General features: G+C 37.7%; 3 protein-coding genes across 3 annotated transcripts; all 3 read right to left on the reverse strand.

The window, feature by feature from the left end:
* Nucleotides 1–17,243: 17,243 nt before the first annotated feature.
* LOC138878130 (uncharacterized) lies at nucleotides 17,244–18,265 on the reverse strand. The gene is made up of 2 exons (XM_070157792.1): nucleotides 17,750–18,265; nucleotides 17,244–17,525 (listed from the first exon to the last, which is right to left on the reverse strand). Exons 1-2 carry the CDS (start codon nucleotides 18,263–18,265, stop codon nucleotides 17,244–17,246), a joined length of 798 nt encoding a protein of 265 aa, XP_070013893.1.
* Nucleotides 18,266–38,972: 20,707 nt separating this feature from the next.
* LOC138878131 (uncharacterized) lies at nucleotides 38,973–39,725 on the reverse strand. Its single transcript, XM_070157793.1, has one exon. The coding sequence runs from the start codon at nucleotides 39,723–39,725 to the stop codon at nucleotides 38,973–38,975; it is 753 nt and encodes a 250-aa protein (XP_070013894.1).
* A 26,350-nt stretch (nucleotides 39,726–66,075) lies between these two features.
* LOC104241898 (histone H3.2) lies at nucleotides 66,076–66,781 on the reverse strand. The gene has a single exon (XM_009796891.2). It carries the CDS (start codon nucleotides 66,699–66,701, stop codon nucleotides 66,291–66,293), a length of 411 nt encoding a protein of 136 aa, XP_009795193.1. The 5' UTR covers nucleotides 66,702–66,781; the 3' UTR covers nucleotides 66,076–66,290.
* Nucleotides 66,782–72,089: the final 5,308 nt, after the last annotated feature.

Below are 72,089 nucleotides of genomic sequence, written 5' to 3' on the forward strand. Positions count from 1 at the left end.
GGCATAGGAATGTAAAAAATTCAAAAATTAATATCAAGAAAAAAGGACAAATTATATTTGGCCCAAAATCAAACTTTGTATATGTACGTTAATATACGCTAAATAGGACCCAAAATCAAACTTTGTATACGTTAATATACAAAGTCAAACTTTAATTAAGCGTTATATTTGGTTTCAAATTCCAAGTTAATTTGACCCAAAATCAAACTTTGTATATGTAGTTTAAACATGAAAAGAATTTCAGCCCTAGATAATTTACAATTATATCCTCAAATTATATAAATATTTAAGGTTAAAAAAGTCTATCAAATGTTTCGAAGATATTTTAGTCGTTCAATATTTAGCATAAATTATTCGTGCTTTTATAATATACTAGTTTCTATGAACGTGCGTTGCACGATAATAATTGTACGTTGATATTTGATCACAATTTTTTTTATATTCATACTTTTCAAATGTTATTATACTTACATAGTACTTGAATTTAAAATGATTCGACATTACCGTCTGAGCCTGTGAATGATATATGTGTATTTGTAGAAAAAAGAGATATAATCATATCATAGATAATACTCTTTATATATGATATTTTTGGTGTTTGATCCCTTATAATACTTTGGTTACTTTGTTATGATTAGAACCCTTGTTGTCGATATTGATATCTCTCTTGAAAATGTAACATATAATAGTTATTGTATTAAAATGTTGTATCAAATATAGTCTTACATTTAAAATTATTTGATTATGTATTTTATTTATTTTCATTGCAAGACACAAGCGTACATATAATTATTTTCAGATATATTTAAGAGGATATCCTTTATCGTCTATGGTAAAAGTTGAATTTTAGAGATAAATACATACTTGAAAACACATATGTCCATTATGATTTCTACATAATAATAAGATCAAAGGAAAGACTAGCCCTAATAATGAGCAATAACGCCAAAAAATAAAATTTAATGTAGTTACATTCCTGTGGTATTTTGGTCTCAATTTTTATAATTAAGTTCTATTGAAGTGAAATATTGTCATGTTAATTTTTTTTTTTAAATATGGTAGTGATAGATGACTAAGCCAAGTGTAGTTAGGTTTTTGTGCTCATTATGGTTAGATTATAAATTGAGGTAATAAATATAACTTGGAGAAAACTTTTGTCTTACTTTTATTTTTGTTTGAACGGGTTGATTTCTTAGAGTTTAAAGAGCAATTGCTTAGTAGAAATTAAATTATTTGAGTAGAATGAGTATGAAGGATTTCTTGACTAATAAATTTGAGACAAGAAATAAAGTTTTAAAACTTCTACAATTATACACGTACAAACTGATTGTGATAGATAACAAAATTAGGAACAATTAGTGCTTGTATATAAATATGACAAATCTTTTTACATGCTCGTAGAAATATTTTTGGCAACGTTTCTAATATAAGTAATATTATAATTCTAAATGTTATAATATTATGCAATTATGGAGCTGTTTCTTTGAAGGAAACTTTATATTTTAGAATGGATTGAATCCCAATAGAAAAAGGTTATTTAGTCTTAACCCAAAATTATATTTATACCCATTATTAAATTGCTACATAAATGAAATATTAACTTTAAAGGGCAAAAAGGTCGATCAACTTTTCGAGGATATTTTCGTCTCTTAACATTTAGCTTCCTAACATTCATGCTTTTATAATTATTTTTATAATTATATATATATATATATATATAGATAGATAGATAGATAGATAGATAGATAGATAGATAGATTAGCATACAAAGAATTTAATTGGATGGTAATATTCAAATTCAAATAAATTTATTTCTAGATTGAAATTCAATAATTGTCATAGAAAATTTAAGGTAAAAATTAATAAAAGGGCAGTCCAGTATATTAAACTCTCGCTATGTGCGGGGTTCGAGAAAGGGTCGGACCATAAGGGTCTATTATCCGCAGCCTTAAGGTGGAAAATTAATACTAATTATTTATTTTATTTTAAAAATTCAACATTATTTAGATGATGAAATAATTTTTCTTAGACCTTTAGAATTAATTAATTTTTTTTAGTAAAAACAGAATGTATCCTAATTGTACTGATTAATTTTTATCTTCTAATGAAGGCCTTGACACATTCGAATTTAGCTACAACTGAAAGTTTAAGATCTTCTATTCCAATTTTGTTTCTCTACTTTCTTTGATGCTAATCACTATTTATTGAGTATGGAACAAGAAGAAACTGAAACAACAACCCAGCACATACCACCAAAGCCACCAAATATTACTACCATATCTACCACATCTACCACTATCATGCCCAAAACTACTAATGGCACAAGTGCAAGTGCAGGCCTCCAAACAACCTTCAAGGAAAAACTACTGGCACCAAAATTCATGATGCATATTGACATGCCAGAAGATGAACAAACAATGGAAGAGCAACAATTAACAGAGGACCAAATACCACAAACATCAAACGACTTGCAGGAAGGTATAAGAACAATTCATCTAACAGAAAAAGACAAAAATAGAATGTATCTACCATGGAGATACTCTCTGATCATTAAGCTACTAGGCAAACGAATACAACATCAATACCTAAAGAAGAAATTGCAGGAAATGTGAAAACCATCGGAGAACTTCCCACTAATAGATCTGGGATCCGACTATTTCATAGTCAAGTTCAACAAAGAAGAAAATATGGCCAGTGCACTCCAAAATGGACCTTGGTTCATCAATGGTTTCTTCCTATCCCTCAAAAAATAGGAACCAAATTTTGTAGCAAGTCATGCTACCCAAGAGAGGTCGGCCATTTGGATACGTCTTCCTCAATTGCCCACCGAGTTCTATGATGCAATTATACTTAAGAAAATAGGCAACACCATAGGAAACCTACTGAAGATTGATGTCTGTACAAGTGCAGCACTAAGAGGAAGATACGCACGACTATGCATTGAAATGCAACTTGAAGAGCCAGTCCAATCTTGTATACTCATAGGAAATTACAAACAAGAAATCATATATGAAGGAGAGAACCTCCTCTGTAAAGCCTGTGGAAGACTAGGACATACTATCCACCACTGCCCTCACACCAAACTTACACCAACATCTCCAGACCTACAACACACGTCGGTTACCCCCAACACCCCAACTAACCAGTGGAAAATAGTTGTGTTCCATAAGAAGAATAAAACACATGCAAACACACCACGCCCAGCAGCAACAAGGAGCAACATGGCACCACAGGGACCTCTTCACCAAGGCATTCAAAATGGACACACATGTATTAAGGTCAAAATCTTTGAAGAAGCCACAGGTAAGTATCTCCACACTCAAAAACTTTCCTATAGATAGAAAGAAACTGATGAATCCCAATCTTTAAGAAACACCCCAACACACTCTGTCAAAAATCAAAAAATTATGCACTCAACTGGGAACTCAACTAGAATAATAGACCATCACATCCCCAGCCAATCCCAACCTCTCAATAACAAATTCGAATCTCTTCAGGAACTTGAGGAAGATGAAGAGATGGAAATTTCGACAAATATTCCTCTGAAACAACAAAACCCTTCCTCTCCCTCACACCAGGACTCTTCGATACATCCAAGAAACCAAGCCACGCCTGAAATGCCACGTGTCTATCAGGTGGCCTCAATCAATAACCATGCAGTACACTTGTATCACTCCATGCATGCACTCAACCCTCAATATCCAGGTGACAAATCGGACACCATGAATTACACATGCACACACTTGTCAATGGACACTGTCCAAATGGCAAAACCTATAGACACAACTAACCAAACGGATGCTATATATTCACACATGCCAACCCCACCCAATCAAACCCATCTTGAATATAATACAAAAGATACACAATCATTCTCCTCACCTTTTCAGCAGCCCTCCAAAAACCTTTTAATAATTAACTCCCAACAATCAAATGCCAAATCTTCTACTACCACTGAACAAAAGGTCTCGACTGGCATTATTAACTCACAAAGTGCCCAGACACTCCTTCCACATTCCAACAATCCAAACAATCCCATGCACAACCCGAATCTAGTTTATGCAACTCAACCACAACACCCGGATCATCAACCTACCTCATGGATCGAGCAGGGACTCCAAGGTCAAGCCTTTTTCTTCTCAATGATGATAGAGGGGCAGGAAGTCATGATAATCATACAAAACCTAAACTTCTTAGCACAAGTAGTGGCAGAGGGGATGAGAATGGCCATGGACAATTACATGAATCATATGTGGATGGCAAACATTCTCGACCCTCTAGCCCCAGTTGTAGCCCCTGCCCTTTACCACACAATGCACAACTATTGGAATCCCCCACAACACTTCAATCCCCTCCTGAACATGAACCAAATGTTCGACCTCCATTTTTTCCCATCACAGGAAGTGACAGAGATGAACCCTCTATTCTTCCCTTGGACACCACAACAAACACAACCTCCCACTCATATGGCCCCTCCAATGGAACAAGGTCCAAATGTTGAACTAGGAAATTCCAGAGGCAGAAAAAATAGTGATACCTCCCCCTCTAGGAAGAAGCTCTTTCACAGAAATATCAACAATAAGAGATATAGCCTTTATGATCTTTCCGGAGAGGAAGGACAAGAAATACATACTACGGTGTCCAGTGGCACTCCAAAAGTGCTCAATAGAGATAACTCCATCAATCAACACCATAACAGCAAAAATATGCAGTGCTACTGAATCCAACACTGAGGGGCAGCCCCCTCACGAAGGGAAATAATTATTTCCCTACCCTCCAAAATCACTCTCATCTCATGAATACACCTACTAGCATAATCATTTGAAATGTAAGGGGTGCAAACAATGCAGACTTTAGACGCAACTTTAGGGAACTTGTCAACAACAATAATCCATGCATGGTGGCACTATTGGAGACAAAAATGGACAACCATGCAAGCCTTAGGGTAGATTTCAACTTCTCTGATTATATAGAAAATCCAGTTGTAGGCCGAGCTGGAGGAATGGTGATCATGTGGGTTGACACATTGGTAGCTGTGGAGAGAGTTAGGCAAACTAACCAAGAGCTTCATGCACTAGTCCAAGTATTGCCAAATCATAATCCTTGGCTTTTTAGTTCTATTTATGCTAGCAACTCCTTGGTAAATAGATTAGACTTATGGAATAACCTTAAAAACATTTTTGCAAATTATAAAGGATCCTGGCTGATGGGTGGTGATTTCAACGATGTACTAAATCAAAATTAGAAATGGGGAGGCAGAAGTGTTAACAGAAATAGATCTTCAAATTTTAGGTCTTGTGTCAACCACTGTAACTTAATTGATCTAGGTTTTGCAAATGAGTCCTGGCTAGAACAATACCCTTCAGTGCTAGTTACTCATCTCCCAAAAATATACTCAGATCACAACCCTTTACTACTTAGACTTACAAACACTAGGACATTTACCAAAAAACCTTTTAGTTTAGAAAAATATTGGCTAAGCTACTCGGAGTTTAGTAAAATTGTTGAGAAAATCTGGAATAATAGAAACCTTAATGATGCCCAAACTTCCTTCCAAGATAATGTTAGTGAATGGAGTGCCCAAAATTTTGGTAATATCTTTGCTAATAAGAAGAGATTACTTGCTAGAATTAAGGGTATCCAAAACTCACCTAGCTACACCTTTAGCACCTACCTTAGAAACTTAAAACATAGTCTTATTATTGAGTATAACAATATCCTCCGACTAGAGGAAGATCATTGGAATATTAGATCTCGGATAAACTGGCTCAATGAGGGGACGCAAATACAAAAAATTCACATATCTGTCCTTAACAGGCGAAGGCGTAACAGTATCTCCTTTTTCAAAGATAATTCAGATAACTGGATTATAGATCGCCAAAAAATCATTGAACACACATACCTCTACTTCAAAGACATATTCACCACCAACCATACACTGTCGGAATGGAATACTATCAATAGTGCCTCCAAAAGTTTCTCCAATATAAATCTCTCATCTTTAGATATACCTCTAACCACTCATGAAATCATTTCTGCAATATACTCCTTCAAGCCATACAAAGCCCCGGGGCCGGATGGCATGCACCCAATATTCTATCAACGTCACTGGAATATTGTGGATCCTTCTGCTATACGACTATGCGAAGAAGCTTTCTCCCTATCCAGAATCCCCAGGGAAATAAACCAAACTCTTTTCTGCCTCATTCCCAAATTTAAACATGCAAACAATGTCAATAATTTCAGACCAATAGGCCTTTGCAACACCACTTATAAAATAATCACTAAAATAATTGTCAACAGGATCAAGCCTTTTCTTCCTGAACCAATCAGTCCTTGTCAAGCAAGTTTCTTAAAAGGTAGGAGGGCTTGTAATAATGGAATTATTATACAAGAAGTGATCAACCAATTCAAAAAAAGAAAGGGAGAAATGGTCAATTAATTATTAAAATAGACCTTGAAAAAGCTTTTGATAGGTTAGAATGGTCTTTTGTGTACAAGGCCCTCATTTTCTTTAAATTCCCACCAAAAATCACATCCCTGATCATGAACTGCATAACCACTAGTCAAATAGCTATCTTAGTCAATGGGGGCCAAACAAATTACTTTGAACCATCGAGAGGGATCAGACAAGGGGATCCACTATCCCCCTATCTGTTCATCCTTACCATGGAATTGCTATCAGTTTACATACATTACCAAGTCGATATTTTCCTATGGAACCCAATCAAAATTGGACCAAAAGGACCCCTAGTATCACATATCTTTTACGCAGACAACTTAACATTCATGGCCCAAGCAAATAGGAAAACAATCAATTCTATTCATCATTCTCTACAATCTTTTGCTCCCTCTCAGGCCACAAAATCAATAACAATAAATCAAAAATTCTATTCTCCGGCAATTGCTCCACTACCCTAAAAGACTACATAATCAGCCTTTTCAATATTAAACAGACCACCCAATTTGAAAAATATTTGGGCTTCCCAATTATCAATAATAGGCCCAAACCATTGGATTTTCAATTTGTAATTGACAACTTGAGAAATAAGCACTCTAGCTGGAAAACAAACTTCCTGACACTTGCAGGACGAGCAACCCTTGCAAAAGCAGCCCTCAATGCTATCCCTAACCACAACATGCAATACATATCCCTCCCAAAGAAAACCCTTCATCAAATTGACAAAATCCAGCGAGATTTTAGTTGGGGGACAACCGCTACTAAAAGAAAGATCCATTAAGTTTTGTGGGATGTTGCAACCCTTCCAAAGGACCTAGGTGGCCTAGGGATACCAAAAGCATGGCATAAAAACCAAGCCATCCTAGCAGGTCTGGCTTGGAGACTATTCACCAACCCATCCACATTGTGGCCAGATACTCTAATCCAGAACAACTGTAACAGGACCAATATCAAGGTCACCTCCTTCATTTGGCAAAATGTCATGAAAGGGTGGGAAACCATCAACAAGGGACTTTCTTGGGATATTGGAAATGGAAAATCCATAAACTTCTACTACGGCTACTGGGCCCCAAACAAAACGAACATCCGCTCAATCATTCATGGTCCTCTAACCAAAAATGAGAGCAACCTGACTCTTGATCAGATCTGGGTAAATAACCAGTGGGACGGGTCAAAATATCATTTGAACTACCCACCAATATTACCTCAGACATCACTCTCAGCCCCCTCACACAAAACCCTCATGCAGTGGACATACCCCTGTGGATGCCAAACACAAATGGCACCTTTACCACCCACTCAATCTACAAATTACTGCACCAACACATCCCAAAAATAACTGACTATGATTGGATCTGGAAACTACACACCCTAAATAAAATCAAATTTTGCCTATGGCAGTGTTTTAAAAATAGGCTGCCCACAAACTCCTACCTTCAGCAAATCAGAGTTACAATGGAGAATACTTGCGTAATTTGTAAGAGAGCAGAAGAAACCATAACTCACATGTTCCTAAAATGTTCCGTAGCCCAGATATTTTGGGAGACTGTAGGCATGAACACTAATAGCATCCCTCGCAACAAATACTGGCTTTTATCTATTAAAAACCTCCAAATACCGGTTAACCATAGCTTCATAACCTGGGAGGATGTATTTCCTTTTGCAATATGGCACCTCTGGATAAATAGAAACAATAACTGCTTTCATAATTCTTCAAACACCATAAACTATCACATGGTTAATACACGAGCCATTGAATTTAAGCTATTAGCATCCAACTATAAAGGTACAACACACAAAACTCCGGTACACATCAAGTGGTACCCACCACCATCTCATAAGTACAAACTAAATATTGATGCCTCCATGGATAAACATAACACGGGAGGCATTGGGGGTGTAATTAGAAACAGTGGTGGAGACTGGATTATAGGCTTCTTCAACAGGATCAAAGCCCATAACTCCACACATGCAGAATTGCAAGCACTCCAGGCAGGTTTGAATTTGGCATATGAACAACGACTAGCACCACTGGAGATTGACACTGATTCAACGGATATAATTAAGCTGCTTCAACACAATATATCCCCCGTCTATACTAACACTATCTTAGAATGCAGGTACTTGTTGAAGAAACTGGGGAATCCAGTGATCCGGCATAGTTTCCGCGAAGGCAACAAGGTGGCACACTTGTTGTGTAAATGGGGTTCCAAGCATCACCTAAGCTCTACAGCTACTATTTTGCACTCACCTCCGGACGCAGCAAAGAAGGCAATCCAAGATGACAAAAATAAAGTTTTAACTACTAGACTAGTATAAAGCTCTATATGTAATATATTAGCAGTACTTGGGAACCTTAGTATTATCCCTGCTATTACTAACAGCGATGTAATGCCCCCCTAACTTTTTATGAATGAATCTATCCCTATTTCCAAAAAAAAAAAAAACTTGTTAGTACGAACTATTCATATTTTTGAGTTGGAAATAAAATTATTTTTTAATTAATTAAAAGGATAAAAAGTTTCAAAAAAAGTAAAATTGGTAAATTATGAATTTTGAATCCTAAATATTAGTTCATTATATTTTCTTAAATATTGGCATATCCAATTAATTTTTTTCCTTTTTTAAATTTTGAAGGATTTTACAAAAGAGGTTTACTTTGCTTTGAACGATAATGTTAGTAGTTTTGATTTAGTTAAGTTATTACATGTCGGTTGAAGTCTAAATGTAAAGACTTACCCAATTCAAATAAGGAACGAATAGAATAATTTTTTTTAGTTAATTTTAAAAGTCTAAGCATTAGGGAAACAATTAAATAATCATTTTGTTTAGTGTGAAATCAATTTTTAGAGGGTATAAAAGTCGAACAATAATTCACTAAGGGCGTAGTATAGAAATAGATATGGAACGATTTTCCTAACGTTTCTATACATATGTATAATTGATTTAAAGTTCACGAGGGAATAGCTTATTTATTTTTGAAGGGTATTATTGTTACTTTATTTTATATAGTTATTTTAGTCTTTAAATTTTATACTAAAGGCATCACAATCATAAAATAGTACTCCCTCCGGTCCATTTTAAGTAATTTTTTTACCTCTTTTCACACATATTACGGAATTAATCATTTGACATTAATTTAAATGAGATTGATCATATTAACCTTAATTACTCATTGAAAATATAACAAACTACTCCTAGACTCTTTACTCCAAGGACAACTTTGGAAAGAAGAATTTAATTCCCTCTTGATATCTGAAAAAATCAAATATTGTAGACCACAAAAAAAATTAAAAAATTACTTAAAGTGGACAAGGGAGAGTATATTGTCACGCCCCAAAACCGAGGGGCTCGACCGGGCAGCCCCAGCCAAGCGGACCTGGGTGCCTTTCCTATTCCACGTGTTACCCCGCGTTTCCATTTCCCATTAACCAAGTGAAATAGCCATTTATAAATTTAAACACATTCTTACGAGATTTACATAGCATACATAGTTACTTAGCGTGGTTTACAAGTTATACTGCCCAAAATACATAAGTACATAACCCACATTTCCAGTCTACGGAGCCTCTAGGGATACAAAAGAGTGATACAATACTTGCCGGTAATAAGGCTCCGGCTATACCTTACACCAAAAACCAAAACAAGACTCCGAAATAAAAAGCAACATGATCCACGCAAGGCCCTGGGAGGAAAAGGGTTCACCAATGCTTCTGGCGGAAAGTGAAGGGGAGCTACGGTCGGTGGACTGGAGTACCTGCTATGGATCCACCTATAATTATAACACGAATGTAGCGCCCCCCCCCCCCCCGGCAAAAGAGACGTCAGCACATTTGAATTGTACTGGTATGTATAAACAAACTTGCCCTAAGTAAACTCAAACCATACACAAGTAGCAAGTAGTAATGGAACCAACAATCAAATACACATGAAAGAAAACCATCAAGCCAAACAAGTTACAATCTCTCCATTTCCCCTTCAACATTTTCACATCAATGATTTCACAACTTTCTCATATTTTCATTTCAATAGTGATTTCGATCACTTTTCCACCCTTATTACCTCGGCCACCCTTATCACCACAACCCACACCTTATTACTTCGTGTTGCGGCGCGCAACCCGATCCCACCGAACAATCACAATTCACAAACAACAACAACAACAACAACAACAACAACAACAATTCTCAAAGAACAACAACAACAATTCTCAAAGAATTTCTATACCCATCAATACTATTTCCATCATATTCAACAACTCATATGCATTTTATGTCACCGCAATAATTGCCAATACAAGCCATATATGTTATTACCACAGTTGTTCCAACTGCATCATTTACGATTTCCTTCCATCATTTGTTTCTCAACTCTTACCACATAACACATTCACAATCACACATTTGGTTTATTGCCAATTACGTACACCATTATATCGGGAGACTTAACCACGAACAATCAAATCATACCAATCACAAGAATTCCACAAATAATCCACGTAGATATTACATACCAAATATTTGTACACCAAACAAAGTGACTTTAAAAAGGTCAAAGTTAGCCATACATACCTCGTTTGAGCTTTCCTTAAGTTACTACGACGTTTCGAAAATTCTAGCAATCCCAATCTACTTGAGACATAACAAAATTAATACAAATTAGGAAGGTATTCATGGTTTCAGCTCATTTGAGCATTTTATCAAACACTAGTTGAGCATCTTGATTTTAAATTCCTTTTACAAGATTTTCTTCTTTCCCCAACCCAATCTTTACTTATTTATATTCATCAATCTTCCCACAAACCTAATTTGTACATGCATGTATACATAATACTATTACCCCAAGAATCATACCCCAATAACCCACCTCACAATCTCTACAATACCAACACAACCTAGGTTAGGCACCTATGACTTCCAATCCCCATCCCATGAGTTACAATACTTAATCCATACTCATATTTCCATAATAACTCCATATATGTAAGTCTAAGGTGTAGGATTACCTCTTGTAGACCAAATCTTGAAAGACAAATTTGGGGTGTTCTTGAGAATTTGAAGAAACCCTATGAAACCCAATCAAAATCATGTAGTAACTAGAGATTGAGAAGTGAAATCACCATGAAAACACACTTAAAAACTCACCTTAGGTGTGCAATTGGATGCCTTGGTCGGGTTGGGGGTGTAGAGGAAGACCTAAGCTTGAGAAATGACTCAAATTCTCTTATTTCCGGTCTTTAGGATATTTAAAAACCTTACAGGCGCGCGAGCTAGCGCTATGTTCGCGCGCGGGAGGCAGAATACTCAGCATAATGCGCGACTTCGAGCTAATGTTCGCTCTAGAGACACATTCCCAGTAAAATGGTCATAACTTTCCATATACATCTCCAAATGAAGAACGGTCTGTTGTGTTGAAAACTAGACTCAAAGGGCTTTAATTTGATAGGTTATGCATCACACAACTCCTTATAGATCTTGAGATATGATCATTCAAAGTGAGGTCTTGTGCGCACTCATTTACAGATTTCGTCTAATATTAAACTTTTCTAACTTGGCTTAGACTTAGGTCTCTCCTTAGACTCCAATTCACCTCTACTATGACTTATACACTTCTTAACATATCCAATTGATATCCATAATATCCTTAATCCTCATTTGCACGCAAGATAAAATATTTGGCCTATCTTGGCACCACAAAATCTTAAATTACTAAGCAAATATTTTTTTTTCTGGGACTTTACATATATGATATATAAATATATATATAACACATACTACGTGAATGTAGTATGATAATCATATCTGCATTTTTCAATTTCCTTAAGTGTGCATGCCACCTAATAAGCACTTGGGGGCGGTTGGTAGGGTATATAAGAATAGTGGGGAATAAGGTGTAGTAGTAATATATGGATTAGTAATGCAAGCATTAGTTATGCAGATATTATTTCTTATCTATTATTTGGTTTGGTGTATTAAAATTATAATGCATTGCATTATTTTTAAGAAAAATAGTTATTTACAAAAATGTCCTCCATATTTTCTAGTTTTAAGGGACTTTAAGGACAATTTTATCTTTAATCATACTAATGCATACATTAATAGCTTTGGTATTGCTAATGCCATAGTTTTTTTATGCATTACTTATACATACAAGTACGATGACTAATACAAGTATTAGTTATACATAGGTTGAAAAACTATACCAAATAAACTATTAGTATGCATAAAGATAATGCTTGCATTATTTTTTCTAATACCTCCTACCAAACAACCCCTTAGTCTTTCTTGTCTTTTCCTCTAAATTTTCCCAACTATTACCCTCCCGTTAAATCGTGTTATTCACTGTACATACTTGGCTGGAAAAAGGGAACAAGTACTAAGTAGCCATTGCTCTTCTGTGAAATTTTAAGGTTGTTTTTTTAATTTTCTCTTTTTTCCTACGTTGAGTAGCGCATAATGGAGGTAAGGATATAGTATTTTTTATTTGGGGATCAAATTTTAAGGTTAAAAATACTTTATACTTTTGAAATAAAGGTGCCCAACTATTACGGAATTTTTGGTGCCCAACTATTAAGGAATTTTTAGTTTTATATTTGCTTTGTGCCTTCCGATATGCTTCTTGCGTTTTGATTTATAGCGCAGATTTATAGTTTTAGTGAATTAATTCTATAGTTGTATTACGTAATATATTGACAAAATTATTTCTTTTGATGGGTTTAGAAAACACATGTTTTTAACCGTATCAGTAATTCAACAATAGGAGTTTCAAAAGGCCATTGTCCATGTGGTGATATTGGGTGCTTTATTAATGGAGATACAGTTATAGGAACTACCGTTAGTAATCTGTATTTGTAAAATAATTCTGGAAACAGTAATAATGAAAAACAAAAATGTAGAAGAAACAGAAATTAATTCGAGTCCCATGAATTTACGGTGTTTCCTTAAGGAACTTAATCCCCTCCTAGTACACGAGGTTTAGGATCATTTTCTCCCATAATAGAATGGACTACACACTGGTGTAGCGATACTTTAAACCTTAGTATACAACGAACACAAATGGCAGCAGTGTATCACACTTTATTTGTTTTGTAAAAAGACAATGTAGAAAGGAAAAAGAGATTTCATAATTTTAGTAAGAAAAACCTAAGGAAATTGCTTGGCGTTTATAGCCATTAAGTTGGGTTCATCAACCGAAGAGGTGCAACTCTTCAAGATGGCCTTTCACGTAAAATGACTATAACGAAAATGGCCATATACGCAAAATAAATCTGAAAAATAAAATCGGAGGAAAACTAGACTCGAAGGGCCTTAATTTGATAGGTTATGCATCACACAACTCCTAGAGACACCTTCCCAGTAAAATGGTCATAACTTTCCGTATACACCTCAAAATGACGAACAGTTTATTGCGTTGGAAACTAGACTCGAAGGACTTTAATTTGATAGGTTATGCATCACACAACTCCTTATATAACTGGAGATATGATCATTCAAAGTGAGGTCTTGTGCGCACTCATTTACAGATTTCGTCTAATATGAAACTTTTCTAACTTGGCTTAGACTTAGACCTCTCCTTAGACCACAATTCACCTCTAATATGAATTATACACTTCTTAACATATCCAATTGATATCCTTAATCCTCATTTGCACCCAAGATAAAATATTGGCCTACCTTGGCACCACGAAATCTTAAATTACTAAGCAATTTTTTTTTTCTGGGGCTTTACATTCTCCCCCGCTTAAGATCATTCGTCCTTGAATGAGGATCAAGTTTCATCCATTAGCCATCCTTATGTAACTTCTGCTCTTTCACATTATGAAATATATCATCAGCCCCAAATTTGGCTAACTCCTTAAATTCCGAGAATTTCGCTAGAGTTTCCTTTGTAACTAGGACTATCCACCTGTCAGAGGGCCCCAGATTCATATCCTAACAGTATATACATGTTCCATAGACATAACATAACTTGTTCAACACCAACTATGGCCGCATAGGCAACATACATAGTCAAAATGGAATAGTTTAACATAGATCAAATCAAAAGATAAGAGTTTACAGGAACCAAATGCATGAAAGCTATTACATAACTATTCAAACAAATGTGGGTACTTCTTTCTCATTTCTTCCTCGGTTTTCCAAGTGGCTTCCTCAACCTGCTGGTTCCGCCATAACACTTTTACAGAGGCAATTTCCTTAGTTCTCATTTTCCGGACTTGCCTATCAAGAATGGCAACTGGAATTTCTTCATAAGATAGTTCTTCATTAACCTCAATAGCTTCAATTGGCACAATAACGGACGGATCTCCCACTACCTTCTTCAACATAGACATATGGAAGACCGGATGTACCAACGACATCTCGGGTGGCAGTTCGAGCTTGTATGCCACTTAACCGATCCCCTGAATGATTCTGTATGGTCCGACATACCTTGGACTTAATTTCCCTTTCTTCCCAAATCACACGATTCCCTTCATGGGGGAAACCTTCAAAAATACCCAATCATCTTCTTTGAACTCCAAATCTCTACGACGAATGTCCGAATAAGACTTTTGGCGACTTTGAGCAGTTTTCTACCTCTCCTTAATAACTTTGACTTTCTCCAAGGCCTGATGTACGAGGTTTGGCCCTATCAATTCTGCTTCTCCAACCTCGAACCACACAATGGGAGACCTGCATCTCCTACCATACAGTGCCTAGAATGGTGTCATCTGGATACTAGCATGGAAGTTGTTGTTGTAAGCAAATTCTATGAGTGGCAAATGGTCATCCCAACTACCTTTGAAATCAAGAGTACAAGCTCGCAACATGTCCTCAAGCGTCTGAATAGTCCGCTCTGCTTGCCCGTCAGTTTGAGGATGGAAAGCTATGCTGAGATTTACCTGAGTGCCCAAGCCCTGCTGAAATTTCTTCCAAAAGTTGGCCGTGAACTGAGCCCCTCGATCTGAAATGATTGAGACTGGAGTGCCATGCAACCTGACTATTTCTTTGATATACAACTAGGCATATAGTTCCGTTGTGTCGGAAGATTTAACTGGAAAGAAGTGCGCCGATTCTGTGAGTCGGTCAACGATCACCCAAATTGAGTCGAACCTGCGCGGAGTGCGTGGCAGCCCCACTACGAAATCCATATTGATCATCTCCCATTTCCACATTGGAATTTCTATGCTTTGAGTCAATCCACCAGGTCTTTGATGTTCGGCCTTTACTTGCTGACAGTTCGGACATCTAGTCACAAAGTCCGCCATACCCCTCTTCATACCGTTCCACCAATAAATTTCCTTGAGATCATGATACATTTTTGTAGAACCTGGGTGCATCGAATACCTGGAATTATGAGCCTCCGCCATTACCCTCTCCCGAAGATTATCCACATCTGGAACACATAGCCTACCTTGACATTGTAATACCCCATCCCCGCCACCGAGTGAAAAAGCTGAAGTCTTGTTATTCAAAACTACCTCTTTCATCTGCGCCAATGCTTGATCAATGAACTACTTTTCCTTGATTTCCGCTACCAGTGACGATTCTGCTCCATTACACACCACAACTTTCCCCTCATCTGAGGTCGAAATACAAACCCCCAGACTGGCTAATTGATAAACCTCCCGAGACAACGACCTCTAATCCGCTCCCAAATGAGCCAAACTACCCATGGACTTCCGACTGAGAGCGTCGGCCACCACATTCGCCTTCCCTGGATGGTATAAAATATCCATATCGTAATCCTTGATCAACTCTAACCATAGTCGCTGCCTTAAATTCAACTCCTTCTGCTTGAACAAATATTGGAGACTCTTGTGGTCCGAAAACACATCCACATGGACCCCATAAAGATAATGCCGCCATATTTTCAAGGCAAATACAACTGCCGCAAGCTCCAAATCATGCGTCGGATAATTCTTCTCGTGATTCTTGAGTTGCCTTGATGTATATGCTATAACCTTCCCTTGTTGCATCAACACACACCCCAAACCAACCCTGGAGGCATCGCAATAAACCACAAATCCTTCTGTGCCCTCCGGTAAGGTCAATATCGGCGTCGAGGTCAATCTCGACTTCAATTCTTGAAAACATTTCTCACAAGCGTCGGACCATTGGAACTTAACTGCTTTCTGCGTCAAATTAGTCAAAGGGGAGGCGAGGGTAGAGAATCCCTCCACAAACCTACGATAATACCCCGCTAAACCCAAGAAGCTACGGATCTCCGTCGGGATCGTGGGCCTAGGTCAATCTCTCACTGCTGCAATCTTTTGGGGATCCACCTGAATCCCTTCACTGGAAACAACATGACCTAGAAAGGTAACGAACTCCAACCAAAATTCACATTTTGAAAATTTAGCATACAACTGGTGATGATGAAGAGTCTGCAGAACTGCCCCGAGGTGATCGGCATGATCCTCCCAGCTCCGCGAATAAACGAGGATGTCATCAATGAAATCAATCACAAAGGAGTCTAGAAACGGCTTGAAGACCCGATTCATAAGATCCATGAAAGCTGTCGGGGCGTTGGTTAGCCCAAAAGACATGACCAAGAATTCAAAGTGACCATAGCAAGTTTTGAAAGAGGTCTTAGGAATATCCTGCTCTCTGATCTTCAATTGGTGATACCCGGACCGTAGATCAATTTTGGAGAAGAACCTTGAACCTTGCAATTGGTCGAACAAATCATCTATCCGAGGTAAAGGATATTTATTCTTGATGGTGACCTTGTTAAGCTGCCGATAATCAATACACATCCGGAGCGACCCATCTTTCTTACTGACAAAAAGAATCGGAGCACCTCACGGCGACACACTTGGCTGTATGAACCCCTTTTCTAATAAATCCTTCAGCTGCTCCTTTAACTCCCTTAACTCCGCTAGCGCCATCCTGTATGGTGGAATAGATATTGGCTGTGTATCTGGCAATACATCAATCCCGATATCAATCTCCCTATCTGGTGGGATCCTTGGAAGCTCATCCGGAAACACTTCAAGAAACTCATTCACGACTGGCACGGACTCGGGGGCAGACACTTCTGAAGTGGTGTCTGCCACCCGAACCAAATGGTAGATACACCCTTCCTAATCATCTTTGAAGCCTTAAGGTAGGAAATAAACCTACCTTTCGGCACCACACCATTTCCCTTCCACTCAATAACCGGCTCATTAGGGAACTCAAGCCTCATGACTCTCGTTTGGCAGTCAAGTTTAGCAAAGCACGAATAAAGCCAGTCCATTCCCATAATCACATCAAAATCCACCATTCCAAGCTCAATAAGATCAGTTATGGTAGCACGACCACATACCGTGACAACACAATTCCTATAAACTCGCGCGGCTGTGATAGAATCACCAATCGGAGTTGATACAGAGAACGGCTTATGAAGCTGTTCGGGTTCTACCCCAAAACTTGAAGCAATGAATGAGGTGACATAAGACAAAGAGGACCCCGGATCAATAAGAGCATAACAATCAATGGCCTGAACAGACAAGATACCTGTGACAACATCTGGAGAAGCCTCTACACTCTGGCGACCACTCAAAGCGTAAAATCGACTAGGTCCACTTCTACCACGAGCTTCACCCCTAATTGAACCACGCCCTGCTAGAGCTGGAGGGCGCACGGATGGTGTAGCAGCTGAAGAACTGGATGGCTGAGCAAATCCCCTACCCGTGCCCTGTCTGGGCGCATGACAGTCCCGCTGGATATGACCTCTCACCCTGCATCTATAACACACCGGGATATCCAAATAACAAGCCTCCGTATGGAATCTCCCACACTTTGGGCATAGAGCTCCCCCTGCTGCTGTGATCCCCCTCATGGACGACCGGACTAATGGGGTCTCCTGCTATCTGAACTTGGTCTCAAGTGACTGATCTGCTGATAACTGTGCACAGATGGCGGTGCGCTCGCTGAGGACTGAGCATATGACTGGGATGACCCTGATGGCCCCCTTCTTTGAACTGGTCTCCCTGAGTGACCCACTGATCGGGCCCTGCTGTTACTCTCCCTTTCTGCCCGTATTTTCAACTTCCTAGCCTCTGTGGCCTGAGCGAATCCCACAAACTTCCCATAATTCATATCTGAGTGTAAGGCCGATGTAGCAGCCTCGTTCACCACCAAGGGACTAAGACCCTGAACAAATCGCCGAACTCGATCACCTATGGTCGACACTAACTGGGGAGCATACTTGGACAATCTCACAAACTCCATGTGGTACTCCCAAACACTCATACTGCCCTGCTTGAGGACCTCAAACTCAGTGGCACGGGCCGCCATTGTCTCGGCAGGCAAGAAGTGGTCCATGAATGCATCTACAAACTCATCCCATCTAGCTGGAGGTCTTTCCTCCCCACGGGAATCCTCCCACATCTCGAACCATGAATACGTTGCTCCCCTCAACCTGTATGAAGCCAACTCAACCCCTCCGTCTCTGTAGCCTTCATCACTCGAAGGGTCTTATACATTTCATCAAGGAAATCTTGTGGATCGGCCTCTGGGTCTGTGCCTGTGAACTCTGGAGGGGCCAACCGCAGAAACTGGTTGACTCTGGAGCTGGCGGAATCTCCCTGTCCGCTGGAGGACGTAGGGGCATCATGGGATCTCTGGGCCAGAGCGGCCACTAACTGGGTCAACATATGGATGGCTCCTCTAAGGTCCCCATCAGAAACCCCGGGACCGAAAACTGGAGGATCTGGAATATCAGCGGGAGGGATGGTAGCACCCTCTACCGCAGCTGGAACAGGAATACTTGGATATGGAATAAATGGGCCAGGCAGATTCAAGACCGGGAAGTCACTCTCACCCATGGCATTAGTTACATGATTCATAACCACACTTGGGGTGGAATTGGCCCCGAGGCCGAGTCTAGCTCTCTTCTTAGGTGCCATTACTGAAAATTTGGAACAGAGCACGAGTTAGAGGTAAATTCTTCCACTTTTCACTTCACCGCACGATATAGAGTAACAAAGAAGAAGGTAATTTCCTAAATGCCCATGTGGCCTCCAAATTATAGATGTGGTCAACAACACACCGATAAGAAAGACTCTACTAGACACGGCTCCTAGACATCCTAGGACCCTTTTAAAACCTTAGGCTCTGATACCAAGTTTGTCATGCCCCAAAACCGAGGGGCACGACCGGCGCTCGACCGGCCAGCCCCAGCCAAGCGGACCTAGGTGCCTTTCCTATTCCACGCGTTACCCCGCGTTTCCATTTCCCATTAACCAAGTGAAATAGCCATTTATAAATTTAAACACATTCTTACAAGATTTACATAGCATACATAGTTACTTAGCGTGGTTTACAAGTTATACTGCCCAAAATACATAAGTACATAACCCACATTTCCTGTCTACGGAGCCTCTAGGGATACAAAAGAGTGATACAATACTTGCCGGTAACAAGGCTCCGGCTATACCTTACACAAAAAACCAAAACAAGACTCCGAAATGAAAAGCGGCATGAGGCACGCAAGGCCCCGGGAGGAAAAGGGCTCACCAATGCTTCTGGCGGAAAGTGAAGGGGAGCTACGGTCGGTGGACTGGAGTACCTTCTATGGATCCACCTACAATCATAACACGAATGTAGCGCCCCCGGCAAAAGGGACGTCAGCACATTTGAATTGTACTGGTATGTATGAACAAACTTGCCCTAAGTAAACTCAAACCATACACAAGTAACAAGTAGTAATGGAACCAACAATCAAATACACATGAAAGAAAACCATCAAGCCAAACAAGTTACAATCTCTCCATTTCCCCTTCAACATTTTCACATCAATGATTTCACAACTTTCTCATATTTTCATTTCAATAGTGATTTCGATCACTTTTCCACCCTTATTACCTCGGTCACCCTTACTACCTCGGCCACCCTTATCACCACAACCCACACCTTATTACTTCGTGTTGCGGCGCGCAATCCGATCACACCGAACAATCACAATTCACAAACAACACAACAACAAAAAATCTCAAAGAACAACAACAACAATTCTCAAAGAATTTCTATAGCCATCAATACTATTTCCATCATATTCAACAACTCATATGCATTTTATGTCACCGCGATAATTGCCAATACAAGCCATATATGTTATTACCACAGTTGTTCCAACTGCATCATTTACGATTTCCTTCCATCATTTGTTTCTCAACTCTTACCACATAACACATTCACAATCACACATTTGGTTTATTGCCAATTACGTACACCATTATATCGGGAGACTTAACCACGAACAATCAAATCATACCAATCACAAGAATTCCACAAATAATCCACGTAGATATTACATACCAAATATTTGTACACCAAACAAAGTGACTTTAAAAAGGTCAAAGTTAGCCATACATACCTCGTTTGAGCTTTCCTTAAGTTACTACGACGTTTCGAAAATTCTAGCAATCCCAATCTACTTGAGACATAACAAAATTAATACAAATTAGGAAGGTATTCATGGTTTCAGCTCATTTGAGCATTTTATCAAACACTAGTTGAGCATCTTGATTTTAAATTCCTTTTACAAGATTTTCTTCTTTCCCCAACCCAATCTTTACTTATTTATATTCATCAATCTTCCCACAAACCTAATTTGTACATGCATGTATACATAATACTATTACCCCAAGAATCATACCCCAATAACCCACCTCACAATCTCTACAATACCAACACAACCTAGGTTAGGCACCTATGACTTCCAATCCCCATCCCATGAGTTACAATACTTAATCCATACTCATATTTCCATAATAACTCCATATATGTAAGTCTAAGGTGTAGGATTACCTCTTGTAGACCAAATCTTGAAAGACAAATTTGGGGTGTTCTTGAGATTTTGAAGAAACCCTATGAAACCCAATCAAAATCATGTTGTAACTAGTGATTGAGAAGTGAAATCACCATGAAAACACACTTAAAAACTAACCTTAGGTGTGCAATTAGATGCCTTGGTCGAGTTGGGGGTGTAGAGGAAGCCCTAAGCTTGAGAAATGACTCAAATTCTCTTATTTTCGGTCTTTAGGATATTTAATAACCTTCCAGGCACGCGAGCTCGCGCTATGTTCGCGAGCGGGAGGCAGAATACTCAGTATAATGCGCGACTTCGCGCTAATGTTCGCGCTAGAGATACCTTCCCAGTAAAATGGCCATAACTTTCCGTATACATCTCCAAATGACGAACGGTCTATTGTGTTGGAAACTAGACTCAAAAGGCTTTAATTTGATATGTTATTCATCACACAACTCCTTATAGATCTGGAGATATGATTGTTCAAAGTGAGGTCTTGTGCGCACTCATTTACAGATTTCGTCTAATATGAAACTTTTCTAACTTTGCTTAGACTTAGGCCTTTCCTTAGACTCCAATTCACCTCTAATATAACTTATACACTTCTTAACATATCCAATTGATATCCATAATATCCTTAATCCTCATTTGCACGCAAGATAAAATATTTGGCCTACCTTGGCACCACAAAATCTTAAATTACTAAGCAAATTTTTTTTTGGGGGGCTTTACATATATGATATATAAATATATATATAAAACATACTACGTGAATGTAGTATGATAATCATATCTGCATTTTTCAATTTCCTTAAGTGTGCATGCCACCTAATAAGCACTTGGGGGCGGTTGGTAGGGTATATAAGAATAGTGGGGAATAAGGTGTAGTAGTAATACATGGATTAGTAATGCAAGCATTAGTTATGCAGATATTATTTCTTATCTAATATTTGGTGTGGTGTATTAAAATTATAATGCATTGCATTATTTTTAAAAAAAATAGTTATTTACAAAAATGTCCTCCATATTTTCTAGTTTTAAGGGACTTTAAGGACAATTTTATCTTTAATTATACTAATGCATACATTAATAGCTTTGGTATTGCTAATGCCATAGTTTTTTTATGCATTACTTATACATACAAGTACGATGACTAATACAAGTATTAGTTATACATAGGTTGAAAAACTATACCAAATAAACTATTAGTAATGCATAAAGATAATGCTTGCATTATTTTTTCTAATACCTCCTACCAAACAACCCCTTAGTCTTTCTTGTCTTTTCCTCTAAATTTTCCCAACTTTTACCCTCCCGTTAAATCGTGTTATTCACTGTACATACTTGGCTGGAAAAAGGGAACAAGTACTAAGTAGCCATTGCTCTTCTGTGAAATTTTAAGGTTGTTTTTTTAATTTTCTCTTTTTTCCTACGTTGAGTAGCGCATAATGGAGGTAAGGATATAGTATTTTTTATTTGTGGATCAAATTTTAAGGTTAAAAATACTTTATACTTTTGAAATAAAGGTGCCCAACTATTACGGAATTTTTGGTGCCCAACTATTAAGGAATTTTTAGTTTTATATTTGCTTTGTGCCTTCCGATATGCTTCTTGCGTTTTGATTTATAGCGCAGATTTATAGTTTTAGTGGATTATTCTATAGTTGGATTACGTAATATATTGACAAAATTATTTCTTTTGATGGGTTTAGAAAACACATATTTTTAACCGTATCAGTAATTCAACAATAGGAGTTTCAAAAGGCCATTGTCCATGTGGTGATATTGGGTGCTTTATTAATGGAGATACAGTTATAGGAACAACCGTTAGTAATCTGTATTTGTAAAATAATTCTGGAAACAGTAATAATGAAAAACAGAAATGTAGAAGAAACAGAAATTAATTCGAGTCTACTAAATTCACGGTGTTTCCTTAAGGAACTTAATCCCCTCCTAATACACGAGGTTTAGGATAATTTTCTCCCATAATAGAACGGACTACACACTCGTGTAGCGATACTTAAACCTTAGTATACCACGAACACAAATGGCGGCAGTGTATCACACTTTGTTTGTTTTGTAAAAAGACAATGTAGAAAGGAAAAAGAGATTTCATAATTTTAGTAAGAAAAACCTAAGGAAATTGCTTGGCGTTTATAGCCATTAAGTTGGGTTCAACCGAAGAGGTGCAACTCTTCAAGATGGCCTTTCACGTAAAATGACTATAACGAAAATGGCCATTTACGCAAAATAAATCTGGAAAATAAAATCGGAGGAAAACTTTAAATTATTGTTACAAAAATGGCCGATTTGGATTAAATATTAATATTTAATAAATAAACTTGGTCCAAAAAATTAATCAATCATCTGATGAAAGACGAAGTCAAGCGACGACGACGGCGCGAGCTTGCCTTCTTCTCAACTCTTTAAAAGCTAGAAGAAGTGTAATTATATATGTACTCAACAAGTGAGATTTCCTCCTTCAATATGGGACAATGTTCCTTTATAAAGGAGGGAAAATTAAAATTTTATTTTTTCCTCATTTTTCTCCTCCTCCTTCTTCTTTGTAATGATCTGACCGATCGTTTTGAATATTTACACTTCGCTTGGTAGTTTGATGGAATGAGTAGCTCCGTATGATGTATTATGACTTGTACAAATCATCGATTTTGGTTTTCAGGTTATTCGGAATCGATTTGAAAAAATGAATTTCATGATTTAAGCTTTAATTTGGAAGAGTTGACCAAGTTTGGCTTTTTAGCATTTGACCTCGGATTGGAGTTTGATGGTTTCCTTAGGTCCGGATGGTGATTTTAGACTCGGGCGGATGCCTAGATTTGAAATTTGATATTTCTAGAAGGTTTCAGCGCGAATTAGCGAAAATTAGAAATTTGAAGGTATGAAAAATTCATAAGTTTGATCAAGAGTTGACTTTGAGGATATCAGATTCGAATTGTGGTCTGGGGAATTGGAATAGCTTCGTTATGTCATTGGGACTTGTGTGCAAAATTTGAGTTCATTCCGAGTTGATTTGATATGTTTCGGCGTGAGTTTTGGAAGTTGAAAGTTCAAAAATTCATTAAGTTTGATTTGCTGTGCGATTCGTTGTTTAGATATTGTTATGCGTAATTTGAGACCTCGAGTAGGTCCGTGTAATATTATAAGACTAGTTAGTATAATCGAGTGGGGTCCCGAGTAGCTCGGAAGAGTTTCGGACGAGGTTTGGATTGTTTGGATCAAGTTTGGCTAAGGCTGTTGGTGGCAGGATCTGGTGTGATCGCACCTGTAGTTGGTTTGCGCAGGTGCGATGGTCACAGAAGCAACAAAGCAGTCACATAAGGGAGGTGAGATCTGGGTGAGGAAGCTCGCAGAAGCGGAGAATTTGGCGCGGGTGTGGATGCGCAGGTGCGATGAATTAGAAGCACAGGTGCGAAGGTCTTCACAGAAGCGGAGTTTGTTACCGCAGGTGCGAGAGTTGCTGGGCCAGGGTGTTTTCGCCGAAGCGATGTTTTTCACCACAGAAGCGAAGATCGTAGGTGCGACCTACTATCCGCAAATGCGGAAAACGCTGGGCAGAATGCTTTAAGTTCGAGGGTTGGCCAATTTTTATCACATATTGAGCTATAGACTTCGGAATGGAGCGATTTTGGAGGCAAATTTCTTCACAAGGATAGGTGTAAGTGTTCTATACTCGGTTTTGGTTATATTTCATGAATCTATCTTCGATTTTGGCATGTGGATTATGAATTTTAAAGAGAAAAATTGGAGGTTTTGCCTAAAGTTTCATAGAGTGAATTCTTGAATTTTGAGCAGCGATTTGGAGTCGGATTTGAATGAAACTATTATGGTTGGACTCGTAATTGAATGGGTTGTCGGATTTAGTGAGTTTTATCGGGTACAAAGGTTCAGACCCGAGTTTAACTTTTGGTTTGATTTTTATGCTTTTGATTAAAGATTCGACCTTATTCGATTGGGTTATATTTCCTTTGGCATTATTTGATGTGTGAGTTTCTTTTGTCTTGTTTCAAGCCGCTTGGAGGTCGGTACACACGGGATAGCATTTTGGAGCATCGTTTTGCTTGCTCGGTATTGGAATTGGCTTGTTCGAGAAAAGTAACACTTCTAAACTTGGTGTTGAGGGTATGAACCCCTAAATATGCGTGATAGGTGTTTGGTGTTGAGGTGACGCACATGCTAGCTGATGAGAGTGTGGGCGTGCACCGTGTAAATTGTGACTCCGTAACAGGTATTATTGATTTATGATGGGAGCGGGTTGCACGCCACAGTAGATGTTATTGATTTACGCCATGATTGGCTAATTATAGCGATTGGGCTGGAATTGCCCCTCCGGAGTCTGCACACCCGCAGTGAACGCAGGTCCTACTGAGTGCGAGTGCGAGTGTCGAGTGACTGGGAGGATTGAGTGAATTGATACTCTAAGAGTATGCATATGGTTTTATCACTGAGTTGCATCGCATTCGACTGCACGCTGGACATAGAGGCATAGAGATGCATTTTCCTCATGTTGTACAGTATCACGACATTCATGACTTCTCATACACATTGACAGGTAAGAATAGAGATGTATTTTCCTCATGCCATTTGATAATGAAACATCTTATCTGTTGTTGAAAAGTTTTGAGAAAAATTACAGTTTTACAAACCTACTCGTATTTTGGTGATTTCGATAAAGGAATTGGGTTTTCACTAATATACTTGAAAAGCATGCTTATTTTCCGGAACTGTGAACGAATTAAGTATCTTATGTCTGAGTATTTTTCTTGTACCATTATAATTATTATTATTTTGTTATGAACTGTTGATGGCTATTGGTGTTGGACTTCGACCTTTGTTCCAGCTCGTTACTACTTTCAACCTAAGGTTAGGTTTGTTACTTATTGAGTACATGGGGTCGATTGTACTCACACTATATTTCTACACCTTGCGTGCAGATATTGAATGTTGATGTTACTGCGTACAACTAGAGTTGGATCAGAAGATGTACCTGCATTTTAGTTATGCCTATCACTAGTCCTTGGTAGTATTAGATTGGAATTATGTTAATTTACATTTCAAACAGATGTTGTAATTATTTCAATTTATTTTTGTAAAGAAATTTAAATCTTATACGCTCATAATTTGGTATATGGCTAGAAACTGAGATTTACATTGGATGGTGTCAAGACTCACGGTATTTCTCTATTATTATTGTGGAATTTACATTTCAATATCAGGAAAGTGAAGGAAACGGCTTTAGATTCACGGAATGTCTCTTCAAAGTCGGTGTCTCGGGTGTGGTACTTTTCGGGTGCTTAAGGGGAAATACGGTGGCATATGAGCCTTAAGGTGGTGTGATTTTATTCTAAGATATCGTGAGGTAAGTTTTGGTTAAGGATCGTGGTATTCTGGCAAGGAGAAGTGTCAACTTAAGGGTAATTTGGAAGGAGCTCGGAGAAATAGGACAGTTTAATAGTAGGTAGGATCAACACGGTAATGTGTATGATCGGTTCTTTGGATACTTATGATGTGGTGAGTCTCTACAGGTGTTTCGTGACAATACTCTTGGGTTTTGGCGACCTCTGTGGATTGGTTGAGTTAGAGGGATTCGGTTCTGATAGCTTGGTAATGTGCAAATGGATTCCAAAGAGTTCTCGATGATTTCTATCATGGTTCGAGATGGTTATTTCCTACTGGCATGAGGAATATGTCGCGTATTGGGATTTTCTCCTAGATGAGATCAAATGGAAGGTTTCTGACTGATCGAGTATGTATTTTTCTAGCGACTCAAAGTTGATCATGAGATTCTCGTGCTTTTCATATGATGGTATGATAGATGCGGTGTGTTGTGTATGATTGAGATTTGCATGTGCAAGGTCACGGTTCAGTTTTGAAGGAAAGGTAATGAATTCTTAGAAAAAATAGATGGTTTCAGATATGTATATGAATGATATTACTACTTGGTATTGCCTGAGTAGGGTGCGCATATCAGAAGGCGCACTGAGTTTTAACTTACGGATGCTTCATTGTTATTGCAGTACTCGCCTGGTTGATTGCCTACTAATATTCAGATTTTTGCTATGTGGCACGGAAGAATTATAGAAGTATTCCTCTTAGGATGATCAGGTATGAGAGATGTTTTAGACATTCATGTGGTGGAGTTGGGATCAGATATGGAGATTCGTGTGTTCTATGTATTTGGAGACCGGGAATTCTTAGAAGCAGATTGTTTGGGGTTGCACACAGTGAAGATGTGACCAAAGTTAGCTAAATGGCAGTACGTCGTATGGATATGTCATTGTGGACTTTTGGAGGGCCACTTATCCATTTAGGGATGACCGGAGTTGATTTGGCGGCCCATTGGTAGGCCCGAGGAAGATGTGTATTCTACACGGATCGAATTTATTGACTCGACACCATTATTGCTGAAGGGTGTGTCATTCGGTTAGGATAGAGCTTGTTCGTGATCGGATATGTATATGTATTACTCTTCTATGTTACGAGGGATTGTGATTTGTTGCTTATACCCACACATGGTGCGACTCTGTTTTTGTCTTAAAGAGGGATTTGAGCGAGATGGTTATTGGAGTGTCGAATGGTAGATTGCGCCTTGGTTATGTTCTCTCCGGACTGTGGTATATTATGCTAGTTGCTTCTCCGTGGTTATAGTCATGCACTTCGTGTATTTGATGTCGAATTGCATGTAGTCGTTGATTTTGAGCATGGTAGCATGAGGTATACGGACCAGTGTTTGGATGGGGTCACACATTGCAGCGGAGTCATGTCGGGATATGATCCTTGGTTTTAGATTTGTTTGTCTTGGTTCCACTATGTATGAGGGGTTCGTAGCATTGCGGTTGTGGTGGTACATGTTGAGCTTGTGGGCCAATCTCTCATCTGAGTCATTTTCCATGTTTAAATACATTTGAATTGTTGCTTGTTGGTGCACGGACTGCACGGTTCTGACTTGGGTTGCATTGGTGTTGCGTGTCACTAGAATGGTTGTGTTTGAGGAGATGAGGTTATTGGACCTAGACTGAGCGCTATCGGATTTGATTGCGATATATTTGGAAGGATAATGTCGATGATCGGCTTAGAAATTTGGCTATAGTTCTTGTCGAAGGAGAGGGAGCTCCATGATTTAAACTTGTAGGGATTTTGAAAGCCGATACGCGAACTTTGAATTTTCCCATTTGAACACATGTACTTGAGAAAATGTCTATTAATAAACATCTTTGACCATTGACTATGCTTAGGTGGAAATATTATAGCTGATATGGCCTATTGCGTGTTAATCACCGGTATTAAGCGCATGAATATGATAAATAATTTTTAAAAAATAGAAAAATTCATCGGGTTTGACTATTCTTCAATTTTTAACCATTCAATCTTGCAATTCCAATCCGTAGAGATTGTTCTCCACACAAAGAACTACCTCTCCGCCAAAAATCAGGAGATTTCATTGTAGGAATCGCCACTTCAGATGACCTACAACTCTCCGGCGGGATCTAGTTAGTCGGAGATGGCATTCCAGTGGTCCAAATCGCCCAAGAGCAATGCCAATCGATTCCTGCTGCTGAGGAGGTCACGCCAATTGTCCACTACAACGAATTAATTGTCACAACTTTAAAAAAACAATTCTGCGATAGTATTGATCGGAAAATTTCTCCGACATTCTACCTAGCTAGAAACAATAAGAAATATTTGGAGAGAGAGGAGAGAACGAAGAAGAACCTAGGAAGGGAGTGTTGATATGGAAGTAGACGAATGAGTTGCAGGTGTGGGGAGGAGGGGGGATGATGGGAAGGAATGGGGAAGAGGAAGCTGGAAGGGTTAAGTTTCTTCTTTCTTATTGTATTTATATTTATTTTTAAAATATAAATATAGGTGACAATTTTTATTTAAAAATTACGCATGCCATTAGTTGGGTGGGATCTTACTTTTGGATTGGTCATTTGCTGACTGGATGGACACGTCTGTGTATATGTAATACACGCGCATAGGCTCAAGGGTCAGATGTGTTTATTAGTTAAGAGAATCATGAGTTCGAGTGTCCAAATGGGAAAATCCAAAGTTCGTGTATCTGCTTTCAAAAGCCCTACAAGTTTAAGTGGCCACGAAGCCATTTCGCCATTCCTTTAATATTATGTCTATTTTGCAAACAAACCGTTACTACCTCTCACGTGAATGCAAGTGCAATGAAAGAATTATGTAACATTCTGGAAAGTGTACTACTGAACATAAACGAGGAACGGAGAAAGAAGAGTATTTACCTCGAAAATATGAGCCTCAATTAAATTTGATTTATGGTTTTAAAGATACGTGATTTAGTTCAATACTAAGTAATAACCAAGAAATCTGAAGTATAAATGAAAGGAATAAGTAAAATCAAACCAGAATGCAGACCAGTCTTGACCTCGAGCCAAAGTGACCTCGAGTTGGATCAAGAACAATAAATCAAGAATAATAAAGCTAAAAGGGCAATTCTAATGAACAATGAGCGAAAAAGTAAGAGAGTATATTCTTTGCCAATGATTAGATGATGTTTGCAAATGATTGGGGTCCCCTTTATATAATGGGGAACCCTAAATAAGGTACATTTCTATTTACAGTAAAGAATCTTATTGTGACAGCTGTCTAACCGCCTAGTACGGATTCATACAAATCTATTCCGGGAATTATGCCATGTTCTTGGGGACGTGGCAAGAATCTTGCTCATTCTGTTACAAATCCATAATGACATTATCTCGAGGCCAGTCATATTAGGCTCCGACATTCCTCGAACACTTAATTCTTCGAGCCTTGTACTTTGTCATCGAGCTCGAGCTTGGTCCATCGAGCTCGAACTCGATCAATCCTGAATTCGGGCTTAAGGCGACCCCTCGAACTCGGAAAATCGGGCATACCTGATTTCGACCGTATACAAATAGTCCCTGCATTTCTTATAGTGAGATGATAAGAAATGATTTGATCTTTGATTTTCCAGAGTCTCTAATGATGATGTCATTTCCGTGACGTGGGCACTCGAAGTGACCGAAACATCCCGTTGGTTCGCTTCCCCAGAACATTAAATGCATGCCAGTAATGGTCGGCCACTAATGCCGCCGAACTGTCGTTGCTCATCTATAAATACGGGGCTCCTTCTTTGAATTAAGAACTTTACTTCTTCATTACATTCACTCTGATCCCTTTTTCTCTTCATCTCTCTCTCTCTCATCATCTGCTTCCACCGCCCCTTTAAGTGCCAGAAAATACCAAAACTCCCAGAAAATACCTCGCTTTGCTACCTTCTGCATCTCATAGCTTAAAACCATGGCAAAAACTTCTAAAATAGTCCCCCAAAAAGAGAAGGCATTTTCTTCTTCTTCTTCCCGACCAGCCAAACTGGTGGCGTCGGCCCTTTACGAAATCATTCCCGGCCCTTGTGTGATAAAGAAGGATTTCAACATAGAAAACCCCCCCAATATCCCAGGATGATGTGAACATGTATCTCGATATATCAGTTTGATATCGAAGAAGCATCTTAATGCCATGAAGAAGGACTACGGCTGGTGAGACGAGGTCGTGGTACAGATCCCCGACCCTGAGGAAAGCATCACTACTCACATGTAAGGGTTCTTAAGTGTTTACACTTACATCTTCACATTGGGTCCCCTCGATCCGATAGTGATTGATTTTTGCAAAAGGTACGAGGTTACTCTCGACCACATCCATCCCTTCTTTTGGCACATCATGATTATGCTGCTCTATTAATCCAGCAAGGCCGAGGGATAAGAGTTTACCCTCAACCATCTCATTCGATTATATCGGCTCAGCTGTTTCGAGGGCTCATCAAGCTTCAATGTCGATCAAAAAAGGCCTTCTTTGCTAGTAACAACGAGGATAAAGATCGAGGATAGATGAGTCTGTTTGTCAGCGTGAGGACCTCAGACGTCATCCCTGGTGAAAAATGCCATTCTTGGAGAGATGGAACTTTAATCGTGAGAGAAGTCCTTTTCCAAATATCCTCTCATATTCTGCTTCTGAGTTTCATAATGTCTCTACCTTCTTGCAGTAGTCGCTTGGACGCTCCACCCGGTCCCCGACCTCGAGGATTGGGTCCGAAAATTAGCTGCAACATCCATGTATGATGAACTAAAATGGCGCGAATTATCAAGGGGGAAATAGGGAGGCCAAACATCATGGTAAGTTCTCTTCCCCGATTTTTTCATGCTTTTATTTTATTGGAAATGTCATATCACTCATGTTTATTTGTGCAGGCATCGGAGATGTCTCCGAAATGAGGCCAGCCCTGCCCTGGGAAGAAATCGAGTCCCCGCTTCCGAAATCAAGGAAAGACAACAAGAGAAAAGGGGCTTCGAAGTCCGAAGACCCCTAGGATAAGGAGGCCCCTACTCGAAGGCCAAGGAGGAACCTTATTCACGTGGACGTAGATTCGGCCTACCAGTTTCTGGAGGATGATGAAAATAAGGGCGAAGAACCGGCGCTGGTGACCCGAACTAGAATACCGGTCGAGGCCGCCAAATCCTCTGAACCGGAGACTTGCCTCGTGGTAAGGAAACTCCGAAGAAAGACTCGGGAAAAGCCCTCAAGTCCTTGGATATCGAGATCATTCCCCCACCTTCAACAAGTACACCTGAGGGGACAACTGCCGAAAACCCCAAACCCAATCAGAGCGCCCTAAGTGAGGAGCTCGGGGCTGTTACAATGGGTCACTCCTCTTCTCTACTATCTTATTCCGAGGAGGCAATAAAGGATGCTCGAGCTCTGCGAACGCCCGACTCGAGCAAGGTCCTCGAAGAAGATCCTTTTCGGGACACTAGTGTCGACGATGTCGCCGACCTTAATGACACATCCACCTTCTTTGAAGAGGCTCATCGTCTCTTCTCTCGGGTAAATACTAACTTCTCTTGCAGTAATTTTTTCTTCTCCCCTTCTTTGACTGGTATCTCTTTATTTTTTGTGTAGGCCATTACCAAATTCAGGGCCGAGCTGAGCTAATGAGAGGCCAAGCTCAGGAAGTCTTCGGATGAAGAGAAGGCCATGAGGCTCCTTTGTAGCCAAAAGGAGGAGGAGCTCAAGGACCTTCGGTATGATTTGGCCAAAGCTCGAAAAAATGAGGCCGAACTAGACTAGTAGGTAATCGTGATTTTAACAGAGTATGGTCTTCTTGGCCTTACTGTAGAGGCTAACACTTTGATGTCTCAGCTGCAGCAGAAGTTGGCGATGATTGGGCAGCTCCGGGGCGAGGTCGATCAAGTTAAGGTTGACTGCCACCGATGGAAAGAGAACATACATCGGCTCATTGTTGACAAAGAAGCTGCTCTAGCCAAACTGGCCTCGGCTGAGACTCAGCTCCGAGGTATTAAAGTGAAGAATCTGGTCGAGGCCAAGAAAATCGGGGAGCTTGATGCCAAACTTGCTAAAGCCGAGGCCGAGGTTGCTGAAGCCAGGGACAAAGTGGAGAAGACGAACGTCACGGTTAATAAGACCATCGCCGTGTATTTAAGAGATGTTAAGGTTGTTCAAGCAGAAGTAAGGGAGGCCTTCGACTGGTAAAAACGAATTAATGATTTAGCCAAGTGCCAAGCCCGTAGGGAGACTCTCGAAGAAATGCATGCCCGAGGGTTCGACCTCACTAAAGAAATAGCCCAAGCAAAGGCGCTGGAAACCGATGCCAAATTTCTCGTTTCTTCTAATGATGAAGATGTTAGTGGTTTTGAGGGCGGGGAGATGAATATGGAGTCCCCGAGGAGGAGGTTCCCGAAGATGTGGCTCCCAAGGATGCAGCTCACGAAGATGCAGCTCCCAAAGATGTGGTTCTCAGGGATGCGACCCCCAAAGTAGATTAGGTTCTTGGCCTTTTGTTTTTGTTTCTTTTTTTTTGTAAGGTCCCTCGTGGGTACTGTAAATACCCTTTATAAATATAAATAACTCCCTTTGATATATCTCCAATTTGCGTGGAATTCTTCTTTTTCTTCATTTTGTTACAAATTTTGATAACTTCAATGATCAAGTAACATCAGCTCGGATTCTGAATATAACAACCGTTAGGTTTTTTAGTGATTAATGGGCGATCTTCAAACTTATAATAGAGTAACTCTTAAAGTTTTTGTTAATCCTCGAGCTATGTTTAAGTCGATTTGATGCGAGCTCGGGATGAAGGGACTCTTGAGTCCGAGTTGAGTAAGAGTAAGGTCTCTAAATCCGCATGTTTCGGCCCTTGGGCTCTTTTATATTGGCCCTTAGGCTCTTTAGGCTGGCCCTTAGGCTTTTTAAGTTGGGCCACTTCGGCCTCTAAGACGGCTATAAATTTTTCTTCTTTTCGGCTAAAAGACTTAGTTAAAATTTCTTTATGCCTTAGCATGTGTTTTTGTACCCTTTGGGTTTTTCGATTGGAACCTCATTTGTAATCCGTTTGTGTTACGACAATTGAATACCTCTTGAGGTTTTTTTCGAAGGCTGATTTTATCGAATCCTTTAATTTATTTGAGGGCTGATTTTATCGAAGCCCTTTTTGCTTTTGCTGAGGGTAGCCTGACTTAACCGGTTTTTCAAAGTGTTTGAAGGCCTTTAATTTATGGCGGAAGTCAGACGTCTACGAACCGCATTCTTTCGGTCATAACTTTTTATATGACCGTAGTCTTTAATATGGTTGTAGCCTTTAATATGGTCGTAGCCTTCGGGTATGTCTCTTGGACTTGTTTCCTAATAACCTTTCGAACTTGTTCGAAAAAAGGTTAGTCTCCGAGTATGATGGCCTTGGCCTTTATATCAAGGGGGTGCCTCTTTGAGGTCTTATGAATTTTGTTAACTCGGATGTGTTGACTATCGATGACAGTCTCCGAGTATTCGGGGTGTATTTGCAATCTGTCCCTTGAGCCGTGTTTCATAAAATTATAAGTATGAAGCTCGTATAATAGTAGACTTCTTTGAGACACAGTGTTTTGATATAGAAAGAATGCTTCTTTGAATAATTGATACATGTGTACATGTTTTGCCTTTGGGGCTCGACTATTCTACATGGACACGGTTCATCTCACTGTTTGGTCCATTACAAAGTTTTCCTATCGAGGCCCTCTTTGGTGTGAACAATATTCCTCGAAAATATAATCTCCGAGGGTGATGCCCCCCAATATTCGAGGTTGATTGAAAAGAAGCCTTAGATACTGTTGAGTTTTCCTTAGGTAGCACATAGTTGTTGCCTCGTTGAAAACCTCGCGGGTAAAACCCATTTGGGACAAAATTCGATATAAGGGAAAAAGAGTGCAACGCGTGCTTTAAAACCTAAGGCCTTCGTGTAAAAAGGTGCCTTCGATATCTTCGATCGAACACCTGCAATGGGTTAGTTTCAAATTCAAATGGACAAAAAGGAGAAAGTCATACCTTAGCAATAGTATTGTTTGAGTAGTGATACAATCCAATTGTTTGGTAGTTGCTTACCTTCCATCGGGCCTAGTTTCCCTTCATTGGGGCCTCGAGTATTGAGGGTAACTTTTCATAGAACTAAGTCCCCAATTCCAAAGTGTCGAATGTTGGTCCTTCTATTGTAGTATCTCTCGATTTTTTGCTTCCGAACAAGTGTTGCCTCTCGTTTTTCATCTAGTAGCTCGAGGCTAGTATTCATAGTCTCGTGATTTGACTCTTCCGATGTATGTCAAACCTGGCTCTGGGTTCTCCGACCTCGACAGGGATTAAGGCCTCAAAGCCATATACTAAAGAGAACAGGGTGTCCCCTGTGTTGGGCTTCGATGTCGTTCGATATGCCCAAAAGACGTTGGGTAGGACTTCTCTCTATTTTCCTTTTGCATCATCCAACCTTTTCTTTAGGTTTTGGATGATAGTTTTGTTTGTTGACTTGGCATGTCTATTTTCGGTTGGGTGGTACGGTGTTAATAAGATCCTCTTTATTTTATGCGCTTCGAGGAACTCCGTTACCTTGTTGCCGACGAATTGCTTTCCATTATCACATACAATCTCGGCAGGCATACCGAACTGACATATGATGTGGTCCCAGATGAAGTCAATAACTTCCTTTTCTCTGACTTTATTGAAGGTCTGTGCTTCCACCCATTTAGAAAAATAATTAGTCATAAACCAAATGAGTTTAGATTTACCTGGGGCCATTGGTAGAGGGCCAACTATGTCCATTCCCCATTTCATGAAAGGCCAAGGGGATAAGACTGAGTGGAGTTGCTCTCCGGGCTGATGTATCATCGGTGCAAACTGTTGGCACTTATCACATTTTTTAACAAACTCCTTAGTATATTTTTCCATGTTATCCTAATAATACCCATGCTCTAATAATTTTGCGAACCAAAGACTCGGAGCCAGAGTGATTCCCACAAGTAACTTCGTGGATTTCTCGTAGAACATAATCGGTGTCCCCCGACCCTAAACATACGGCTAATGGTCCATCGAACGTCCTCATGTACAATGTTTCATCTTCATCTAATGCAAACCTAGAAGCCTTGGTTCATAGGGTCCTCGATTATTTGTGATCCGATGGGAGTTTTCCATTTTTCAAATAATCAATATACTTATTCCTCCAATCCAAAGTCAAACTTGTAGAATTTATTTCGGCATGACCCTTTTCAACCACAAACCTTGATAATTGGACGTTAGTCCTCGGGACGATATCATCTTCTTTAACCGATGACCCTAAATTAGCAAGTGCACCGGCCTCACTATTTTGTTCTCAAGGCACATGATCTAGAGTCCACTCCTTGAAGCGGTGCAAAGTTACATGTAGCTTATCCAAGTATCGTTGCATCCTATCCTCTCGAACTTCAAAACTTTTGTTTACTTGGTTTACCACCAAAAGTGAATCACACTATGCTTCAATGACTTCTGCCCCCAAGCTTTTAGCTAGCTCGAGACCTACAATCATGGCCTCATATTCGGACTCATTATTAATCAACCTAGAAGTTTTGATAGATTGTCTAATGGTATTGCCTGTAGGTGGCTTCAAAATAATGCCAAGCCTGGACCCTTTCACATTTGAGGCACCGTTCGTGAAAAGGGTACATACCCCCCATTGATGTACCCGATCTTAGCATGAGTTCTTTCTGCACTTCGGGTACGAGGGTCTGCATAAAATCGGCCACAAAGTCAGCTAGGATTTGAGACTTGATGGTCGTTCGGGGTTGATACTCGATATCATACCCGCCAAGTTCGACGGCCCATTTGGCCAATCGCCCCGATAGTTCGGGTTTATGAAAAATATTTCGAAGGGGATAAGTGGTTAACACACATATGGGATGACACTGAAAATATGACTTTAGCTTTCTAGATGCGCTTATTAATGCAAGTGCTAATTTTTCTAAGTGAGCATATCTAGTTTTAGCATCTCCTAGAGTTCGGCTTACATAATAAACAGGAAATTGCGTACCTTACTCTTCTTGAACTAGTACCCCACTTACCGCTATCTCAGACACTACCAAATATAAGTAAAGTTTTTCATCTACCTTCGGGGTGTGAAGAAAAGGTGGGCTCGATAAGTATCGCTTCAATTCTTCTAAGGTTTGCTGGCATCCCGGGGTTCATGTGAAATCCCTTTTCTTTTTTAGCAAGGAAAAGAACCTATGACTTCGATCTGGTGACCTCTAAATGAACCGATCCAAGGTGGTTATTCGTCTTGTTAGCCTTTGCACAGCCTTCACACTATCCATGATCGTGATATCCTCGATGGCCGTAATCTTGCCGGGGTTGATTTTGATACCCCGATTCAATACCATAAAGCCGAGGAACTTACCTGAGCCGACTCTAAAGGCACATTTTTTCGGGTTAAGCTTCATGTTGTACTTCCTCAAGATTTTGAATATTTTCTACAAATGAGTTACATAGTCTTCTGCTCGCAGGGACTTAACCAACTTATCATCAATATAAACTTCTATCGATTTACCTATTTGTTTCTCGAACATTTTGTTAACTAGGCGTTGGTATGTAGCTCCTGAATTTTTAGCCCGAAAGGCATTACGTCCGTAACAATAAGTTCCAAACTTAGTGATAAACGAGGTATTTTCCTGTCCCCCCGGGTTCATTTGAATCTGATTGTACCCGAAGTAGGCATCGAGAAAGGTAAGGATCTAGTGGTCGGTTGTGGCATCGATCATGTGATCGATGTTAGGTAGTGGGAAAGAGTCTTTAGGGCATACTTTGTTTAAATCCTTATAATATGTGCCCATTCTAAGTTTATTTCCCTTCTTAGGAACTACCACATTGTTGGCTAACCACTCGGGGTATTTTACCTCCCGAATAGACCCTATTTTAAGAAGTTTGGTTACCTCATCCTTTATGAATACATGCTTCACCTCGGACTGGGGCCTCTTTTTTTGCTTTATTGGTTTGAACTTGGGGTCGATGCTTAGCTGGTGCGTTGTTATTTTCGGTGGGATCTCCATCATGTCTAAATGGGACCAAGCAAAGCAATCCATACTATTGATAAGAAATTGAATGAGTTTTTCCCTGAGTTCGAGGGTTAACCTCATTCCCAGGTATGCCTTTTTCTCAGGCATGTACTCGATCAGTATGACCTGTTTCAGTTCCTTGATCGTTTATTTGGTTGCGTCTGACTCTTCGGGAATAATGAAGGTTCGAAGAGTAAGGAAATCCTCTTCTTCTTCTTCGATTACTTGTTCCTACGGCTCGGCCGGGACTGGGATCAGTGATTGTTATTTGGCCTCCTGTTTATCTTTGGTGCTCGAATTTTTCGAGTTCGAAGGCACTGGTATCGGCGTTACTTCATCGACTGCAAACATTTCCTTTGTGGCGTGTTGTTCTCCGTAAACCATTTTCAAACCATCCACTATTGGGAATTTCATCATCTGATGAAGGGTTGAAGGTACTGCCCTCATGTTGTGGATCCATGGCCTCCCGATGAGTGCACTATACCTCATGTCGCCTTCGATGACATGGAATTTTGTATCTTGGATGGTCCCGGCTACGTTCAATGGCAGGATTATCTCCCCCTTCGTTGTTTTGCTTGCCATGTTAAAGCCATTTAGGACCCGGGATGGAGGTACAATTTGATCCCTTAGGCCGAGCTGCTCTACGACCCTCGATCTGATTATGTTTGTTGAGCTACCTAGATCCACTAGTACATGTTTAACTTGAATTTTATTTAAAAAAATAGAAATTACCAGGGCGTCATTGTGAGACTAAGATATGTCTTCTGCTTCCTCGTCATTGAATGATAGGATGCCCTCGGGCACATAGCTCCGAGTCTGTTTTTCTCTAGTGATTGACACCTTGGTGCGTTTGAACACAGGTCATTGTGGAACGTCGACACTGCCAACGATCATATGGATTACATGTTGCGGTTCTTCCTGCTCACTTTTTTTGTTTGCATCTTTTTCCCTAAAGTGGTTCTTAGCTCGATCACTGAGAAATTCTCAAAGGTGACCCTCGTTGAACAGCCGAGCTACCTCCTCTCTTAGCTGCCTACAGTCTTCAGTTCTATGGCCATATGTGCCATGATACTTACACATCAAGTTTGGATTCCTTTAAGAAGGATCGGTTTGTATAGGCCTAGGCCACCTGGTATCTTTGATTCTTCCAATAGCTGACACGATCCTCGATGCATCTACACTAAAGTTATACTCCGATAATCGAGGTGCCTCTGCGAGGTCGATATGTTTATCAAACCCATCCTTACTCATGAGTCCTCGAGAGTTTTGACCTCGATCATTTTGAGGAGCGTTACGCCCCGAGCCATTATTTCTACGATCGACAGACAGCTAATAGCGTTCCTTGTTTGATCTTGATTCCTTGTCTATATCCCTCGAGGGCTTGGCTGCCAATCTATTATGATGAACTAAACCTGAGGGGACTCCCAACTGGTCATCCTCAACCCTGATCTTTGATTGATAACGATTATGTACGTCCGACCACATCGCAGCTGGATACTCGATCACATTCTGATTTAATTGTCGAGACGTAATTGAACTCCGCTCATTCAAACCCAGCATAAAAGCTTGTACTACCCAATCATCTGAGACCAGTGGTAATTCCATTCGCCTCATCTGAAAACGGGATACGAACTCCCTTAGCATCTCATCATTCCTCTGTCTTATCTTAAAAATGTCTGATTTCCTCGTCGCCACCTTTATGGCTCCGGCATTACCTTTCACGAAAGCGTCTGCTAACATAGAAAATGAATTGATAGAGTTCGGGGGCAAATTGTGGTACCAAATCATGGCTCCTGTCGACAAAGTTTCCCCAAATTGTTTTAATAATACTGACTCGATATCATTATCATTCAGGTAGTTTCCTTTAATCCCGCAATTATATGAGGTAATATGCTCATTAGGGTCGGTTGTCCCGTTATATTTTGGTATATCGGGCATGCGAAACTTTTTAGGAATGGGCATCGGAGCCGCGCTCTGAGGGAATGGTTTTTGTATGAACTTTTTGGCATCTAAACCTTTCAAGACTGGGGGTGCTCCCAGTATTTGATCAACACGGGAGTTATAAGTCTCACCTTTTGTCATTATCCTCAATTTTCTTTTCCCCCGACTCGATCCTCTTGGTGATCTCTTCGAGCATCCTCATAATTGTGGGGTCAGTCCCCAAGCCATTTTCATTTGACCTCTCTGGCGCTGGTTCAGCACGTCGAGTGTTATCTGGTTCGGCTACACTCGGAGTTTTATTCTAACTTTGAAGTTGAGCGATGGCAATTTTTTGTGCTTGAAGCATCTCGAATATCACTTGGAAGCTGACTCCCCCATCTCCTATACCCTGTGTTCCTTGGCCCCCAAATCGAGCTTCCCTACGTACACTTCCTCCGGGGTCTGCGCCTAAATCTGTATTCAAAGCAATGTGTGAAATAACATAAACTGGTTCCATATTTGACACTTGCCCAGTGTTTATCGGTGGTACACCGACCCCTACATAGTTGCGCAATCGAACTCCTTCGGGGCATTTTTCGAATAAATTTAACTAAGGGAACGACCTCTCGCCTCGAAACTAACAAAATCCTAAGGCTTGCCTACCCGAGTGTTGCCGGCCTAAGCATACTACTAGCGGGTAAATAGAAATAAGAAGGTAAAATGTGACAAGGAGTACAGCACATACAAATTGCATTTTTTAATCTCAAGTTCCCAACCCCACTACTAGATGCAGTACTTCTAATTCATGTCACTAATGTCCTTTAACTTAATTATTTTAACTAACCCAGCAGCTAATCATTCAAACTCCAAACAAAGCTCGATTCTATGTATTAAGAGGACAATTTCATACTTGGCAGGAATTTCATCATCACAAACAAAATGAACAAACTTCCAAAATATATTGAACAAACTGATGATATAGAGGAAAAGAATAAACCTTTTGGCGAGCAAAATTTCTCTTAACAACAGATTGATGAACTGGAATTCAACATGATGACCAAACTACGAACAAAATAAGCGAACTGAACCTCGAACAGATATGAAATCCGATTGTCGGACAGTTAAACGATGCTAAGCAACCCGCGCACAAGATCCAAACTGGAAAACCTTGCCAGAATACCTCGTCGAACTCTAGCCGGAACCTTGAGCTGACCTTCGATGACAAGAATCTCGCTGATGAAACCTCGATAAATAGGACTGCTTTAATGGAGGTTTTGGTCTAAAAATGATGGTATTCCAGCAGGTTTTGTGACAGTTTGAGCAGCTCTAGTTGCTGCATTTTTTGGAGTAGGGCTAGCGGTTGGTTAGTGTGGAGAAGAAGGAGATGGCGTGAGGGAGATGGAGTTTTCGCCGGTTTGATAAGGGTGGTCGCCGGCGTCCAGTCAGGCGGGGGTAGTGGGTCGACTGATTGAGAATCGTCGGCATTGCTGTGGCTTGGAGATGAAGAAGAAAATGAAAGAGGTCTAAGGCTGAAGCTTGAAGATGAAGAAGCAAAAATAGTCGAACATGACTGGGAGGGTCTGTCTGTTTGTGTCTTGGTCTCTAGGGTTTGTATTGTTGTCTAAGGTTGAAGAAGAAGCCTCTCCTTGTGTCCAAAACGGCTGATGCCAAAACTAGCTCTAGGTTTTTTTATCTCATTAATGAAAATGGGGTATGGGCTCACAAGATTTGGGCTTCCAAATTGGACTCGAGTATAATGAGTTTAAGTTAAAAGAGATGGACTCACACCTTTGGGCCTACAAATTTTCTTGTTGGACAAAGACAAACTCAAAAAATCCTACCAAAATGTTAATTAAACTTAGTTAAGTAAATAAACAAAATTTTAAAATGAAACTATTTTTTTTTGTATTTTTGTATTTTATATTTTTATTAAAGAAAACAGGCTAAAATCATGATAAAATTAAGATACCATGAATAAAAATATACTAATTGATCTTAAACTAAAGATAAAAATATATAAAAGCGATAAACACGATAAATAAAACTATTTTATATATTTATTTTTTAATTTATGTCTTAGGACTAAAAGTAAAAGATTAAAATTATGTTAAAATAAACTCAAGTAAATATTTTAAAAATATTAAAATACTAAAACTAACTTTATAATTTGTGCGGGTCAAAAATTATGTGCTTACAGTTGCCCCTCTTTGCTTGGAAACACGAAGAGTTTTCGGAGCAAAGAATAATAAGCAACATAATTGATTTATGACCCGACGCTTATTCAAAAGAAAATAAAGATGACTAAAAAGATTGTGACCGAGCCCTGGTATTTGAGCTGGCTACATATCCTTGGCTATAAAGGAATCAGGCCACGTGTAGTTCAGAAGTGAACGAGGTGATGGAGATACCGAGGTGGAGAGACGGTCGAGGTGCCATTCCGTCGAGGTTCCGGTCTGCGGTCATGTTATTACACCAAAATTAAATTAAAAAAAATTGAAAAAGACTAACTAAGCCTGTCAGCTATGAGTTACAAAATTCCTATCTATAAGTCTTCTGAAGCTTGATCTTGAGTCTTGAATGGTTCTTCATGCAGACTTTAGATTTGAACCTTGACGCTCGCTAGTTGTAGGTGCTGGTTGACTACTTCTGTTGGTCACCTCGGACTGTTGACTCGAATTCTTGCCACGAGCTTCTGCTACTTCTAAGTTGAATTAAATTCTAAAATGACTTCCCTCGCTCTTCAGGTGGGTGTCTGCTACTGACTTGAAACTTGAAATGACTCTAAAATGAACTCTGAAATGTCTTCCCTCGTTCTTCAGGTGGGTGCCTGCAATCAAAACAACAAAACAAACAAAATTTTCTGCCCCAAATTGCACTAGGAAGATTTGTGAGTTGTTAGCAAAACTGTAAATCACCTATGCTATTGATGCAATGATGAGAGTAAAACTAAAGACTTGACGGGGATGTGCGTCTACCGTGAATCAAACCAAGAATATTTGACTAACAAATTCATCAGACTAGGTCTTCTATCTTAGGAGAAAGATTCATCAGACTAAGATTTCGATCCTAATAGAAAATTTAAGATATTAGGTTTTCTATCTTAGGAGAATAATTCATCAGACTAAGATTTCAATCCTAGGAAAAAATTCATCTGACTAGGTCCCTTTTTTTGTTATCTTAGGAGAAAGATTCATCAGACTAAGATTTGATCCTAGGAGAAAATTCATCAGACTAGGTCTTTTTGTTATCTTAGGAGAAAGATTCATTAGACTAAAATTTTGATCCTAGGAGAAAGTTCATCAGACTAGGTTTCCTGTTATCTTAGGAGAAAGATTCATCAGACTAAGATTTTGATCCTAGGAGAAAATTCGTCAGACTAGGTCTTTTTGTTATCTTAGGAGAAAGATTCATCAGACTAAGATTTGATCCTAGGAGAAAATTCATCAGACTAGGTCTTTTTGTTATCTTAGGAGAAAGATTCATCAGACTAAGATTTTGATCCTAGGAGAAAATTCATCAGACTAGGTTTTCTATCTTAGGAGAAAAATTTATCAGACTAAGACCTCTATTGGGAGGAAAATCCATCAGACTAGGACTTTTTTATCCTAGGAGGAAAAATGTGAGGAGCAATGGCAACATTTATGCAAACTAGCAAGACAGGTGATGGCAAAGATTTGAGAAACTTCTCTTTGTCGGCTCTTCTCTTCTTTTTTTCTTTTTTCTTTTCTTTTCTTTCTTTTTTTTCTTTCTTATTTTTGAACCAACTTGCTTGCACTGCTTTGTTCCTGTTTCAAACAAAGAAAACTTGTGAGTTTAAATGTGGTGGTTAGTTTGTGGCCTTGACCTTGAAGGTGGCTGCTTCTGCACTTGCTAAGATAACTTTGATTTCAACTTGGAAGGCCTTGACTGTTATCGACTATCCATTTTCTTTCAACCCTTATCACAAAAAAACACCTCTGCTCCATTTGATCCCAATATCCTCTATCTGTTGTATTTTGATCATGAATTGACATTTACCGAACCTTTGCATTTCACATGAATCCCAAAGCATGTTAACTGTTACCAACTCAATGCGCATACCACTTTTCCCTGACTTATGCCACTTTGATGTGCTAGCCAAATTTGTTTTGTGCAATTGGAAAGTTGGTAGCAAATTTTGAAGTCATTTCTTACTTGTTCTGACCAAACACACTCAAGAAAGGACTCAAACAAAACAAGAGGAGCAAAATAAGGGACAAGGGAAAGAGATGATACCTAACAAAAAAATTACAAAGTAGAAACTTATCAGATGTGGATACCAACTCTAATGACCATGGCGTGCACCTTTGGATTAAGTGGCCTAATCTCTCAAGCAAGTCTAATATTCAACTCTTGTTGTACCGCTTCGCTGTGAAACTGGGCTTCAGCGCTTCAATTGTCTTATTTCATCCACAATCCTCAATCGACTTGTAGTGCCCTGAAGGTTTTCACCATCAAGCCTCTCTCATTTTGTTCTTTTCTCAACTCACCGTCGCCTTACGGTGCCCATGAGGGTTTTCAACGATAAGACTCTCTCATTTTACCATTTTCTCTCTTTGTGCTGAGAACACAGGTATTACCCTTGTTGCAGGAAGATCATACTTTCACCAAAACTTGATTTGGCATCCTCAAAAATTGGTCGGAAGGTCTTTTCTTGGACCGTAATGTAGGCTTTTGGACATGTTAGAAAGAAAGGGTGGCATGAAGGCTCAAAATAATTTAAGATGAAAAGGGTTCAAAATTACAACTTTTGGAATCAGGCCTTTTGGCAAAATTAAAACCTCTGCCCCAGTTTCTTGGAGTTTGGGGAATTTTTTTTGGATTTTTGCTTTGATGGGATTTCTAAGAAAAACTGTCCCACTCTTGACTTCGGGGGATTATGAAATATTTTATTTGGTGCGACCGAACCGTAAGGCTGCCTACATATCTTGAGGTGTCAAGAATCAGGTCAAACGTAGTTCAAAAGACAAAGTTGTTGTTTTTTTTTCTTTCTCCTTTTTCTCTTTTTTCCTCTTTTTTTTCCTTCTTTTTCTTTTTTCTTTTTCTTTTCTAGTTCCCAACTCTACTTCTGATTCCAAAAGAGGGTTATGGGACAAAGCAAATTAAGGCTCAAAAGGGGTAGCAAAAGATAAAAGTGTTTGGGGTAGTAGAATAAAATGTCTTTGTCATACCAAACTTAAAAATGCCAAGTACAAGCATGAAATTGAAGATAAGCAAACAAATCACACATAGTATGATGGCATCCACACAAACACAAAGTGCCAATGGGCAATACCTTTGTCTCAATGAATGACCCTTGTCAGTTCGAAGCAGACTTGACTCAACCTTATCTTGATGTGGAAGAATGCATTTCAGCACTGACTGATTTACCTCAAACTGCTTGAAAGATATTTCCTTATTGTGTGCCCTTACCAACCTCTTGATTTCCAAACTAACTGCCTCAGTTTCACTCAATTCAAGCTTCAGGTTTCTCAGAATGCGTGAATCTTTACTTTTTCCTCAAAAGCCTCTTTTTATCATGTTTAAAACTGTATCATTGCTTCATGATTAGACTAACTTTCAAGACCATGCTGACAATTATGCGTGCATGTTGTTCCACTAGAGTCAGTGTGAAAAGAACTATAAAAGGAAAAGTGACCTAAACAAAACTGACTAGAACTAACAGAAAACAGGAGATTACATTAGACAGATGGTGAACAGGGTTTGAACAAAACAAGCAAAATAGACATGGGTTACAACCCTGGAACAATCCTAGATAACACTAGACGAGTTACTACAATAAAACAAACTAGGGAAAAAGAAGAAGAGTTTGAGCCACAAGACAATATCCGGATTACAACCCTGAAATAACCCGGACAACAGAAATGACAACAAAATAAACCACCAAAACTCCACCTTGGCTGACCAAGAAAGGAGTGTCTTTCCAATCTACAAGCTCGACATCTTAGCCACTGGACTGCACATCAAAATTACTAGGACCTTTACCAGTTTCAATATCATTAACTTCAGTCAACAAGTTTCTAAGAGGATTCTCATACTCCGTGTTACCATGCATCATCCCCACAAAGTGTGCATCATCATGTACAGGTAAAGGATTATGTGCAATGTTCTGGGTGTCATTGTCCTGGACCACAATTATCCCTTCCTGAATCATTCTTTCTATATCTCTTTTCAAATCCCGACAACTTTCGACATTGTGCCCCTGGGTATTGGAACGGTATTCACACCTTTTAGAAGGGTCAAAGCTTCTTGCACGCTTATCCGCATGATTCGGAGGAATAGGTGCAATCAGGTCATAATGCTTTAGTTTCTCAAACAAGTTTGCATATGACTCTTCTATCGGTGTAAAATTATCCTTCAACCTTTTTTACCTCTGTCCCTATGGCTTGGATGTGGGTTATAGGACACTTGAAAATTTTGTGGAGGCTGGTAGAGATTTTATGGTGATGGTGCTCACCTTCTGGGGTGTCTTGGTGGCTGGACAACATACTGGGATGGAGCAACAGAGTACTGTGGGTTCTCAAGTGAATTGTCAAAAAACAAACGAGGCTGGTCATGCCTTCGAGATGTTCTTCTAGGACCTCTTCTCGACCTTGATGTCATCATGATTTCTTCAACCTTCTCACTTGTGCCACTAAAATTACCATATTCAATTTGGACAGCCTGAGATGCAGCTTTGAGAGTTGCTTGACTTATAATTTTTCCTGTCTTGAGGCCACTCTACCATTTCTCCCATTTTGATTGCTTTCGAGAATGATTTCCTAACTGCGGACATCATGTTTTGAAAGTAATTGGGCTCTTGAGCCTGAAGGAAGACAGTGATTAGCTCGTGGTCATCCATGGGTGGCTTGACTCTAGCAGCTTGTTCTCTCTATTTAATGGCATATTTCTGGAAACTTTCAGTCGGTTTCTTCTTCAGATTTGAAAGGGAATTGTGGTCTGGGGCAATGTCGATGTTATATTGGAACTGTTTGACAAAGGCATGTGCCATGTCATCACAGACATACCAACAAGATATGTCTTGACCCATAAACCATTCGGAGGCTACACTCGTAAGGCTTTCCCCAAAATAAGCCATCAATAATTCTTCATTTTCTCCTGCACCTCTCAGTTTATTGCAATACCTTTTCAGGTGGGCTATGGGGTCTCCATGTCCATCATACATTTCAAATTTGGGAGTCTTGAAACCAAGTGGCAAACGAACATCGAGGAACATACATAGATCCTTGAAGGCAATACTCTTCTGACCTGTCGGCCCTTGCATGTTTTTCAACTGTTGTTCTAAGCTTTTCAGTCTTTGGGTTATTTCTTCCGATGCTACCTTTGGGCCAGACTTCTCAATCTTTGCAGGAAGATCAAATAGGTAAGAGTGGTACTCAGGAGAGTGGTATTGTTCTTTCTGGGTAGCAAATTGTGACTCATGAGTTTTCCTATGCACCACTGCTAGCTGTGGCATGGTGATTCCGACTCCACAATATCCCTCGAGGGGTCGACAACTCCTATATCCAAGTCTTTGCTAGTCATAGCTTCCTTGCTTTTTGACCTTGTGTTGTATGGACAAATCACCAAAATGCCACAAACTAACCACCCTCTGTTATAATGAAAGTAACAAAGAGGAGCAAAATAAAGCCAACATGTTAGCGTTAGGACATTTATCAGATAGAAATATCACATTGCATGCAATACCCCTAGCAACAATTAACGGTTGTAGAATGGCTTCGAGGGTCGCAAGGTCATTTGGCATCATCCTAATTTCATTCTTCTTGCCCCATTTCCTCTTCATTTTCCTTTCTAACACCGCTTGGTTTTTCATTTCTTTCCCCATCTTTTCTTTCTTATGATCGCTCTTTTCTTTCCTCTCATTTCTCACGTCCCACAACTTCATTCTTTTTTTAAAAAAAATGATTCGATCGAACCCTATGTAGGTTGCCTACGTATCATGTCCCTTATGAATCAGATCAAGCGTAGTTCTGAAAAAAGTAATGGACAAAATAAACTAAAAATAGAAATCTTTTTGAATTTATCATTTATAATTTTTTTGGTTTTTTAAATACAAAACAGGAAGTAATATAACAAAAGACTCAAAAATCTTAACTAGACTGACAGACTCGATACTACTGTACAAGACTAATAATTAAAAGACAACATCAAATAGACTAAAAAATAAAAAGTTTCTTCAGTCAGCTCGTGCATGCAATGGTCTTGACTAGAATGGTCCTGGGGCGTCTGTCATGCTCAAGTTGTTGCGAATGAATCCATGCCTGAATAAGACTAAATAAAGTTAATGGACTCAAACTCCAACCAATCTGGCCCAAAAATTAGTTTGCAGAAATGACCCATTTTGCAAAAACAGCCGATATGGCCAAAAGTGGCTAGAGATGCAAACTCAACAAAGGTGACCTCTAAGACATGAAAATATACCTCACTAAGGCTTATATGAAATCAAACTCCTGATAATCATGGCTCAAAATTAATTTGCAAGAATGACCCATTTTGCAAAAATGGCTGATATGGCCAGAAGTGGCTAAAGATGCAAACACAATAAGGACGGACCTAAAAGTAATATGACACCTAGTTGTGGACTTAATATCCTAAGACATGGGTTATTGAACCACTTTTGCGAAAATGACCCCATTTTACAAGAATGGTCAATGTGACCAAAAGTGGCTAAACATGCAAGACATGGCTAAGACCTCGCAAAGCCAAGCAACTAAGACTTACTAGGAAGACCGGACCCTATGTGGGTTGCCTACGTATCACGTCCCGAAAGACGAGAATCAGGTTCGCGTAGTTCGGGAAGATTGGATATGAGAGAAAGCTTAAAAAAATGATACTAATTTGGAAATAAAATATATTTTTTGTTTTTGAAAAATGATAGATAATGTAAAATCTTTTTGGATATATTTTTTTTTATTTTTGGAAAATGATGGAAAATTGTAAAATCTTTTTGGATTTTTCATTTTTTTTTGTATTTTTTTTGGCTTTTCTTGAAAAAGTTGTGAAAGAAAAATATAATCGGGCCCTACTTGCTTCATTTTTCACCCTTCTTTACCAAATATCGATCCGCCAAATGACCTTTTTACCCTCAAAGATGCAACATGTATCACATGGAAATGATTGAATGTCTTTTTGGGCCACGGGCCCATTTTGACAAAATTTGGATAGGTTTCCTACAAAGGGACACGGTGCCTGGGACCGAACCCTACTAGGTCCGAATGACATGATGCAAATAAAAATGACCTAAAGGCTGACCTAAGTTTGGGGTTCACTAACAAGGCAATTTGGGGGAGTGTATGGTCGATGGTGGTTGCTCAAGCTTTCCACCCACTCCATACGTCCGACGCCCCTCCTAAATTAAGGGTGACTCAACAAAGAGTTCGTGCACGCGACGCGTACTCTGAGACTTGTTGCAGAAAGAAAACCCATGTTTATGCAAATGATGACAGTTTATAAAGCAGTAACACATTAAGTAAAGCGATAAACAAATAACCAACAAAACAAAGAAATAAGACAAACAAAGCTAATAAACAAAACAAATAAAGAAAACAAAAACCTCAACCGAATATCCTAAAAGCCAACAAGATCAAGTACCAGCTCGAACCTGCAAGTCCCCAGCAGAGTCGCCAGAGATGCCACACTCCTTTTTTAACAAACTTCATTTAACCCTCTTAATAAATAAAAAAAATTGGTAAAGCATGAAAAGGGTTTTCAATTAGAAAGTGACAAAATTGTGTTCAAAAGGAAATAACTCAGATTCGCCACCTGACATTTGATTTCGGTGTGCCAGGTCACTGTTTTTTAAAAAAAAATTCCTTTAAAACACTTTGGACTCCAAATTGAGTCCGCACTAGAGATTCGGGTAAGGGGGTTCATTTGACTTGGGGAGAAGGTGTTAGGCTCTCCCCAAGTCCCGTAACTAGTACGGTTGCGTACATGATCAAGTTGGCTTTAAAGAATGTTCAGATTGAGGTAAAAATAACACACAAAAGAAAATAAACAATCAAAAAGGCTTGAGGTCGTCCCACCTAATAAAATAAAATAAATATAAAACAAGAATAAAAGTACCACGAGTTTTGCTCTTGGCCTCAAAATACAAATACCTTGGGGCAAACCCCGGAAAAAATATATATACAACTCCTTCGGGGCATTTTTCGGATAAATTTAACTAAGGGAACGACCTCTCGCCTCGAAACTAACAAAATCATAAGGCTTGCCTACCCGAGTGTTGCCGGCCTAAGCATACTACTAGTGGGTAAATAGAAATAAGAAGGTAAAATGTGACAAGGAGTACAGCACATACAAATTGCATTTTTTAATCTCAAGTTCCCAACCCCACTACTAGATGCAGTACTTCTAATTCATGTCACTAATGTCCTTTAACTTAATTATTTTAACTAACCCAGCAGCCAATCATTCAAACTCCAAACAAAGCTCGATTTTATGTATTAAGAGGACAATTTCATACTTGGCAGGAATTTCATCATCACAAACAAACTGAACAAACTTCCAAAATATATTGAACAAACTGATGATATAGAGGAAAAGAATAAACCTTTTGGCGAGCAAAATTTCTCTTAACAACAGATTGATGAACTAGAATTCAACATGATGACCAAACTATGAACAAAATAAGCGAGCTGAACCTTGAACAGATATGAAATCCGATTGTCGGACAGTTAAACGATGCTAAGCAACCCGCGCACAAGATCCAAACTGAAAAACCTCGCCAGAATACCTCGTCGAACTCTGGCCGGAACCTTGAGCTGACCTTCGACGACCGGAATCTCGCTGATGAAACCTCGATAAATAGGACCACTTTAATGGAGGTTTTGGGCTAAAAACGATGGTATTCCAGCAGGTTTTGTGACAGTTTGAGCAGCTCTAGTTGCTGCATTTTTTGGAGTAGGGCTAGCGGCTGTTTAGTATGGAGAAGAAGGAGATGGCGTGAGGGAGATGGAGTTTTCGCCGGTTTGATAAGGGTGGTCGCCGGCGTCCAGTCAGGCGGGGGTGGCGGGTCGACTGATTGAGAATCGCCAGCATTGTTGTGGCTTGGAGATGAAGAAGAAAATGAAAGAGGTCTAAGGCTGAAGCTTGAAGATGAAGAAGCAAAAATAGTCGAACATGACTGGGAGGGTCTGTCTGTTTGTGTCTTGGTCTCTAGGGTTTGTATTATTGTCTAAGGTTGAAGAAGAAGCCTCTCCTTGTGTCCAAAACAGCTGATGCCAAAACTAGCTCTAGATTTTTTTATCTCATTAATGAAAATGGGGTATGGGCTCACAAGATTTGGGCTTCCAAATTGGACTCTAGTATAATGAATTTAAGTTAAAAGAGATGGACTCACACCTTTGGGCTTACAAATTTTCTTGTTGGACAAAGACAAACTCAAAAAGTCCTGCCAAAATGTTAATTTAACTTAGTTAAGTAAATAAACAAAATTTTAAAATGAAACTATTTTTTTTTTGTATTTTTAAAATTTTGTATTTTTGTGTTTTGTATTTTTATGTAAAGAAGACAGGCTAAAGTCATGATAAAATTAAGATACCATGAATAAAAATATACTAATTGATCTTAAACTAAAGATGAAAATATATAAAAGCGATAAACACGATAAATAAAACTATTTTATATATTTATTTTTTAATTTATGTCTTAGGACTAAAAGTAAAAGATTAAAATTATGTTAAAATAAACTCAAGTAAATATTTTAAAAATATTAAAATACTAAAACTAACTTTAAAATTTGCGCGGGTCAAAAATTACGTGCTTACAAATATTACTTACATTAGCCAAATGCTACCAATATTAGCCAATTAGCTATTTGTATTTAAAAAAAAGTTAATTTTTTGTTTTCTCTTGAGTGAGTATTGTCGGATAGATTGAGTACATCTTAAGCAGTTTAAATCTCAATTTTGGGATAATTCGGTGAAGTTTGAGATGGTTTAAATTAAAAATTCGAAATAGAATATGAATATGGAAAAAGATGATATGTGTATTACACAGTATATCATTTGTGTATCTATGTATATCATATGTGTATCACATATATATCCAAGTATACTTGTGTGTAAGATACATGTGTGATACATGCTTAATACATGTGTCGCAGAATAATTTTTAAAACTCGACTTTGATTACGAACTTTGATACCAAAACAATTCAAATCACCTCGAATCGTGCTCAAATTTTGTATATTGTCTTATCTATATGTTTTTACCGAATCCAATATATACATTGAAAAAAAATTCTTTTTTGTCTAATTTTTTTATATTGTATATCATTGGTAATTTGACTCCAGACTAGTCTATCTCATATTTAAACTTTGGCAAATTTTGTATATTGCTTTATCTATTTGTTTTCAACGAATAATATACAATACCCATTGGGAAAAAAATTGCCTATATTTTTTTAATGTTGTATGCAACAACAACAACAACACAGTATAATACCACTTAGTGGGGTCTGGGGAGGGTAATGTGTACGCAGACCTTACCCCTACCCTGAGGTAGAGAGGTTGTTTCCAAATAGACCCCCAGCATCCGTCCCTCTAAGAACTTCCCACCTTGCTCTTGGGGAGACTCGAACTCACAACCTCTTGGTTGGAAGTGGAGGTTGTTTACTATCAGAGCAATCCCTCTTGTCTAAACGGGGGATGGGGTTTGGGGAGTGTGTAGTTAGGGATGGAAAGTGGTGCAGTGCGGTGCGGTTGCGGGGCAAATCCGCATAAACCCGCGAAGATCTCAACCCGCCTCGTCCCGCCCCGCATAGTATTTTCACCCGCGTCCACCCGCCCTGCCCCGCACTGCATAAGTTTTTTTTTTCATTTTGTTTACTTATTTTTACTTTCTTGTTAATCAATCAGTCTGTTTTCTCAGCAAAGAAGATTAATTAAATGGCAAACGAATATATGATCAAACTTTCAAAAGCAAAATTGGTTGTAATTAACATTATGTGTTTCTCTTGCCTTCTTTGTTTCTGCCTTTGTTCTTGCCCTCTAAAGGATACAATGCACTTCTACTTAACCGAAGGCCTCTAATTAACACAACAACAAGAAGTATGATGCAGCATCTTAAAACAACAATTTTTTATGTTTAGCTTCTTAGTTTCTCTTGAAAGTGACACTGGAAAATGTCAACATAATACATCCAGTTTTAGTTTTTAAAATTGAAACGATAATCTACAAAATTGAATTATAAAGTAGTTTAAAATTATTACCACAATAGCGGACAAAACGAGTCACGAATGTTCCTGATTCATCTCGTCCACACCATGCACCAACAGAATCAAAGAGCTTGTTGTTACTAAATAAGGATGCAGGATCTGATCAGCATTACCTATTGGAGATGAAGACTTAAAAGGCAAAATGACCCCATAAATTCTTCACCCGCATAGACTCGCAACCCGCCCCTCCCCGCATCAGTTTCTATGAAAAGTATTTTAACCCGTCCCACTCGCCCCGCCCCGCATAAATTTAAACCTGCACCACCTCGTATAGCTTTAAATCCGTACCGCCTCGTTTGTCATATCTATGTGTAGCAGACCTTATCCCTACCTTATAAAGATATAGAGGTTGTTTCCGATAGACCTTCGGCTCAAGGAATGGTGGAGATAAGATAAAGCAACCAATAGTAGCAAACAATGGTCACAACTATGTAATATGGTAACAAGCGCAAATGAAACAGGATGTAATAATAAAGAACAATGACAAAAAAAATACAAAAATAGTCCTAGTACTACTGGTAAGCTTCGAAGGAACACACTACTATCAATCAACCTACAACTCTGTTCCTCGATCTTCACACCTTCTTATCGTGGATCATATCCTTGGTAAGCTGAAGCAACAATATATCCTACCTAATTTTTTAATATGATAATTTCTTTTTTGGCTATTTGGTAGCATCACTAAAATGGCTAGTTATTGATAAATAGTGACTTTTGTTGGTACGTTCCCGTCAGATTCCCTATAAAAATATCATATAGGGAAACTATAATATCAATTCTTAATTGATCAATGTATATTTAACCAATTGGAAGCAATATATGTGTTGTATTATTTATCCTCTATTATTAAGAGAAATAGATAATTAATTTCATTATACTATTTCTAGCAGCTTAAAAACGATGGTAAGTTTTCTTGGTTTGGTTTGGAAATCCTTTGCCATTTTTCTTTTTTGTTTTACAGGAGTAATTATTTGATTTTGAGTTGTACTAACTATATAAAAACTTATTACAAATTAACAAACAATTTATTTTTGTTTTTATATTTTGCATTCATTTAATATTTTAATGTATATTCTCTAATTTTTGCATTACTTGAAGAAAGACAAGTAAAAGGGTATCTTAGTTGAAATGTGTGAAGGAAAAAGATAAATTTTCGTGCAAGTTACGTGGGGAAAATAAGATTAATTTGCTTGCACTCCTAAACCTAAACCATGTAGGAAACATACGTTCTAATTTACTTCCAAACTAGGGTGTATAAATGTACGATGAGTGTGGTTAAGCGGCTGCCAAACAAAATATCTTTCAGTTTTTAGTTCACTTAATAGAGTTATTGTAGAGAGTGTAGTTAGAAATGGATTTAGAAGCATTGTTTCTAAACCATTTTGCCATAGAGAAGAAGCCAGATATAGTACAGTTAATTAAAGCAGCTATACAAGTTGGTGCATGGAAGCACCCTACAAAGCTCAAGAAGCACAAAGATGAATTATTAATGATGTTGTTGAATCCGGAAAAACCAGATGTTGGTGATGAAGAAATCAATAGTGGCAGTGATATCGAAGATGATGAAGAAATCGACAGAATGTTGATGATCTCCGGCAGACGGAGAAGAGTTCTTCTTCTAGGTTTCAAGAAGCTGATATTGAAACAGGCCATATTCTGTTCTCTGTTGATGATCTCCACCAGTCGGAGAAGAGTTCTTCTTCTAGGTTTCAAGAAACAGGCCATATTCTTGGGCGACAAGGGAACTACAACCTCTGTAAGCCAAGATCTACTGTATTGAAAGTAAAACTAAGTTTAAAGAAGACTGGGGACGTTGACGACAAGGTTCAACACAAACATGTTGATAGTGATAAAGAAAAGAAAACAGAAGCAGGGAAGTGTCGGTCCGACAGTACCGAAAGCAAGAACATGAGTTGTGTCACGGGATCGGCAATCGAAAAATCTCCAGGAAGTTCAAGGAAGATGAACGAGGATATCACTCGCGTAGAAGAAAAACAAGATTATTCCCCACAGATGAAAAGGCTTGAGGGAGGAGAACAGTTACAGAAACAGAGAAACTGCAGTGCAATTACAAGACCAAATCAGAAAACAACACAAAGCTATAGAGTTGCAAGACCAATGCAAAAACCAGCACAAAGCTCTACAGTTGCAAGGCCAGTGCAAAAAGTAACACAAAGCTCTACAGTTGCAAAACCATTAATGGAAAAAACAACACAAAGCATCAACGATATGAAGAGTTCGGGAATGAAGTTTGAATCAAGTAAAAGAAAATTTGAGGAAAGGGTTGCTGAGCAAAAAAATGCCAAGAGAAGGATTATAATGGTGGACTTTCATGATATGCCGAAACCAGCTAAAGATCCTTCTGCTCCCAAACGCTGGTGGGATAGGAGGAGGTTGTTTTGAGATTCTGATTCGATTTGTTGTAAATTCCCCATCATGAGAATCTTTGTTTTTCCTTTTTGACTTGTAATTGTAGAGAGTATCATCACTCAGGTTCATTTTTTTATTGAACACTTCGCATGCCTTTTGTATATCTGAATGATCTTTTATTCTGAAATAGGAAAGATACAATCATTAAAAAAGAATGTAGATTATATGTTCCTCATGTGTATTTTGGCTCCAAAGGGGTCTTTTCCTACTTTTCTGCCTCTTTCATCTGTATCAATGCTTTAATTACTTTGCCTTTTAAAATATCACTTTATTGACAACTCAGGGTGGCTTTATTGTCTTTAAAGCCTTAGTTGAGCTCTTGTTTTCCTGTTGTCCTTGCAGAGGGTGTATGCAGCTATTAGAATGAAAAATGTGGTCTGTGGTCTAACTATCTTCATACCTATTTAAGATTTGACAAAAATCAATCTTTCTGTTGTTGCTGCTAGTAAATTCATGCAGTTGCAATTACTGGTGAGGTTGAGAGTTGCAACCCTTCAAGATTTAGCATCTGTCTGCCTTCCTTCTTATATTACTGTTGTATTTAATATTTAAATAACAAAAGTACATTTCATACCTCCGAGAGCAGATTGGTTTCCAGCTTGGGAAATATTATAAGCTCAAGGAGCTGTTTAACAGGCATAATCATTTGGGAAAGAGTAGATTAAATTTTAATTCCTAGTTGCATTTAATCTAGTTTGTATAATAGCATCAAAGGTTAATTAGAGGTACTTGTTCAAGATAGTTACCTTTAGGTCTGATGCATGAGATGGAACAGAAGTCACATTAATCTTCCACTTGCTTAGAGTACTAACACATGAAATGCAGTAAACCACTCCAGGATAATCATCTAGCCTTGCATAAAGTGAATATATCAAGTCAATGCACAACCAAGGTGAAGGCCTCTTACCAAAAAAACACAAAAACATCACATACTGTGCAATATATTTCCAAACTGCAGGGCAGCAGTTGCAAAAGCAGACAAGCAGCGAGCTGCAGGTCAGCATTCTCTAATTGCACAATGCTACAGCGCAAAAATAGAATTGCACTCTCAAAATGCCCGAGAAAAAGGGCCCTTAAACATATTGAACATATATCTCAAATATATTGTGGTCAAAACAAGTGAACGTCATAGAATACAAAATCTACAATTCCAAGCTCTAGTATCTGTAAATCTTTTGAAGCACATAATGAAGATGCAAAACTGACTTGAGGAGATAGATGATGTTACTTTGCCCAGCTTAGACAACATGTTATATGGATCATTTCAGCATATTTAAGCAACAAACAATTGGTATAAAGTAAAGGGTCTTTGTAATATGTAATTGTTGAGTTTTGGATTGTTGAGTTTTTGTTTAAGATGAAATAGTCTTAAAATGAGAGTGAATGGGAAATGGGATTTGGATTCGGATTTGATCAAATGATCGATCGATTGATTAATTATTTGGACCAAATTTATTTATTAATAGTGAATATTAACGTGATATAATCCGTGTTTGTAACGGATGTTTTCCAATCCGTGTATTGTGTTGTACCAAGAAAGCAACAAGATGCCTAGTGCACCTCCCACCATGGCCAAGTGCTCCTCCCACCAAGCAAGTGTTCATTCCACCATGTAAGTGTTTCCTCCATGATATCCTAATGCTTGTTCCACCATGGAGGGGGCGGATTTCTCTCACATGACTGCTATAAATAGAGCAGAAGTTGTAGAGAAAGAAGAACACACCGGAAAAAAACACTCAAAACACTCAGTATACAATTGATATACACTCTGTATATAATTGATATACACTCTGTATACACTCAAACTACACTCTGTATACACTGTGTATACACTGGAAAAACGAATTGCAATCTGATATCCTCTTCGGTAAGAATTCAACATCGGCTATACATTGCATTCCTTCCTCTCAGAATTTCCATTCGACTTCTGAGTTCTCATCCCTTGTTCTGCATTGTTTTAAAACTACAAACAAAGCAATTGTAAGTGTGATTTGCTGCCGAACTTTGCGTTCGCTGAAATACTGGGGTTTGAAGTACCGATACACCAGTGTGTAATTCATTCTATCCTGGGAGAAAATAATTCATAACCTTGGGTACTAGGAGGGGATTAAATTCCTTAAGGAAACACTGTGAATTCAGTGGGCTCGAATTAATTTTTGTTTCAGTTATATCATTTATATTTACGTATGTTACTGTTGTAGGTAGCTGATAAAGAGGATAATATATATCTAAGAGTGGAAAAGTTAAAACTTGATCTTCCATCATTCCATATTTATACCAGATAAGAAGTACTATACAGGAAACAACAACAACAAGCTTAAGGAATTTAATAATTTTAATTTCTGTATTTGTGTTACTTTTATTATTCTGGAAACTTAAAACCTTTGTGGTTTTGTGTACTCCCATTTGGAGAGTAAAGCCTTCGTGGCGTTTTGTTGGAGATTAAAATCTACGTGATTTTTCACTCCAGTTTTAAACGTTTATTAAACGTTTGTTTGTGTCATTTTTACAGTAAAAATGGCGAATGACGGAAATCAAGTTGTTCCGATGATGACTGCCAACGCATCGACAAGTCGAACTCCGGTGTTGGCACCGGCAGAGAAACACGAAAAATTTTCCGGGATGGATTTCAAGCGCTGGCAGCAAAAGATGTTCTTCTACTTGACTACGTTATGTCTACAGAAGTTCATCAAGGAAGATGTTCCTGATCTTCCAGATGAAACTCCAGAGAATGATAGCTTTCTCGTGATTGAGGCGTGGAAGCATTCTGACTTCTTGTGCAGGAATTATATTCTTAGCGGACTGGAGGATAATCTGTATAATGTATACAGTGGCGTGGAGACGTCAAAAGAATTGTGGAATGCGCTTGAAAAGAAATACAAAACTAAAGATGTCGGGATGAAGAAATTTGTCGCTGCAAAATTTTTGGACTACAAAATGGTAGATAGCAAGTCTGTTATTACCCAAGTCCAGGAGTTACAAGTGATTATCCATGATCTACTTGCTGAAGGTCTTGTCATCAATGAGGCATTCCAAGTAGCAGCAATAATTGAGAAGTTGCCTCCATTGTGGAAGGACTTTAAAAATTATTTGAAACACAAACGAAAGGAGATGTCCCTTGAAGATCTCATTGTTCGATTGAGAATCGAAGAGGACAATAAAGCTGCTGAAAGGAGAGGCCGTGGAAATTCAACAATAATGGGAGCAAATATTGTTGAAGATAACAAAAAGAGAAAGAAGGCTTCTGGTCCGAAATACAACCCAAGCAAGAAGCGGTTCAGTGGAAACTGCTACAACTGTGGGAAAACCGGACACAAATCTACGGAGTGTCGTGCTCGGAAGAAAGACAAGCAAAGGGGTCAAGCAAACATGGTAGAAAAGCATGATGATGTTGATGACTTGTGCGCCATGCTTTCTGAATGCAACCTGGTAGGAAACCCAAAGGAGTGGTGGATTGATTCTGGAGCCACTCGCCATGTTTGTGCTGTGAGGGAAGCATTTTCTACATATGCTTCTGCTGGACCCGAAGAGACGCTCTCTATGGGAAATGCTGCTACAACAAACATTGAAGGATACGGTAAGATATTTCTCAAGATGACTTCTGGCAAGGTCATGACTTTGAACAACGTCCTTCATGTTCCCGAGATTAGGAAGAACTTAGTCTCTACTGGACTTCTTGTAAAGCACGGTTTCAAGTGCGTTTTTGTATCTGACAAGGTAGTGATTAGTAAGAATGAAATGTTTGTAGGAAAAGGTTACCTTACTGAGGGCCTTTTCAAGCTGAATGTAATAGTTGTTGAAACTAATAATAAAACTTCAGCTTCTTCTTACTTACTTGAGTCAAATGATTTATGGCATGTACATTTGGGTCATGTCAATTATAAAACCTTGCGAAAAATGATTAACTTGGAAGTATTGCCTAAGTTTGAATGCGAAAAATCAAAATGTCAAATATGTGTGGAATCTAAGTATGTTAAACATCCTTATAAGTCGGTTGAAAGGAATTCAAATCCTTTAGACTTAATTCACACAGATATTTGTGACATGAAGTCAATACCATCTCGCGGTGGAAAGAAGTATTTCATAACTTTTATTGACGATAGTACTCGATATTGCTATGTTTACTTACTTAATAGTAAAGATGAAGCAATAGACGCATTCAAGCAATACAAAAATGAAGTTGAAACGCAACTTAACAAGAAAATCAAAATGATAAGAAGTGATAGGGGTGGTGAATATGAATCTCCTTTTGAACAAATATGTTTAGAATATGGAATTATTCATCAAACAACAGCCCCTTACACGCCCCAATCCAATGGGATTGCGGAAAGAAAGAATCGTTCATTAAAGGAGATGATGAACGCATTGTTGATAAGTTCTGGTTTGCCACAGAACTTGTGGGGGGAAGTCATTCTTACGGCAAGACAAATACTAAATCGAGTACCCCATAGCAAAACACAATCCATTCCATATGAAAAATGGAAAGGAAGGAAGCCCAACTTGAATTATTTTAAAGTGTGGGGGTGTTTGGCAAAAGTGCAAGTTCCTAAACCCAAAAGAGTAAAAATAGGACCGAAAACAGTTGATTGTGTTTTCATAGGATATGCGACTAATAGTAAAGCATATCGATTTCTAGTTCATAAATCAGAAAATCCCGACATTCATAATAATACGGTTATAGAATCAGATAATGTTGAGTTCTTTGAAAATATATATCCGTATAAAAAGGAATGCGAGTCGATTGGTGAAGGATCTAAACGACCTCGGGAAGAAACAAAAGAAAGTACATTTAATCAGGGGGATCCAAGACGTAGTAAACGTCAAAGAACGTCTACTTCGTTTGGACCAGATTTTGTGACTTTCTTATTGGAAAATGAGCCTCGAACATTTAAAGAAGCTATGTCTTCTTCGGAATCATTGTTCTGGAAAGAGGCAGTCAATAGTGAAATAGAATCCATATTGAACAACCATACATGGGAATTGGTTGATCTTCCTCCTGGAAATAAACCTTTGGGTTCTAAATGGATTTTTAAGAGAAAAATGAAAGATGATGGCACTATTGATAAATTTAAGGCAAGACTTGTTGTCAAAGGGTATAGACAACGAGAAGGTCTTGACTACTTTGATACATACTCCCCAGTTACAAGGATTACGTCCATACGGATGTTAGTAGCATTAGCTGCAGTGTATGGTCTTGAAATTCATCAAATGGATGTTAAAACGGCCTTCTTAAATGGAGAGTTGGAGGAAGAAATTTACATGGAACAACCTGAAGGGTTTGTGGTTCCAGGTAAAGAAAATAAGGTATGTAGACTTGTTAAGTCCCTTTACGGACTAAAACAAGCACCCAAACAATGGCATGCGAAATTTGACCAAACAATGTTGTCAAATGGTTTTAAGATAAATGAATGTGATAAATGTGTGTACATTAAAAATGTTCCAAATCACATAGTCATTGTTTGCCTATATGTGGATGATATGCTGATAATGAGTAATAACATTGCCAACATAAATGCTACTAAGCGTATGCTAACTAGCAAGTTTGATATGAAGGACTTGGGAATTGCGGATTTAATTCTGGGGATTAAGATCCAAAAGACTCCTCAAGGTCTGGCATTGTCACAATCTCATTATATTAAGACAGTACTTGAAAAATTCAAGCACTTGGGCTTTAAAGTTGCAAAGACTCCAATTGACGTAAATCTTGCACTAGCAAAGAATAAAGGCCAAAGCATATCACAATTGGATTATGCTCGTGTGTTGGGATGCTTAATGTACATCATGAATTGTACACTACCAGATATAGCTTGTGCTATAAGTAAACTAAGTCGATACACGAGCAATCCAGGTCAATCTCATTGGATGGCAATGAAACGAGTTTTGGGATACTTAGAACATACCCAAAACTTTGATTTGCACTACAGTAAATATCCTGCGGTGATTGAAGGATATTGTGATGCAAATTGGATCACCGGTTCAACTGATTCGAAGTCCACAAGTGGATATGTATTCACTATTGGTGGAGGAGCGGTATCTTGGAAGTCGTCCAAACAAACATGTATTGCCCGCTCTACAATGGAGGCTGAGTTCATAGCCTTAGATAAAGCCGGTGAAGAAGCTGAATGGCTCCGGAATTTCTTGGAAGATATTCCATTTTGGCCCAAACCGTTGGCACCAATATGCATACACTGTGATAGCCAAGCGGCAATTGGAAGGGCTGGGAGCGTTATGTATAACGGTAAATCTCGTCATATACGACGAAGACATAAAACCGTTAGGCAACTTCTCTCTAGAGGAATTATCACGATTGACTATGTAAAGTCAAGTGATAATGTGTCGGATCCACTTACAAAAGGCCTAACTAGAGAGGTAGTTGAGAAATCATCGAGGGGAATGGGACTACGGCCGAGAACAAGTCAATGTGGCGGTAACTCTACCTAGAAGACTGGAGATCCCAAGATCTAGGTTCAAGGAGATCAAACAAAGTCATTAATGACGGTTCAACATTGTCAACAAAAATTTTTAGTCCATTCTCGTGATAAGACAATGTTCAGTACCAAGGATAAAGCATTAAGGCTTTTTAATGATTTCTAAATTTGATACAGGGTATATCAAATAGTGTATCTACGGGATGACACGTTTAGGAATCACCTATGTAAGTGTGAAGTGTTAGCCGCTTCAAGGAGAATTTTGCAAGGCCAATTCTCTACGCACTTATGAAACCAGGCAGTGTTCATGGCTGAAACGAACACAACAATGAGAACCAAAGACGGTTAAGGGATTGATTGTGTGACTTATGGTTGTCTAGGTATACACTAAAGTTCGACGGTTCAAAGATATCAAATCTACCGATTGACCGAGTATATCCGACATAAGTTCACTACGGAAAGTTCAAAGGGAAACCTACTTATCCAGATGCAATTAATTCTTGTTTGCAAATCACACAAGTTTTTCATGCATACTTCCATGATATAGCCATTCCCCATTCATGTGGGGGATTGTTGAGTTTTTGTTTAAGATGAAATAGTCTTAAAATTAGAGTGAATGGGAAATGGGATTTGGATTCGGATTTGGTCAAATGATCGATCGATTGATTAATTTTTTGGACCAAATTTATTTGTTAATAGTGAATATTAACGTGATATAATCCGTGTTTGTAACGGATGTTTTTCAATCCGTGTATTGTGTTTCACCAAGAAAGCAACAAGATGTCTAGTGCACCTCCCACCATGGCCAAGTGCTCCTCCCACCAAGCAAGTGTTCATTCCACCATGTAAGTGCTTCCTCCATGATATCCTAATGCTTGTTCCACCATGGAGGGGGCGGCGGATTTCTCTCACATGACTGGTATAAATAGAGCAGAAGTTGTAGAGAAAGAAGAACACACCAGAAAAAAACACTCGAAACACTCAGTATATAATTAATATACATTCTGTATACACTCAAACTACACTCTGTATACACTGTGTATACACTGGAAAAACGAATTGCAATCTGATATCCTCTTCAGTAAGAATTCAACATCGGCTATACATTGCATTCCTTCCTCTCAGAATTTCCATTCGACTTCTGAGTTCTCATCCCTTGTTCTGTATTGTTTTAAAACTACAAACAAAGCAACTGTAAGTGTGATTTGCTGTCGAACTTTGCGTTCGCTGAAATACTGGGGTTTGAAGTACCGCTACACCAGTGTGTAATTCGTTCTATCCTGGGAGGAAATAATCCATAACCTTGGGTACTAGGAGGGGATTAAATTCCTTAAGGAAACACTGTGAATTCAGTGGGCTCGAATTAATTTTTGTTTCAGTTATATCATTTATATTTACGTATGTTACTGCTGTAGGTAGCTGATAAAGAGGATAATATATATCTAAGAGTGGAAAAGTTAAAACTTGATCTTCCATCATTCCATATTTATACCAGATAAGAAGTACTATAAAGGAAACAAAAACAACAGTAATTAGTAACTATCACTCCTTCTTATATTCGAACATTCACAAACTCAATCAGCTGTAAGTTCAAATTTTATTTAGCAAGACTTGCAGGAGACAAGATGTCTGAAAATAGATTGGTTCATCTCAGGTTAGAAATGGAAGCAATTAATTCACAAGGCTTATGTTTTCAGACAACAAAACTAAAACTTACCTCTGGTAATCTGATTCATAAGATAATGCAGAGGCTGAACACTTCTGATTCAATATAGCATAGATTTTTACTGTCAATGTTGGAATTAAGAGTAGATATTCTTAGGAACAGCATAGCAACAGAGCATCGTTTACCTACAGGCTTGTTTGTTTTCAGATCTGCAAAGAATTAAAATGCTTCAGTTGCTCCCCTAATACCAGTATTTATGGGCACAGTGATAAGAAGTGAATTTGAAGACAAAAGAGGAACCTTTTAAATGTTTTGCCACTGATATAAAAGAGCTGCACTCCTCAATTCAACATTTTATAGGCGTCTATATAAATACAGAAAATAAAAGTTCCAAATGCCAATCTTCAATCAGGTTATATACATCTCGTTTTAGCTATCAACCATTGACATTTTTAGGTCACAAAGGGGGGAAAAGGGCAAAGTCATGTATCGGAACAAACAAGCACTTTCCATTACAGATGTAATAAAAGCAAAATCTTCTTAATTTTAACTGTTTTGAAAATACCGCAGATACGCACAGACATTCATGCATATAGACTTCAAATTAGAGCAAAATGAAACAGATTTTACCAACTTCAGAGAACTAAGAACTCAACAACTTACATATGTTCATTGCTCAAGATCATGAGATGTACACCAATAATCTTAACATTGCAGCGCATTTTCCCTATCAAAACCGAAGCTTTTAATTTGCTAATTTTGATCCTGTCCAGATTGACTCATCAATGAATACATACCTAGTCCATACCCCAAAAATTTATAATGGGTTGAGCTAGTTACACTTTCTGGTCTAAATTTGTCACCCCTGTGTTAGCTGAGACAAAATCAAAAAAAGAAATAGCTCAGCCAGTTTGAACAATACAGCTGCAGCACCATGTTTCCAGAAGTTTGAGTCAACATAAATTTCGTCAAAACAGCTCACAGTTCAACCTTTGATGGGAATAAGGAAAAAAAGAATATCAACATCAAACCCAATGCCTACGACTAATATTGTATCTTTAACAAAACCATAAACCATATTTTGATTAACAAACCAAAATCAAGTTCAACTTCAGAAAACAAATAAAGGATCCGCAGAGTTCATACTATCTAATATGCATTGCAAAGTAATGGGATTCCATTTTCCTACTTAAAACCCCGTTTGATTTATTTTTCCAAGCATTACCACAAGTGTCAATGCCAAGCAATTCTTGAGAATCTTGATAATAGGTGAATTTAACTTTATTCAGACCCTAAATAACCGTCGTCTGGCATAGTTTTGATAATAAAAGTGATAACAAAATGCTCTTATTAGTGCTTTTAATGATTTGCAGGTTATATATGACTAAGGAAGGTTAGAGAGCACTTTTGGAGTGAAAAATGAAGAAAGAAAGGCCAACCATGAAATATCCCAAGTGAACCACGCAAAAAAAAACAGGCTGAAGAATCAGAAAACTGAGTCTACCGCGGTTCCACCGCGGTGAAGGATGTTCGCGGATAGAAGGAAGATCAGAGGCCATGTTTGGCCGCGGTACGCGGCAGAACCGCGGCAAGAGGCGGAAAGTTCAGGGACTAAAGTGCAAAACACGGGATTTTCAGCCTCAAACCCTATTTTAAACACTAGACTCCGCCCAAGAGAGGCATGTTTTGTTTTGGAGAGTAGTTTTGGAATAAGAACAAGTGTGAGAGATCACCCAAAACATCTTGGTTTCTTTTTCTCTTTATGTTTCTTGCAAGTTTTATGATGAACATTGTTTTAGTTTATTTACCCATAGTTATGAGTAGCTAAATCTTTCGTCTAAGGTTTCGATGGAACCTATTGGGGGATGAACTTCTTGTTTATGTGAATACAAATTGCTAGTTTCAATCTTTATTTATTCAACTCTGTTCTTGTTGTAGTTAATTGACAGGATCCTCAATTAGCTGTGCCTATTTAGTGTGCATAACTCGGGAGAGAGTGCATATTTAGGTTATTGTTGAATAACACCACTCCTAAAGTATAAGAGGAATCTATAACTGCGGGTTTAAAGGCGGGATTAGGGATAACGAAGCCTTGGGTGCAATCTTAAGTGAACTGTGTTAATTAAAGCTAGCTAGTGTATCTCGGGAGAGTGCAATAGTATATTACTGTGATTACTCGGGAGAGATTTACGGTAAAAAAAGTGTTCATGATTGATAGAGGTGTGTTGGTAAATTTGTATGACGCATAAACAGAAGGGATTCCATCAATAGGGGAAATCTTGACCTTAGCTTTTTCTCATCATTGTTTACAACCTTAGCATTTTAGTTTACAGCTGTTTAATTTACTTGCAATTTTAGTTACTATAGAAACCATCAACTTGTGATTCAAACATTTGGGAAGCTGGTTCTGAAGAGTTTAGTGAGTCTAAAGATAGTGATTGATAAGTTAACTCTCTGTGGATTCGACCCTGGGCGTAATACTCGGGTTATATTTGCAACGTCCACATTGCCCTTTTTATAAGGCATAGTTGGGCGTGATCAAATCTAAAAGCCTTTATTCCTCCCCTAAACAGTATAGCATACAAAGCACAAGTAGAAAGTCAATCCTTCAACAAACGAACTTTGTGCAAAAAAAACACATTTATATGAAAGCACTGCAGTCCACAGTACAGAATGACAAATAGTCAATTACCAGAAAGTAAAAAACAGGCAATGTTTCAATCTTCTAATGTTTGCAAATTTCAAAACCATATATGAAAAGCACCTTTGATTGAAACAAATGAACAATAGATTTCACTAATAAAATCTTAAAATACTACTAAACCAGAGGTTTTACATATAGTTTGACTGAAACAAGTCATTTGATTTACATCACTAACCCTAACATCCAACGAAAGACAGGGAAAAAAGCCCTAAATCAGAAGAACACAAAATTAACCATAACAACAAGCACAGCGAGGCATATTCCTAAGCCCTTTCACCACGAATCCTCCTGGCCAGCTGAATGTCCTTTGGCATTATGGTGACCCTCTTCGCGTGAATAGCACAGAGATTGGTGTCTTCAAAGAGTCCAACAAGGTAAGCCTCAGCAGCCTCTTGTAGAGCGGCCACAGCACTGCTTTGGAACCTCAGATCTGTCTTGAAATCCTGTGCTATTTCCCTCACCAGCCTCTGAAACGGCAGCTTCCTTATCAACAACTCAGTGGACTTCTGGTACTTCCTGATTTCCCTGAGAGCGACAGTTCCTGGACGGAAACGGTGAGGTTTTTTCACTCCTCCGGTAGCCGGAGCTGACTTTCTAGCGGCCTTGGTAGCTAGCTGCTTCCTTGGTGCCTTTCCACCAGTGGATTTGCGGGCAGTTTGCTTGGTACGAGCCATTTCGAATGTATGATAACAATATGAAAGACTTTGTAGATCCGGAAATGCTTTGATTGTTCAATAATAGTGGTGAATTTGAGAGATGTCTGTCTGATGGGAAGTTATATAGGAGGGAAGTTGGGCGGGAATATTGGGAAATTTTGAAGAGTTTGAAATTTTTTTGGCGTGGTGGTGATTGAGAGTGAATCAAGTTCGTTGATTTTGTGTTAACGGTGAAGATTTCAGAAGAGATGTTTGCTTCGGATAGCTATCCGCATACTACTTTAATATCAAATGGGTATTCACCACGTGGATTTTCGCAGGTTCGTTCATTTTTGCCTGGGGATTATGTTTTTGGGCCAAGGCTACAGATGGTAGGCCCACAGCTGTTTGTGTTTCCGTCTTTGCTGAGTAGTGAGTGATGAGAGGGGAAAAATTTGCCTTCGCGTGTTTTGTTTCGGCTTTTCCCTCTTACCAGTAGTTGTACCCGTGCGATACGCGATCAATATTAATTAAATTAAATTATGATCAGGCTTGTTTGATCCTATTAGATCGTATTGCTTTAATAAAATTCAATTGTCATCTTGTTTGTCAATACGATATACCCAATAATGAAAATCTCTATTAAATCAAACATACTTATATAGTCAGTGAATAACTTTTTTGTTCTATTTTTCTTTATTATATTAAACAATATTTAGTATTCGCTTTCTTTTTGTAATATATGAGAAGATATATAATTTATTACTATTGAATTTTTTTATTTTAAATTTTATTATGTTGTTCTTAATAATATTATCTAAATTTTAGTGAATAAAATCTATGTTAAACTAACGGGACTTATACAGGCAGCGCATCGAATAACGTTTTTGTTATGTATTTTTCTTTATTATATCTTTCAATATTTAATACTATTACTTTGTTAATAGAAAGTTTCATTAGCATATTACGTTATTTAATATTTTTCTCTGAAGTTTTTTTTATTACTTTATTTTTGTTTTTTTATTTTTAAATAATTTTAAAACTCCAACTTAAAACTACTCCCCAATTTGAATTGATAATTTATTATTTTTTTAATTTCGTTTTTTATTTTAAATCTCACATTTGAAACTACTCCCGATTTGGATGGGTAGTTTTTCTTCTCTTTTTCGTTTTTTATAGCTTTTTTTTTTTGCTTTTTTAAAAAAAATAATTTAAAAGCTCCAACTTGAAAATACTCTCACCCAATTTGAATGGGTAGTTATTTTTTTATATATTTATATTTTCGTTTTTATATTATAGTTAATTATAAGATATCTATATTTATTAATTTAAATAAAGTAACCAATACACACACACACACACACACACACACACACACACACACACACACACACACACACACACATATATATATATATATATATATATATATATATATATATTTTTGTATTTTTTTATTTTCGTCTTTTATATATATTTAAATTCAAAAATAATAACCAATAACTAATTATTAATTAAAAATAACTACCAATTTGAATGGGTAGTTATTTTCTTATATATTTATATTTTCTTTTTTTTATTTTAGTTAATTATAAGATATCTATTTCTATTTTAAAATTATTTTAAAACACCAACTTGAAACTACTCCCCGATTTGAATGGGTAGTTTTTCCCCGATTTGAATGGGTAGTTTTTCTTATGTTTTTTTTCCGTTTTTTATAGCTTTATTTTTATTTCTTTTTGATTTTAAAATAATTCAAAATTTCCAACTTGAAACTACTCCCACCCAATTTGAATGGGTAGTTATTTTTATATATATTTTTATTTTTATTTTTTTTATTATAGTTAATTATTAATATAGATATAGATAAGAAATATATATTTATTAATTAAATTAAAGTAACCAATTAATATATATATATATAACCAATTATATATATATATGGTAGTTTTTTTAATTATTTTTATTTTTTAGATATATTTAAATTAAAAAGAATAACCAATAACTAATTTAATAATTAATTATGTCATGTGTCATTCTATTGTTTTGCCATTTGGCTTCATGAGGTGCTTTTGTCTTATGCTTTTAATTATAGAAATAAAAATAGATATCTTATAATTAATATTTTAAAACACCAACTTGAAACTACTCCCCGATTTGAATGGGTAGTTATTTTTATATATATTTTTATTTTTATTTTTTTTATTATAGTTAATTATTAATATAGATATAGATAAGAAATATATATTTATTAATTAAATTAAAGTAACCAATTAATATATATATATATATATATATATATATATATATATATATATATAACCAATTATATATATATATGGTAGTTTTTTTAATTATTTTTATTTTTTAGATATATTTAAATTAAAAAGAATAACCAATAACTAATTTAATAACTAATTATGTCATGTGTCATTCTATTGTTTTGCCATTTGGCTTCATGAGGTGCTTTTGTCTTATGCTTTTAATTATAGAAATAAAAATAAATATCTTATAATTAATATTTTAAAACACCAACTTGAAACTACTCCCCGATTTGAATGGGTAGTTTTTCTTCTGTTTTTTTTTTCCGTTTTTTATAGCTTTATTTTTTTCTTTTTGATTTTAAAATAATTCAAAATTTCCAACTTGAAACTACTCCCACCCAATTTGAATGGGTAGTTATTTTTTTATATATTTTTATTTTTATTTTTTTATTATAGTTAATTATTAATATATATAAATAAGAAATGTATATTTATATATTAAATTAAAGTAACCAATTAATATATATATATATATAATATATATATATATAACCAATTATATATATATATGGTAGTTTTTTTAATTATTTTTATTTTTTAGATATATTTAAATTAAAAAGAATAACCAATAACTAATTTAATAACTAATTATGTCATGTGTCATTCTATTGTTCTGTCATTTGGCTTCATGAGGTACTTTTGTCTTCTGCTTTTAATTATAGATAGATTTTAAAACACCAACTTGAAACTACTCCCCGATTTGAATGGGTAGTTTTTCTTCTGTTTTTTCCGTTTTTTATAGCTTTATTTTTTTTCTTTTTGATTTTAAAATAATTCAAAATTTCCAACTTGAAACTACTCCCACCCAATTTGAATGGGTAGTTATTTTTTTATATTTTTTATTTTTATTTTTTTTATTATAGCTAATTATTAATATAGATATATATAAGAAATATATATTTATTAATTAAATTAAAGTAACTAATTAATATATATATATATGGCAGTTTTTTTAATTATTTTTATTTTTTAGATATATTTAAATTAAAAAGAATAACCAATAACTAATTTAATAACTAATTATGTCATGTGTCATTCTATTGTTCTGCCATTTGGCTTCATGAGGTGCTTTTGTCTTCTGCTTTTAATTATAGAAATAAAAATAGATATCTTATAATTAATATTTTAAAACACCAACTTGAAACTACTCCCCGATTTGAATGAGTAGTTTTTCTTCTGTTTTTTTTTTTGTTTTTTATAGCTTTATTTTTTTCTTTTTGATTTTAAAATAATTCAAAATTTCCAACTTGAAACTACTCCCACCCAATTTGAATGGGTAGTTATTTTTTTTATATTTATATTTTTATTTTTTTTATTATAGTTAATTATTAATATAGATATAGATAAGAAATATATATTTATTAATTAAATTAAAGTAACCAATTAATATATATATATATATATATATATAACCAATTATATATATATAAGGTAGTTTTTTTAATTATTTTCATTTTTTTGATATATTTAAATTAAAAAGAATAACCAATAACTAATTTAATAACTAATTATGTCATGTGTCATTCTATTGTTCTGTCGTTTGGCTTCACGAGGTGCTTTTGTCTTCTGCTTTTAATTATAGATAGATTTGATGTCCAGAAAGTCTACAAAAAATTAAGTGGGCGTTTGGATATAAGAATTGTAAAATTTCAAAAAAAGACGAAAATGTTATTTGAAAATTAGTGTTGTATTTGAACATGAATATACTTTTGGATTGTTTTTGAAATTTTGTGAGTGATCTGAGTGGAACTTTTAAAAAACAGCTTTTTATAGTTTTCCAAATTTTTGAAAAATTCGAAAATGTATCTTCAAGTGAAAATTGGAAAAATTTATGACCAAACACTGATTTCGAAAAAAAGTGAAAAATTTCTTATATCCAAACAAGCTCTAAATACAAAACATCTTATTTATGTCATTCCTTATTATATTATATTAATTACTAGTTTGCTTGTCCGTGCTTGGCGAGGTCGTTGAAAGAATAAAATGGAATATATTAAAGCTTACTCTTATGAAAAAAATATTACCAGTTTTTTAAGATCAAACATTATGGGTGTGTTTGGATAACGAAAAATATTTTCCAAGAAAATATTTTCTTGAAAAACAAGTAGTAATTTTATTCATTTTTCGGTGTTTGGTACGCAAATTAAGGAAAATAACTTCTTAAGAGTATTTATAAATAATTTAGATACAATAAACATGAATTCATAAACTTTCGAACCAACAACCTTTCGAACCCACAAATTTCATAAACTTTCGAATTGCTAAACTTTCGAAACCGCAAATTTTCGAACCCGTAAACTTTATAATTTCTAAAATCGTAAACTTTCAAACACGTAAACCTCCGAACTCATAACTTTGGAACTTGTAAAATTTTGAACCTGTAAACCGAAAGATGAAAAACTAAAACTGAAAATATATAAAAAATATATATATTTTTTTCCACAGGGGGAGGGGGGAGGGGGTGTGCTGAATGCTGAAAAATGAAAAAACAGAAATCTGAAATTACAAAAAAAAAAACCTTTTTTGTAGGGGGGAGGGTGGGGGTGGTGTAGAAAAACGAAAAAATAGAAATTTGAAATTACAAAAAAAATTGTGGGAAGGGGGGACGGGGGCAGCAGGGTGGGTAGTGGAGGGAAAAAAATTAAAAAAAAGTCTTTTTGGAGAGAGGTGGTGGGGTGGGTAGGCGTGGCGTGGCGTGGGGTGGGTTGGTGAGGGTGGGGAAGGTTGAGAAGGAGTTTGTGAGGGCGGGGAGTAGAGTGGGAGAAGGTTGAGAAGGAGTTTTGGAAAATATTTTCCAAAATATTTAAGCCAATCAAACATGAGAAAATTGGAAAACATTTTTATCCCAAACACACCCTATATTATAGATTCTATAAAAGAGAATTGAAAAATGGTTTAGGTTAAATATGAGATGAACAATTTAAGAAATTAGTATATGTGAACTTGAATAAGATAATAGAATATTATAAATAAAGTTAATGAAAAGAGAAAAATGGTAATTTTAAAAAAAAAAACTTCCTTTTCCTCGAAGGCCTTTTTCTTAGTAGTTTGTTTCTTAGTATATCAACAACAAACAACAATAACGATATGGTAAAATCTCACA

Source organism: Nicotiana sylvestris, chromosome 9, assembly GCF_000393655.2.
Source record: "Nicotiana sylvestris chromosome 9, ASM39365v2, whole genome shotgun sequence".
Lineage (NCBI taxonomy): Eukaryota > Viridiplantae > Streptophyta > Magnoliopsida > Solanales > Solanaceae > Nicotiana > Nicotiana sylvestris.

What these genes read in the sequence shown, in the direction of transcription:
- LOC138878131 (XM_070157793.1), bottom strand. Translation starts at nt 39,725, where the DNA reads ATGACAAAAGGTGAGACTTATAACTCCCGTGTTGATCAAATACTGGGA.
- LOC138878130 (XM_070157792.1), bottom strand. Translation starts at nt 18,265, where the DNA reads ATGAGGGGGATCACAGCAGCAGGGGGAGCTCTATGCCCAAAGTGTGGG. An exon ending in ATAGGAATTGTGTTGTCACG is followed by an intron (nt 17,526 to 17,749) that starts GTATGTGGTCGT and finishes AAAGATGATTAG; the next exon opens with GAAGGGTGTATCTACCATTT.
- LOC104241898 (XM_009796891.2), bottom strand. Translation starts at nt 66,701, where the DNA reads ATGGCTCGTACCAAGCAAACTGCCCGCAAATCCACTGGTGGAAAGGCA.